This window comes from Ziziphus jujuba, chromosome 10 (genome assembly GCF_031755915.1).
Source record: "Ziziphus jujuba cultivar Dongzao chromosome 10, ASM3175591v1".
NCBI lineage: Eukaryota > Viridiplantae > Streptophyta > Magnoliopsida > Rosales > Rhamnaceae > Ziziphus > Ziziphus jujuba.
In genome coordinates this window covers 5,299,415-5,371,503 of record NC_083388.1, presented here as the reverse complement: position 1 = coordinate 5,371,503, position 72,089 = coordinate 5,299,415, and the positions used below count along the sequence as shown (strand labels likewise).

The 72,089-nt window shown below is 32.1% G+C and overlaps 4 protein-coding genes and 1 long non-coding RNA gene across 8 annotated transcripts; 2 read left to right on the top strand and 3 right to left on the bottom strand.

Annotated features, from left to right (window-relative positions):
• Positions 1–26,824: 26,824 nt before the first annotated feature.
• LOC107410662 (acyltransferase GLAUCE) lies at positions 26,825–30,238 on the bottom strand. Its single transcript, XM_016018114.4, has 2 exons — positions 29,715–30,238; positions 26,825–28,212 (listed from the first exon to the last, which is right to left on the bottom strand). The coding sequence occupies exons 1-2, from the start codon at positions 30,219–30,221 to the stop codon at positions 27,256–27,258; spliced, it is 1,464 nt and encodes a 487-aa protein (XP_015873600.1). The 5' UTR covers positions 30,222–30,238; the 3' UTR covers positions 26,825–27,255.
• Positions 30,239–44,889: 14,651 nt separating this feature from the next.
• On the bottom strand, positions 44,890–47,503 carry LOC112490768 (uncharacterized). The gene is made up of 6 exons (XR_003054966.3): positions 47,123–47,503; positions 46,345–46,489; positions 46,191–46,257; positions 46,044–46,098; positions 45,423–45,655; positions 44,890–45,135 (listed from the first exon to the last, which is right to left on the bottom strand). It is a non-coding gene; the product is annotated as an uncharacterized LOC112490768 (long non-coding RNA).
• Positions 47,504–48,542: 1,039 nt separating this feature from the next.
• Positions 48,543–55,566, bottom strand: LOC107410677 (uncharacterized). 4 transcript variants are annotated; one of them, XM_048468148.2, is made up of 8 exons: positions 54,609–55,566; positions 53,797–54,001; positions 51,101–53,736; positions 50,677–50,730; positions 49,552–49,957; positions 49,341–49,450; positions 49,209–49,264; positions 48,543–49,035 (listed from the first exon to the last, which is right to left on the bottom strand). In XM_048468148.2, the coding sequence occupies exons 1-5, from the start codon at positions 55,119–55,121 to the stop codon at positions 49,709–49,711; spliced, it is 3,657 nt and encodes a 1,218-aa protein (XP_048324105.1). In that variant the 5' UTR covers positions 55,122–55,566; the 3' UTR covers positions 48,543–49,035; positions 49,209–49,264; positions 49,341–49,450; positions 49,552–49,708. The 4 variants fall into 4 exon arrangements, with proteins under 4 accessions (XP_048324105.1, XP_015873621.3, XP_024926485.2 ...); XM_016018135.4 differs by having other exon boundaries at positions 51,101–54,001; XM_025070717.3 differs by having other exon boundaries at positions 49,341–49,438; positions 51,101–54,001.
• Positions 55,567–56,601: 1,035 nt separating this feature from the next.
• Positions 56,602–60,589, top strand: LOC107410655 (superoxide dismutase [Cu-Zn], chloroplastic). Its single transcript, XM_016018106.4, has 8 exons — positions 56,602–57,046; positions 57,515–57,576; positions 57,673–57,712; positions 57,820–57,915; positions 58,002–58,033; positions 58,185–58,260; positions 58,697–58,750; positions 60,270–60,589. Exons 1-8 carry the CDS (start codon positions 56,773–56,775, stop codon positions 60,293–60,295), a joined length of 660 nt encoding a protein of 219 aa, XP_015873592.1. The 5' UTR covers positions 56,602–56,772; the 3' UTR covers positions 60,296–60,589.
• A 7,682-nt stretch (positions 60,590–68,271) lies between these two features.
• Positions 68,272–69,488, top strand: LOC107410663 (zinc finger protein ZAT5). The gene has a single exon (XM_016018115.4). It carries the CDS (start codon positions 68,463–68,465, stop codon positions 69,483–69,485), a length of 1,023 nt encoding a protein of 340 aa, XP_015873601.1. The 5' UTR covers positions 68,272–68,462; the 3' UTR covers positions 69,486–69,488.
• Positions 69,489–72,089: the final 2,601 nt, after the last annotated feature.

Sequence of the window (72,089 nt, the reverse complement as noted above, 5' to 3'; positions counted from 1 at the left end):
GCTACTTTGTAAAGTTAATGTAGTTTTGATGTCCTTGAATATATCATTGTTTTACTTTCATTTGAACCTTTTTAATTTTATCATAATTGTATTTAGAACCTATACTTTTAAAAAATTATTATTAAACATTCTTCAATTTTTAACATATATTAAAATTGACTCATTTGCTAGTTTTTACTTGAAAGATCAAATAAATGTTAAAAATCTATATTTTATGATTTAAGAATATTGTAAAAATACAATAATGACCTTTAATGTTTAAAATTAACTGATAAAAACTAATAAATGGATATGAGTGATGATGCTCTAAAGGCATGGTTTAAGGTGATTAGAGTAAAACCAAAGGGGTTTAAATGAAAATTTTCCTATATTTTGGATTTTTAATCTGCAAAAGAGAAAAAAAAGGATTATATTGCTCTTTAAATGTGATAATTAATGAAATAGAAGCCAACTAAGACAAAAGAAAAACATAAAAGAATTATTACTACTAATGAAATTGAGATTAGTAAAGAAGCAAATTAGATTTTTTTTTTTGTTTCTGATAAAGAAGCAAATTAGATTGAGTAAACTATGAAAGGTGGATCATTATTATTGTATTTACATTGTTATAATACTTCCCTCACATATGTATGGTTGAATTTTTTTTTCTAAGTTCATTTTGAATCTTTACATACATCATTCCACACCCCCCTCCCCCCACAACCTACTTGAAAATAAGTTATCATTCTATTTATATTTCCTTAATATATAACAGTGATGAATAAAATAGGGCGATTGGCATCACAGGTTTTCTATTTCTCCTTTTACTTGTTCAAGTTTATATGTACACTTAGACATAAACCAATAACATATTATATATGTTTTGATTAAAAAAACATATACATATATATATATATATAAATATAATGTAAAATAATAGATATGTTAACCTAAATGAAACATTTTTGTAGCTGATCTTTTATGGATTTGCATAGGTTCTATAAAAAAAATTTGGAGTTTACACTGTTAAATAAGGCTATTGAAATATAGTTGTTGCAAGCAGTGTTTTAAAAGACTTTGCTCGAGATGAAGCATATAAAAAACGCCTCAGAGCTTAAAATAATTTTAGCCTTTGCACTATGAGACGTATTCTTCAAGGGATGGGACATACACTCGAGACACAGAAATGCAGATTTTTACGTCTTGGATAGTGAGGCATACATTTTACAGATATAGTAAATAATCTAAACTTTTTTATTTTGTTAAAATCTATCTTATTCTCGTTTAGATTTAGAGATTATTATGTATAAATTAAAAATATATGCTAGTATTGTATACTTACCTATAATTTATAAATTTTTTATTTGTAATTTTTTAATATTATAATTTCGTTTTTGAAAAGCACACGCTCTAATATACTGGGATTTATGTCTCATGTCATATCAATTAGAACGTCTCATTTTAATGCTTTTGTCTTTTAAAACATTGGTTGGAAGTACCAAATAAGATAAAAGGTTTTTAGATGGGGAGCATGCAATGAAGCATTTTAGACCACCTTGTTTCTGATATATTAAACATAAAGAAAATAAAGAACAATGGAAGTGTGACATGTGTATGGGAGAACCTAAGACAATATTACATGCAGTCTGGCAATGATCAACTGTAAAAAGGGTGTGGAAAGAGGTGGTACTTGATACAGGATTAAAAGGAAATCTTTCATAGCTCTTTTGCAGATCTATCCATACTAGCATTTCCATCATACTTTTTTTTTTTTTGCATGGAGATTTCCAAAAGAATGACATGTTATTGGATGGCATGGCTGGATTACGCTTAGAATTTATAGAGACAAATCGTAAACCTCCATCGGTCGGAAGAAACCATGGACAAGTGTGCATGTGTGCACATGGAGACCCCAAAAAGATGGAGAATATAAAATTAATGAGCATGGTGCAACTTCAGAGGCTCATGGCTTTGGTGGGTTTGGGAATAGCCATCAGGAATCACCAAGAAGATAATTAATAGATGGAGAATATAAAATTAATGGGGATGGTGCAACTTCAGAGGCTCATGGCTTTGGTGGGTTTGGGAATAGCCATCAGGAATCACCAAGAAGATAATTAATGGCAGCTTTATCAAAACCCCATTCACCAACTAATATCCCCCACGTCCACTTTCCATTGGATTACTAGCTATAAAAGGAAGCACCATTCTTTTGTACTCTGGTAGGATTTCAAGGAGTAGAGAAATAGTTATGACTCATAATTAGAGACCATTAAACTTCTAATCACGATATAATGTGTTTTTGGACACTAGACGGTTACGTAATAGAAAGATATTGAAGGGTTATTAATTAGTAACCATATGTTCTTTTAAACGTACGTTTTACTTCCAGAGAAACCGATTCAGTAGTCCATGAACTAGCGTTAGAAACTTTTGAATAGTGTGATAGAAGAAGAACCAATTTGGCTTCTATCTACCACTCGGATGTATATTCTCTTTATCCTTCGTAATAACAATATCCTTTCTTTTTTCAAAAGAAAAAAAAAAAAAAATATATATATATATATATATATATATGTATATATATATTATGGTTATATTTTTATTTGGGTATTTCCAAACACATGCCAACTCTCCTCATAATTCCTTCATCTTCTATGTGGTACCGCCGTGTGGATTTAGTATGGACCCCAAAACTATTTTTTGTATAATTACCCTATGTATGTATGTATGTAAATGTTCTTGATTTTCAATATTGACTAGTCTCCATCTACTTCTATTTCATATCGTTAGGTCCATCTAGAATCATCAACCTCTATTTCTTGCATAGAATTTTTATCTCTTTATGCTCTCTCTCTCTCTCTCTCTCTCTCTCTCTATCGCTATCTATCTATCTATCTATCTATATATATATAGGAATATTCTATGGAGGGGTGGGCAAAATCTAATCCAATCTATTTAAACTGACCAATACAATTAATTTTTAGTAGTTTGGATTGAATTTTTACATTAATTGTATTGGATTAGGTTCAAAATATTATAAATTATTTGGATTGGATTGATTATTGGATTGGAAATATAAATCCAATCCAACCCAAATAAATTATTATATAATTAAAAAAATTTATATATTTTCTATTTTTTTTCTCAATTTTATAAATTAATTTTTAATATGTAATTTTTTTCATTTTTATATATTAATTTTTATATATCTACATATATTGTATCCAATTGTTGCTTATGTGTATATATATATGTTTAAATATAATTTATTGTTAATTTTATAGTTTTGATATTTGTAGAGCTTACAGAATCAACTAAAATTAGTGAACCTGTCAAAGTTGATTGCCTTATGATTTACCAAAATTGTAAGGTTAAACAAAAAAAGAAAAAAGAATTATGCATTGATTCTTGAATATTTGAATTTTGATGAATGTATTATTTTACATTATTTGTTCTAATAATTTTAATTTGATTTTGTAGGAGTGAGATGGTGACTATTAATGCTTGCTACTTGATGAACTGCATGATGTGTATTAGTTGCTACATTTTCCTTATTTTCTATTGAAGAGTGTTTTTTTTTTTTGTTTGATTTTATTTTAACATTGATGAGTGTTGCTGGATATTATAGATTGCATATGTATAGATTGTAATATTATATTTTATTCTATGATGGATTACTCTAATTATATTTTATGTTTCGATAACTATAATTTATTATTTATATTTTATATTTGGAAAAAAATTTATTTGTATTATATATTTATAAATTAGTAGGTTTCAAACTGATTAACCAATCCAAACCAAACTGATCATATATAGTTTGGTTTGGATTTAATACTTCAATGATTTGAATTGGATTCTATATTAGGTAAACTGAAAAGTATGGATTGGGTTATATTTTGGTCTAAAACCGAACCAACCCAATCCATGCCCACCACTTGGTCAGGTCAGTCATGACCATTTCTATCTTGTCCAAAAACGTATTTTTGTTTCTTGGCCCTTAAATTAACACCAATAATTTAAATTTCACTCATAAATTTCCTCCCCAAACCCTTTTTCACATGCCCCACAGTCTTCCCTTCCTCTTCTCCTCTGCTTCCATTGTTCCAGCAACTAGTAACCATCTACTATTCGAGGTCCCAAATATCCTGCTCCCATAAGCTTCAAAATTATGTTTCTTATCGTTGTAGAAAATAGCTACCATCTCCAACCGTTCCAGCAAGCATCTCTCACCATTTGACAATCTCAAATCTAGGCTACCGTTCCAGCCAGAACCGGTCACCATTTGTCATAGAAAGAGTCACTGCCGTAGAGTTGCCACCATTTAGCTTGGTGTAGTTGTTTTATTATTGCTGTCTTATTCCATAAGTTAATATAAAATAGTTGACAAAATTGTAAAAATATTATATGAGTATTTGAAATATTATTTTGTTATGCAATATTTATTTTAATTTTATTGTTTATTAATTATTTTGTATAAAGCTTTATTAAACAATCTAAATTTAATAAAATTAAAATCACAATTCAAAATTACCCAAAAAAAAAAAAGAAAGGAAAAAGGCAAAAAAGCGTAAGCTACGCTTTTCCCTTTTTTTTTTTAAAAATTTTTTTTTTATACAATAGCCAATGCGTTTTTTTGAAAAAAATGTCAGCTTTCCTTTTTTCTTTTTAAATACAATAGCCAGCACTTTTTTTTGAAAAAAACATCAGTTTTTTTTTTTTAAAATATAATAGCCAACTCTTTTTACGAAAAAGTGGCAGCTTTTTTTTATTTTTTATTTTTTTTAATATAATAGCCAATGCTTTTTTTGAAAAAGCATAAGCTTTTCTCTCTCTCTTTTTTTTTTTGTTTTTAAATACAATAGCCAACGTTTTTTTTTTTGAAAAACCGTTGGCTTTCCCTTTTTTTTTTTTAAATACAATAGCCAATGCTTTTTTTTGAAAAAATATCCTTTTTTTTTTAAACACAATAGCCAATGCAAAAAAAGCATTGGCTGTTCCTTTTTTATCTTTAATATAATAGCCAACACTTTTTTTTGAAAAAGCATCGGTTTTTTTCTTTTCTTTTTTTTTTTTGGTCGGTATTATAGTTAACAAGTCTTCTACTATTGTCCAATTGTTGGTAATTTTGATGATCCTGAATAGAAGGAAAAATAAAAAAAAAACAGAATTTTTATTTTTATTTATTTATTTTTTTCTGGAATCCTGATTAAGATAATTTTCATAACTTAGATGGTATAATCTAATAGTCTTAAACAAAGCATTGGTTGTACCGAATGTTTCAAAGGAAGATGAAAAGAAGTATTGTAGCATTTAAGAGGTTGAAGAAGCATAAGCTATACTTAGACTTGTTCCAATATGGCTAATTTTTCAACTATGCAAATGCTTCAAAAGTTCAAAAAAATAAAATAAAACAACAAGAAAAATTACCTAAAATTTTGGTATATCTACAAAGCACCCAAGCTTCACAACCTCAAAACTATGGCATAAGAAACCCTCATAGCACATAAAAACTAACCTTTAACCCTAGCCCTAATTGGATTTTGGATTGTCGAGGAGAAGGTTTGGGAGGTGGGTTTCGAAAAGTTTGGATGGTGGTCTAGGCTAAATGGCGGTGAATCTTTCTAGGACAAATGGTGGTTTGGTTCTGGCTCAAACGGTGGCATGAATTTGGGATTGTCAAACAGTGGGAGATACTTGCTGGAATGATGGGAGATGCTTGCTGGAAAGGTGGGAAACGTGATTTTGAAGCTTGTTGGAGTAGGGTATTTGGGACATCGAATGGTGGATGACAGCTGATTGCTAGAACAATGAAAGTAGAGGAGAAGAGGAAGGGAAGGGAAGGGAAGGAAAGACTTGGAGCACGTGAGATAGTATTTTTGGAAGGGAATTTGTGAATGTAATATGAGCCGTTGGTTTTAATCTAAGGGCAAAGATCAAAAGCACATTTTTGGACTAATCATAGAATCTCCCTATATATATATATGTTTATCTTATTTTATAAATCATTATTTTTACTTTTCCTATGTCTTTTGAGATATAGTCATGTGACTCTCTATTTGTTGACTTTCAATGAATCTAGCCACTATGAATTTTATAATAATTTTTTTATCCGATGTTTCGAACCTATAACCTTTCAATCATAGGTGTTAACAATAATCTATATCTTTTGCTTCTTGTTTTTGGCCGAGGTAAAAATAAACAAATTTAGGCTCCCTAGAGAAACACTTTTGGAGCTCGAAAACTTACCATGAAAGGTCCTAAAACTAGTTTAAGTATTTGGTAAAATTAAAAAAAAAAATGAATTTATAAGAATTTATATCTTCTAACAATTGATTTTAAGGAAGAGTAAAAGACTGCTTTTAAGATTTTTATTTGTGCTAATCTAGTTATTCATGAGTAAATACAAATTTTAATCCTTATTAATAAAGTTAATATCATTTTTATCTTAGGTTACTTTATTGAACATTGTTATAAATTTCTTCTATGGGATTTGCCAATGACATTAACATGTGAATAATTATATTTAGGGCAAAATACAGGTTAGTATCTTCTACTTTCATATTTTTTTTAGTTTCGGGTCTGAAAAAAAATTTGACAGATAATACCTTTAATTTTTTAAAAAGTTACATATTAGACTTTTAACAAAAATCGTTAGAAAGGATCACATGCCACTCATGTGAACTTTAAAATCGATTTTTTTTTTATATATTTTTTAATTAATTTTTAAAAAATTAGTTAAAAACACTAAAACTCTAAACGACACCATTTTAATCCAAAACAAATTCTATCTCAACCATCCATCTCTTTCATCATCATCATCTTTATCCACTACGCGAAAATTGATATCTAACAACACCATTTAGTGATGCTATGAAACAAACGCGTCTGAAAAGACAAAACCGCAACTCTGAGGTTAATGCGTTAGTAAAAATTCAATAAACATACGACGCATCCAAAAACTGTCGATCTCAAAAGGTTGCTAAAAACAAAAAACAAGCGACACATCCGTTAAGGGTCGCTGAATGTGGGGCTGACCAGAGTCGCCATTAATACTGCATGTATATTTTATCTGAATTGTATTGTACGTTTAAATGCTACTCATGAAAAATGAATACCAATCACTAATCTATGTTTATATAATAATAAAATTTAATTATACAAGGTTGTTGTTCAATTGTATAATTTTTCTTGTATAGCTTATTCTTACAAATCTCTTAAATAGTATTCATTTATTTCAACTACAAATAACCAGTAAAAATATTAGAGCAACATAACTGAACTGGTTTTTTTTTTTTTTTTTAATAGAGGTAAGCGACGCACTATTTAGCTTCCCTTTACTTTTTAATTTCTTTTTTAAAGTTTTTTTTAAACAATCTAATTTTATTTTAACAACAAATAATCAGTAAAAATATTATAGTAACAAAACTGAGATTTTTTTTTAATATATAGTTAACAGGCGATGCACTATTTCGAGTGTGCGTCGCCTGTTCACTCCTACCTTTTTTTTTTTTTTTAGTTCTTTTCATTAATCTAATTTTATTTCAACAACAAATAAGCAGTAAAAATATTAAACTAATATAACCGAGCTGTTTTGTTATTTATTTTTTATTATATATGTTACAGCGACGCACTAATTAAATTGTGCGTCGCTTGTTCTCGTCCCTTTACTTACTAATTTTTTTTAGTTTTTTTAAACAATTTAATTTTATTTCAAAAACAAATAATTAGTAAAAATATTAGACCGATAAAAATGAGCTCTTTTTTTTTTTTTTTTAATATATATAGTTAACAGGCGACGCACTATAGAGATTGTGAATCGCCTGTTTACTCCCTTTTTTTTTTAGTTCTTTTGATTAATCTAATTTTAATTTAACAACAAATAACCTATAAAAATATTAGAGCAACATACTGAGCTGTATTTTTTTTTTTTGTTTTGTTATATGTGTAACAGGCGACGCACCAATAAGATTGTGCGTCACTTGTTCTCTCTTCACTTTTTTTTTTTAGATTTTTTAATCAATCTAATTTTATTTCAATAATAAATAACCAGTAAAAATATTCATGCGCCAAAACTGAGCTGTTTTTTTATTTTATATATATAGAGTTAACATGCGAAGTACTATTTAGATTGTGCGTCGCCTGTTATCTCCTCACCTTTTTTTTTTTTTAGTTTTTTTAATCAATCTAATTTTATTTCAATAATAAATAACCAGTAAAAATATTAGCGTGCAAAAGCTGAGCTTTTTTTTTTTTTAATATAGTTAACAGACAACGCACTATTTAGATTGTGTGTCGTCTGTCCTCTTTTTTAAATTTTTTTTAGTTTTTTTTTTTATATAGTTAACAGGCGACGCACTATTTAGATTGTGTGTCACTTGTTCTCTCCTCATCTTTTTTTTTTTTTTAGTTCTTTTAATAAATCTAATTTTATTTCAACAACAATAACTAGTAAAAATATTAGAGCGCCAAAACAGATTTTTTTTTTATTTTTTATTTTTATATAGTTAACAGGCGATGCACTATTTAGATTGTGCGTCGCCTGTTCTCTCCTCACCTATTTTTTGTTTTTGGTTCTTTTAAGAAATCTAATTTTATTTCAACAACAAATAACCAATAAAAATATTAGAGCACAAAAACTGAACTCTTTTTTTTTTTTTTTTTTTTTAATATGGTTAACAGGCGATGAATTACTTAGATTGTGCGTTGCTTATTCTCTTTTTTTTAATATTTTTTTTTTAGTTCTTTTAAACATGTAAAGACCCATAAAAAAAAAAACAAATAGGGTCATGCCAAAAATTGAACCCAAGACCTCATACACTCTCAAGGAATCACCACACCACCAGGCCAAATGACTTGAATGTAATAATACAATAAGGACAGCTGATATAGTGTTAGGCAAAGCATTATTTTAATAATGGGTCGCTAAATAGATGAAAAGGCGACGCATTCTTCAACAAATGCGTCGCCTTTTTTTTTTTTTTTTCAATTTTTTTGTTTAAACATTTAGAAAACCATAAAAAAAAAATAGGGTCATAACAAGAATTGAACCTAGGACTTTCTACACTCTCAAGAAATCTTGGATGTAATAATACAATAAAAACTAGTTAATATAGTGTTAGGCGACACATTATTTTAAGAATGCGTCACCTATAGGAACATAACAAGAATTGAACCTAGGACCTCTTACATTTTTAAGAAATCACCACACCACCAGGCCAAATGACTTGGATGCAATAATACAACAAAAACTAACTAATATAGTGTTAGGCGATATATTATTTTAACAATGCGTCGCCAAATAGATGAAAAGGCGACGCATTCTTCAACAAATGTATCACTGTTTCTTTTTTTTTTTTCAATTTTTTTTAAACATTTAGAAACCCAACATTTAGAAACCCATAAAAAAAATCAAAATAGAGTCATGCCAAGAATTGAACACAGGAACTCCTACACTCTCAAGGAATCACCACACCACTAGACCAAATGACTTGGGTGTAATAATACTACAAGAAATAACTAATATAGTTTTAGGCGACACAGTCTTTTAAGAAAGAGTCACTAAATAGACTAAAAAGCGATACATTTGTCAACAACTACGTCACTGTTTCACCCAACTAATTTTTAACTTTTTTTCAATTTGAAAGTTGTTTTCAGTAATTTTTTAATTTTGCAAATATGCTTTTTTTTTTTTTTTAATTTGTAGATGAGCAATCAACAAAACTAATTAAAGATTGAAAAAAAACATGGAATAGGTGACGCGTTTTAATGGAATTGAGTCGCCTGTTCCTTCAATTTTTTTTTTTTTTTTAAAAAAGGCAATTTAATAGACTTTCAATTTTTAAAAACAAGTAAACTATCATTGAACACAAATACATGAAAGTTAAGCTCATTTAACATACTTATGTAGATAAATTGGTCAATAAATACTTGTTGAATTAGAATTCTATATTCGGTTTACCTTATCTCAAATTAAGTTTTGAGATATTTTGTGTCTCGTCTATACACATATATGTGAATAACTGAGAAGAGCATTGGCAGAACTATTTTCTCTTTTTAGATCAATGGAATTTATGTTCATTGGATTGCTACATGAATATATTTGTAGATGAATAATTAAAAAAATATTTAAAGATTATTATAAAGAAAATATAAAAAATGAAATGGGCGACGCTTTTCGACCATAATGCATCGCTTGGACGACCCTTTTCGACCATAATGCATCGCTTGATACCACAATTCAAGAACAGGCAACCCTTCTCAAAGAGAATGCATCGCCTGTTCTCTCAATTAAAAAAAAAAACAAAAATTTTGAAAGACAAGCAAATTTTATTAAAAATAAAGGTGTACTTGAAAAACAGAAAAATAAACAGCAATCTTCGATATTTTGCTTCGCATTTTTAAGAAATATTTTCAGTTTTTATTTGTTGATGAAAAATAAAAAATTAATCAAAGAAAAAAAAATATAATTGGGAGAAAAGGAACATTTTTGCCATTTTTTAAAAATTTTTGGCGTGTTTTAAAATTTTTACGCGTTCTTTTGAATTCTTTTTCTTTTTTAAAACTACATCAAGTACACTACCTAATGGATATTAGATTTGGAAGCAATCTAAGAGAGACTTGAAGAGTGAGATATTTCGGATTTCATTTTTCATTTGCCTACGTTGTTGTCGTCCGGGAAGCTGGATTTCTTTCTGTCGCCCTCGTGATTTTTTGGGTTTCTTCTTTCTTTGTCTCCATCATTTAGGTGGGTTTCTTTTTTCTTTGTGGTTGGCGGAGACATGAGGTGAGTTGTTTTTTTATTTTTTTATTTTATTTTATTTTTTTTATTTTAACCGCAGGTTAGGTTTGTTGGGTTTTATTAATCTTGCTTTTGTAGAAATTTTGTTTGTGATATTTCTTGAGATTGTTTTGTTAAGTTCAACAAGTATTTTATGTTGAAGATCAACTTGATTCAAGATGGTCTATTGTTTTAACCTCATCATAACATTGTACTTTTGTTGAAGATGATGTTCTTGGAGATGCTACGATGGCTGACTATCCGTTTGTCAGATAGTTGCCAAGTATCAATGAAAATGATAATGAGGATGAATGTGAGAGTAATTATGTTTGTAATGACTGTGAGAGGAGAAATGTTCCTCGCCAAATCTTAAGAACAATGGTAATATTCTTTAAATTTTTATTTACTAAATTACAAATTTAATAATGATTAATATTTTATTTATTTTGTATAAGTGTTAATAACTTTTTTAATTTTTCCATATGCAATATAAGGGTGTAATATCGTCAACAAGAGGACGTCAACTTCCATCTCAATGAGTATGCATTCATGGAAGTTAATTAATATTAAATTTGTTATGAAAAATACAATAGTTTACAAATTATGTAAAAATATATCAAGGAAATGATATTTCATTTATTTGATAATTAATTTGTTATGATAAAATATTTATTTAAAATTTTTGTATTCTAATTATTTTGGATGAAGTTAGTTTTCATTTTTTTGTATTTTAATTATTTTTATATTTTTATTATTTTAATCACTTTTCACAAAATTTAAAAAAAAATTTTAAAAAAAGAAGGGGCGATGCATTAACAAATAATGCGTCGCTAAAAGTGTCGATGCATCGCTAAATACGCGACTCTATTAATATGTCGCTAAATAGATTAATGAGTTGCTAAATAGTCAACTCTATTAATGTATCGCTAAATAGTCGACTTTATTAATGCGTTGCTAAATAGACGACTCTATTAATGCGTCGCTAAATAGGCGACTCATTAGTGACTAATATATTTAGCGACGCTATATGAAACAGTCGCTAATATATTTTTAGCGACATTGTGGTGAAGCGTAGTTAAATAATGCGTCGCTATAAGTGAATTGATAGAATGAGTCGCTAAAAGTCAATATGCATCGCTAAAAACTAAAAGATAGGCGACTCTCATACTGCGTCGCTTGTTGTCTTATGGATTTAGCGACAGGACGTTATGCGACGTCGTGCGATACGTCATTGTTTATTTTGTGCGATGCATTTATGGCATCATTTATCAATGTGATTCTAGTAGTGATCGTCCTCTTGCTTGCCTCGCTTCTATACCTAATCCAAGCTCAAACCAAATCAAATCCTCTGACCAATGGAGTTCCTATTTTTGAGTAGATCCTCTCTAACCCTCTTCCCTTAATCGTAATAGAAGGAAAGAAAGCATTTTCAAGCGTAAACAACCCTTTCTTCTTAGACATCGAAATCAAAAGTAAGCAGTTTAGGTCAACTTGCTTTCCAAAGTCCACTCTCGTCTACCTGGTCACTAATCTCCCCTAGTCTCTAAATTGACATTGACTTTTGCTCTGAAAAAGAAAAGAAGCCGAGCTCCCTTTTCTCTCTAAAACCTTCCAGGAAGGCTGAGGTTGATGGGCAATGCCATAGACTTTCCATGGTTTACCGGGTGTGTCAGAGAAAGGAAGAATCTCGGCGAGACTGTTGCCAACGATACCAGTCACCCCGATGATGAGTGCTATGTTGTGGTGCTTAGCCGGAGCATTGTCAGAATCAAAAATTTTTCTGCTAACAATTAATGGGTTTTCATTTTTCAAACCAAAAATTAAAAAAAAAATAAAGAAATAAAAAAAGGATAAATTGGAATTGGAAGTACTTGCCTTAGCTGTTCCCATTGCTCCTGCCCACCACCAGCTCATTATTTGCTTTTTTTTTTTTTTTAATTAAAAATTTTATTTCTTTTTTGATGATGAATTTATGTGAAATATGAGACAAACGGAGAAGAATAGAGAACAGAGAAACAGAGGAGGAGGTGGTTTGGGAGTTTTTAGAGACTATTTTTTCTATTTTTGTTTTTTGCTTTGGGTTTTTAGAAATTTTCAATTTTTAAACCATTTTTCCCTTTTTTTTTTACTAAAAAAATAAAATTATTTTATTTGTCATGTGGTACTCACATGACATATATTTTAATAGAAACCGTTTGGTTTTAATGGTTCGGATAATAGAGGGTATTATCTATCAAAATTTTTTTTCCAGACCTCAAACTAAAAAAAATGAAAGTAGAAGGTACTAATATGCATTTTGCCTTTATATTTATATGGTTTTTTTTTTATATATTTTTTTCTACATGGGCAATTTTATAAATTTTGATTTTGATACATTAAACATATTTCTTCTTTAATATAGTTGTGACGGAAAAAAGTGTGTTAAAATTTAGTAATATATATTATATATTGTAATAAAAATAATGATACCTCTAATAAAGAGATCTAATAAATAATGTTCTTAATTAGACATTATTATTTACTAAGCACTTAAATACTGATTTTGAATCAAAGTAATTATGAAACAAGGATTACCAAACACTAAAACTAAGTTTTATTGTAACTGATTTTTGCTGTAGTAAAACTAAAGTTGATTCTCTTTAAAAGCCACATCAATACTGAACTAAGCGGTAATATGTCTGCCGAATGGAAAAAATGACAAAATAAATAATAATAAAAGTGTGGTATTGATTGTATATACCTCAGGATCGAATAGAATTAGATATTTATTAAAATCAAGACAAAGAAAGAAAAAGAATCTGTTCAGAGATTATACAAATGTCACTTTTCATACTTTAAATTTCATTTGTATGAATATGATAACATGGAAAAAGCATATTGATCAGTAGAGAATCTTCCTAATTTGGAAAGTATTAGCTTGGTGTGTAAGTTCAATAAATTTGACATAAAGTAGAAACACTTTTATCTCCTTTATATCTCATGTATATATACATAATTCCACATACATCTTTAATTATACGTTTTTCAATATACATAGTATTTCATAGCATTTCATGTGTATTTGATAAAAACACTTCATAAGTTTTAAGAACTTCCATTGAAAAAAAAAAAAAAAGGTTTTAAGAACCTAGACACACACTACATGAGAATTCTTACCCAAAGTGCAAATGACTCCGTGAATTATGCCCCAAAAAAAAAATAAAAACAAACCTTTTGTGAATAACATAAAGAATCTAGTGCTTTTATTGAATAAATTATGATTGCTTTATAGTTGATTTCCAAGTACAACTTTTTTTTGTTTTTGATGTTAGAAAAAAAATATAAAAAAAATGATAGTACATTTTTCATCAGCTTAAATTTTTAAAAGTAGTAATTCAACTTAGTATTAAAGTCAATAATCTAATATGTACATGTAAGGATCCAAAAAAAATATAAAAAAAGCTAGATCTAAATGTGAAAGCGTTGTAGGAAAATATAAAAGAAATAATAGTTCATTTCTCATTAACTTAAATTTTTAGAATAAGTTGTAATTTAACTTTTGATAATTTACTTTCATAGTGAAAAAAATTTAGAATAAGATGGAAAAGAGAAAAATGAAAAATGCAAAGTTTCATTGCTAACTTAATAAAATTGATTAAATAGTACCAACAAAACACACTCTATTTATAGAGCTTAATAAAAGACGCATAACATAATCAAGGGAACAATTTTACAAGCAATCAAAAAATTATCTATATAAAGAGATATAAAAGATGACTCTGCACATTTTGAAAACTAGTATACTAAACACCCCTTTTTAATAGAAGAGATTTACTCCTCCATTTTTTTTTTAATCAGGTTATAGTAATTTTTACTCTAAAGGGAAAGGGTAAAACCCACAACCTCATAGTTTGGATATTAACCGTATACCGATGAATCAACTTCACTTAATTTTATATAAAAGCTTGATGGTTTATACTATAAAAGTTCAAATAAGTTCTAACTATATATATGTAAACAAGATATTGTTATCTAGACAGTATATTGACTTAATTCAAATAAAGTCCAAAATGGATTCCTAGGATCTTATCATAATTTCTAGGTCGGCGAAATGTCCTTTCAATTGGTAATTTGAACTTGTTCTTTCTACTATTTTTGTGATCGGTTGTGAGACGAATAGTTCTTATTATTTATTTAAAAAAAAAAAAATCAAGGATGAAACACAAAATCTTTCAGTTAGCAAAATGGTAGCATGTTGAATTATACCATCGAATTGATTTAAAAAACTTAAGTTATTAAGAAATAAATTAAATATATTAAGCTATATCAACATTTTCTCTCATTTTGTAGGTCATTTTAGTTCTTATAATATTAATTCTTTTTAATAGATGATAATGTGAGTTAAAGGTAGGTAGGTATTTAGAATTTTGGGGTCTAACAATCCTTTCTCGTAAACTAAGAACACCAGGGCAAGTAGGTATAGCGTCAGTGTGTCCCACGCTTCTAGAGAGGTTTGGGTAGTGGTGACAAAATGACTAATTTCTTTCGGTAAAGAAGCCAGTATAACATTTAGAATAAGCTTATCTTGACGAATCCAAAAAGTATAAGCTGGATTCCAGCTCTGACAGACACTGTAAAGCACCATTAATATAACCATAGAGATCATAGCTAAAGGTGTCATCAAACTGTGCATATATACCAAGGGAAATAAGTTGTTACAGTAAGTTGGAGGCGGACAGTTAGTAAAACTAGGATCAGAAGTTACAGTGACACTGCGAGATGAGACAACAGGAGGAGAATCATCAGCGATGGACATGGAATAAAGTTGACAAAGTGACAGACAAAAAAATTAGAACTCGTTAGAGCAATAATAGGCCGTGGTAATTGTCTTCCTATTATTCACACTGGTTCTGGTAAGCTCTCATTTCCATCTTAAACTTTTCATTTACCTTTTGTATTATGTATGCCCACTATGAAACAGAAGTTGACTATTCTATGCGTCCACTATGCGTGCCCACTATGAAAATATGCTTTTATACCTTATTAAACCATTCCTTTATCTCAAAACCTATAATTTTTAGGAAACAAATCAAACATAATATATCAAGTATATTTTCTAATAAATTCTTGGACTAGAGGATTATAATAATTTGAAAATGAATTGATAAATTTAGTATTGTTATTTTGCAATACATGTGTTAGAAATATACACCAACCATTACCGTCCCACATACATCAATTTGTCTTTGCAAAAGCTCTTAATATCTTAAAATGAACTTTATTTATTTTTTTAAATTATAATCATTATATAAATATATAAGATATTTGAACGTTATATATAATCAAGAAATTCAGACGATGGAAAATAGATTGTCATGATCTTATGAAATAATTTTAAAGTGGTGATGTATGAGTCACCACTCACTACCATACACCAAAATGTAAATTTTTTTTAAAAAAATTTATGGATCTTGTTATCGTCGTTGATATATATTTATATTTGATGTAACTTGTGTTAAAATAACTAAACAAACTCGAATCTTGTTATTTTGGTATCTATTTGAACGGTACTTGCTGACTACATATACATATATATGCATGCATGTTTTAAATGGACGGTGAAACGAATCATATTCAGACTATCTATATTCGACTACGTAAATTGTATGGATATCGACCGTGTAAACAAACTTGCACTGTTGTTTTCATTAAAAAAAAAATAAAAAAAAAAATTGTCACTATTGCTACTTTTTCAACTCCATGATTATAATGGCACAAGTAGATGTACGTTGAGTGCTTACCTTTGTTACAAGAGTCCATTGCAAAAGGAATTTATTAACATCGTGCTACTATGATAAGGAAAAAAAAAAACAAATAAAAAAAAAAAAAAAGCAAGAAGAAACAATTAACAAACATGGGGCCTGTTTGGCCAGCTATTTTTAGAACAGTTTTCTGTTCTAGAAAACAGAAAATTGTTTCTAAAACAATAACCCATCTGTTTGGCCATTTGTTTGTAAAAACAAATCGAGAAAACAAATTGAAAAAAAAGAAGAACAAAATTGGGAAAACATAAAAAAGATGTTTCCATTGTTTTGAAACGCACCTGTTCTCACCTTCACCGCTCACACCCGCTCTTTCACTCTTCGAAACTTTCACCGCTCTTCAAAACCTTCACCGCTTATACCAGCGTACCTTCACCACTCTTCGAACATGTAATACCTCGTCCCAAAATACACCAAAAATTTCTAAAATTGACCAAGGTTGACCGAGTTTGACCATCGTTGAATGAGAAGGGGTCAAATGTTAACTTTTTGCTCCTGATGGAATTTCACATCGACTGAGATACCATTAAAAAGTACACATTGTCATGAGTTCATAGACTAGTAGCACGTCGAAAACGGAGCTACGGTTTGAAAGTTATGAGCAAGACAAGTTGAGGTCCAAACTGTCCAAGAGATGTCAGAGTTGACTTTTTGTTCATGCAAAGTTGAGCTTTGACTCATGTATGGTTGTGAATTACTCGTCGACACGAGTTCATAGACTAGCGGTACGTCCGATTTGGACATGTGGTTTGAAAGTTATGGACCTGTAGAATTTTTCAAATACAGTATTATTTTAATATTATTTTTAATATGTAAACAGTGTGTCACGTGTGACTTAATAAAGGGTGCCATGTGTCACAACGGTGAGATGCCACATGTCAACCATGATTAAATACTATAATATTTTATTATTATTCTATACAATAATATTATTTAATTATTTTCTTTTATTTTCTTTTCCTTTCTTTTTCTTTTCTTTTCTTTTCTTTTTTTCCTTCCCCCACGTGGGAAAAACAACCCCAGCCCCCCGAACCTTTCTTCTTCTTCTTTCTTTTCCTTTCCTTTTTCCTCCTCTCGGGTCCTTGCCGTTTCTTAAATTCCGGTCATCGGAAGCCCACACGCGCTGGCCAGGGAAGGAGCCCATTTCCCGGCGACGCCAACCTCCAAATTTCCCGGCCAAACGCCGCCGAACGCACCCAGATCAGGTCGGTGAAGTCGGCGACGGTGGGTTTGAGTTTTCCGACGATTCTCGCCGTTTCCGGCCAATCCAGTCCTATCTTCCACCCTTTTCCCTCTATTTTGGGTCCTCTAAGTTCAAATATGGTCTCCAATTGTTTAAATTCGAAGTGGGTCGCGAGTTATGAGGAGGTGAAGTTCGGCCGGTACTTCCTGGGCAAATTCCGACCACCACCGATGGAATTGGAGTCAATGGAGGCCGGTAATGTGATCCTCGTTTCACAAGCTTCGTTTCGGTATATTACTCACAAATTTTGATTAACGTTTATGTTATATCCTCCGGATACCGGGTGTTATTTACCTAAATAAAATATTAATTTATTTGATCTTGTATAATATTGTTGTTTTAGGAGCACGTGTGAGCCGTAGAATTGATCCCATGGAGGATCTTGGGTTAATTGCATGCTCGAGGTGAGTGACCCACCTTCGAAATTAATTTTGGGAGTCAAATTAATTATATTGTGATATTTTAATATTTGAATGTTTTTATTTTATGTTAATTGTTAGATAAATTGTGAATTAAATTTTGATGCCCATATTTGAATAAATTGAAATATAGGATTTTTGATAAATTATGGAAATCTTGATTTTATGACAATTTGATATTTAAAGGAATTGTAAAAGTAATATTATTTGATTTACTATGAAATTTATTTGTGAATTTATTTTGATTAATAAAAAATGCACTTATATAAATTTATGGATTGTGGAAATTATTTTATGGTATTGAGGATTTGTGGAATTAAATTATATATGAAATTCATGTGGTTTTAATATTATTTTTTGTATGATTTGATTTTAAAGATTTCAAGAAAAATATTGATTTAAATTATGGCGCTCTCAAAATATATATTTATGCATTTGAAATATTATCTAGTTAATTTTATGATATGAGAAAAATTATATATTATTGATGGATTTATGCTGGTGTTATTAAAGAAAAATGTGGGATGATGAATTTGAAAAACGGTATAATTCCCAAGGTGAATTTTGGAAAAATTGGGTATTTTAATAATAAACTTGGTTATTTGTTTTAGACGCACTCATATAGTACTGGTGTTCTGTACTGTGTATGTGGATGAGCGTGCAAGTTATAATGTCTCCCGTGAGTTGTCATTGGACCTAGGGTAGACAAGTTTGATATTGGCCATAAGCCGCCCCCCTCTATGGCCGGGTTGACGGTTTAAGCAGCGGCGCTATCGGGACGCCGAAGCGACCGTATGCAAGTTTCTCTCTTTAACCTCCCGCCAGATAGTGCTCGGGATGCTGGGTATCATAGGGCATCACTGGTATATAGTGTGGTGCGTCAAGTATTATTTTTCAGATATAAATTTCAAATCTTAAAGTTTTAAAGCAACATTTAAATTAAATGAATTTAATTTGTTTTATCACCTATTTCCAATTAGTATTTTCTAAAATGTATTTATTCATATTTTATGTCACTTATTTTAAATTAATGTTTTTAAAATGCATCTGCCATATTTTTATTATATAGAATGATTGAATATTTCAAAATTAATTTTATAATATTTTTACCATTTATTTTATATGATTGTTGTAATTATTTAAATTATATTTTTAATACTGCTTATTTTGATTTATTAAATCAAATTTTATGAATTATATATTGAATTTTTCCTTTATGTTATATTTCTTTCATGCAAGTATTCTAAATTTATTTTATTATATTTCATTATATTTTATTCGTATTTGGATTATTTAAATTTTATTAAATTAATTATTCCTTGATTTTTGGGGCATAAAATATTGGGTTTTCCGAAAATATTTTAAAATGGTATGGTGAGGGTTTTGAGAGAAAATATTATTTTCAATTAATTATTATTTATTTACTTATTTATTCTTAAGTAATCAAATGTGTTATAATTATCGTTACTATTATAATTGTATAGTAGATAGGGTCACTCACTGAGATAATTAGTATTTCATATTTCTAAATTCTATTCCCCTAGGTACAAGGATTGAGAGACGTTGATTGCCCGGGGGAGCCCGACTTCTCAGTTCATTGCCGAAAGTCCAAGAAGCATTTCTTTTCTTTTTTCCTCTTCATCTTGTATTGCTTCTTTATCTGACATTGTATTAATTTCACAATCATTTGTATAATGGTCTGTATACTGTCTTGGACATTTATTTATTAATTATGCACTAATTTCCTATTATTCATTTGGAGTGCTACAAATTTGTGGACTTAAATTGTAGTAATGTGGGAGGAATAAGGTAGTGTATATAGAATTGTATTTTCAGTGCAGGAAATTTGTAGTTAGTCCAATCCTTAGGAGAGGTTCTGCCGAATTTTCCATTGGAAGGTCCGATAGGGTTTCCCTGGGATCAGGGCTTGTCTAGGGTTCTGGTGAGGAATTTTGGACGGGTCCTGACAGAACATATCTCAAACCAGCTTCATCGTCCTCCTTTGGGTATGAAAATATATATGTATTTTCATTCTCTGGTTTTGGGTATTTTTCCTCTGGGTATGTCAATTATCTGGTTTTGGGTTAGCCACCGAAAAATATTCAATTTTTTTTTCTATTTTTGAAAAAAATTGGAAGGTCTTTTTTCGATTGTGAATTTTTCATCAGCAACCATCAATCTTTTATTGATTGTGGGTTTAATTGCTTATTGTCGATTGTGGGTTTAATTTTTTTACCCAATCCCCATCCCAATCTCAATCCCAATTCCAAGTCCAACTCATCATCATCACTAATGGTTATGAAATTATTTTCTACCAATTTTTCTTTCCCTTTTTCTTTTCTCTTATGGGCCTCGACGGTATTGACAAGATTCAGATATGCAGTTGCAGCTTCCTTCGGATCGATAAGATCCTGAATGCCAAATTGGACTTCCTGCGGAGTTTCATTGTCAGTGATGCCTTGTTCATTTTCACCATTCATCTGTTTCGTGCCCTTCCTCCTACCATCCGCTTCAGCTTCTTGAATTGAAAGGGAGTTGGTTTTCGGTTCCAGTTCCAAATCCAATTCCTTTCCTTTATCTTGAACATCGTCTTTTTTTCCTTTTCCAACAACTCTGCCCATTCTTTTCTTCGAAACTCTCTTCCCCAAAAGCAGATTCGAACCTGCTTTATCGTCCTCCTCGTCTTCTTCAAGTGAAACTGAAGCAGCCTATGAATCCTCCACCAACTTCTTTTTCCCTATCTCTCCTTTATCTTCAAGAACATCCTCTTCTTTCTTAAGAATTCTGCCTGTTCTTCTCTTTGCAACTCTCTTCCCTGAACACAGATTCAAAACCCCTTAATCAATGAATCAATACGAATAGGAAAAAAAAATTAATCAATAATAATAGACAAAAAAAGTTCAACGGAAAAAAAAAAGTTATGGTATATTTCAATATATATTTTATATTATATATATGTATATAATTCATTAATATATGAATGAATTAATATTATGTAAAAAAAAAAAAAAACAAAAAACTGTTTAAAAATATGTAACCAAACATATTTTCTGTTTTTTTAGTGTTGAAAACTGTTTTTAAACATCAATGGTTCAGACGTATTTTATTTTCATTAAACAAGAAAAAATAGTTTTCTATTCTCATTTCTTAAAACAATGTTTCAAAAATAAAAAACAGAAAACATGGCCAAACAGTCCCATGGTAACTAATTGCTACTATTTTATTCCAAAAAAAGAAAAAGAAAAAATTACTTCTACTACTTTACTTGTCTATATCTTATGCAGCTAGGCACATACTAGTAGTTGCTAGCCATGTATTTTGTTTTCTTTCTTTTCTTTTTAATTGTTTGGGAAAATTAAAATTATATTATAATTTAATTGTTTTTTTATTATTGAAAAGGTGCTGCCAGTTAATGTTATAATTTTGGGATTTTAATATATGTGTACTCCTAGTTTTGTAGTCCATAATACTTGTAAATGAGCTAACTTTGTGAATTCTCTTTCGTCACGGTTTCTATTCCTATAGATGTGTTCCATGATCCTCTCATCTTTCAGTAAGAGTGCTTTTTTAAACGTTTACAATGATTTTCTCCATCAATATGTCAAATTCATGATCCTGCAATTATAAGTTTTGTTGTTTGTTTTTTAATATAACATAAAAATTTTTTAGTTTTTGTTTTTTTTAATAAATTCAGCCTTTGATGATGACCTATGAGACGTGACTGGGCAACTTCTTTCGTTTTTGGTCTTCTTTTTTATTTCTTGTTTTTTTTTTTTTTTTAAAAAAAACTAATTAATGCATGTCACTTTTTTGTAATAAAAAATTCATCTATTTTTTGAGTTTGATTAAAATTCATTGGCAATTTGGATGCTTGAAAAATTATCAATTACATTTTCAAAGTTTGAAAAAATTATTATTTACCATCTTTGGGATAGATTTTTAAATAAATTGATTAATAAAAACTCTTTTTTACCCCTAAATTACTAATAATTATCAAAACTTTATTTTATAATTTTTTATATATAATAATATAAAAATTATAATTTATTTATTATTTTTTAATTATGTTGTTTATCACTATATAAATGAAATTAACTGTAATTGATATTTTTTAATGAATACAATATTTATTTTGACATATAAATGTAAAAAAGATTTCTGTAAATCAATTTTATTTAAAGATAGTAGATGATAATTAGTTAAACCATAAAGAATAAATAATAACTTTTCAAATCTCCAACATGTCATGAAATTTCTATCAAACTTAGGAGGTGGTAGATGGAATTTTTCCTTTTTGTAATTTTAATTTTACTTTCAAAAGAAAGTAGTCCAACGGTTGTTGACCAATAGGCTTCAATCCTCTGCTAATCAACGAAATTTTCCGGTACAGACTGATTACCGCTGGACCTTTGACCACTCGTCTTCATATGAATTCCCCTCTCTCTCTCTCTCTCTCTCTCTCTCTCTCTCTCTCTCTCTCTCTCTATTTATTTATTTAATATATATATAAAGCTTTTATATATAAAAAAAAAAAAAGCAGAAAAATGAAATGGTTGACAATAATTGATGATGATAGACCATTTAAGCGAACCCAACCATACGCCGTGATTGCTGGTGGTTTTGAAAGAAATGAAAATAAATTATATATATATTGCTTTTTTTTTTTTTCTTTTTTTTTTTTTTTGTTCAAAAGGAAAAACGAGGGAGAGACCTTCAACATTAAAATTAAAAAGAATTAAAGTTACATATATAAAGTTTTATATATGTTTGATAGGTACACCCAACAACTTTTTAATACCATTCGATGCTTTTCCTTTAATTATGACGTATTAAGTCGCCACCAAAAGCATTAAAAATAGAATAATGTTAGCAATAATAAATAAATTGTACTAAAATGTATATCAAATTATATATAACAATAGTTGATTGGTTAATATATTATCATAATTTTATTATTAATACATGGATCATTAAAATAATAAATGTAAACCACTAACACATGTACCTAAGTACACATCTTGATATATTCATAGTGTCTCTAATATTATCCTTAAAACTAGGGGTGGATTCGGTGCGGTTTGGTTCGGTTTTATAGATTTTTTTAAACCGAACCGACCAATTCGGTTTGGATTTGATACGAAACCAAACCAAACCGACCGCCATGTTCAACCCGAATCAAACCAAACCAATGATCATTGGTCGGTTTGGGTTGGGTTAACGGTTTAGGTCGGTTTGGATCTCGGCCCAAATTTTTTTATTTATGCTATTTTGAGATAAAAATTGTACACATTGGGTTCAAAATTGTATAAAGTTTTTTTAGGCCTTTTTAATTATCAATCTTCAATCATATTCATGCATTATATTTTGAATTAAGCATCTTTTTCAAGCTATTATCTAAATTAAATAATATCTAAATTAAATAATTTTAATATACATTCAACTAGCAAAAATACCAAATAAACTAACTATTAACTACAATGCAACATGAAACCATACAACCACAATACAAGTAAGATAACACAAAATAAAACCATATAACTATAATATAAGTCTACAACTACAACCTAATTATACAAATATATCATACACCAACAAATAAATTCTATAACAAATCTACAACCATTATTAATTATAAAATAGAATACAATTCATATTTGAAATCTTAAATTTTAAAATGAACTTATAATTAAATAAACTAACAATCCATAAAAATAAAAATTATTTTAAAAAGTCTTCTTCCACACTCTTCAATCATATTCTCACAATAAATAAAATAATAGTTTTATTTTATAATTATATACTATATTTATATATAAAAGTAAAATAAAATGTTAGTTTAATTGATGATCGGTTTGGTGCGGGTTGGGTTAGATAAATTTCATCTAACCTACAACCCGAACCGACCGTTTCAGTTTTTTTTTATATATTTAACCGAACCAAACCGATTAATAAATTAAAACCAACCCAAACCAAACCAAATATGTCGGTTTGGTCGGTTTGATCGGTCTGGTTCGGTTTTTGCCCACCCCTACTTAAAAATATACTTTCAAATCCAAGATTTAAATTTTAATTTGCTAAAATTTGTTCCTTTCCCCTTTCTTCTTTTTTTTTTTTTTTTTTTTCCCCCCTACAAAAAGAACCGCCACCAAGGAACCAGTTAAATAATTTCTTAATGATATTTCACCTCTTTAGCCCTTTAGATTAAATTGGGATATGAAAATTGAAAATCACCAAGTTCAGAATCGTCTGGTTGGAAATTATTATATGAAACAAACAATAATTTTGAGACTGGAAATTTATAACTTTTTTCTTAAAGGACTTTTTCTTTCTTAAGGGTACAAATTATGAATGAAACCAACAACAAATCTATAAATTAATCAACATGGCTATTATCGATAGGTTGGACCATCTTTGGTAGAAAAAATAATTTAGTAGGCCCTGTAATGTATGATCCTTTTACATAAACGTAGATTCCATAGATATTGGTGAGAAAAATCTACACCGTACATCACACTCGTTGAATAATTACTTATTCAATCAGATTTGAGAAATAAATAAATAAATATATATACAAAGATTCAAATTAAATTTTTAATATCAGAATTAATATTAAATTTTCCTTTTCTAATATACAATATAAGATTTTCTTTTTCAATATTTAGATCGCATCAAGAATTGAAATTTAAAATTATATTTATTAATCATTGAATTTTAATAAGGTTGATTTTTTTAAATATGATTTTAATATATTACTAAATTTATATTTTATCATTTTCAAATTTTAAATCCTGATCTTTATTGAAGAAATATTTAATATTAAAAACATCAAATGGTTTTGATGTGAGCGTGATTGTATATATATGTGTAAATATTTATACGGATTTGATTAATTTCTAAATGACAAATTAAGAATGAAAACTATATGAACTAAACAACTAGCTCAATATATTAACATCCATATTTGTATATACAAAGAGGTCTTATTCAGGAATCTTGAATTTTACTAAAATTCAGGATTCTAATCTTGATCATTAGATTTTATCTATGGTCAAGATTAGATTTTGATGTAATTCAACTTCATGTAATTTTTTTTTTAATCTTGAACTTTACTAAAATTTAGGATTCTAATCTTGATCATTAGATTTTATCTGTGGTTAAGATTAGATTTTGATGTAATACAATTTCATCTATTTTTTTTTTTTAAGAAAATTTTTCGTTCTTTCTCTCAAAGCACTCATGTCATCTTTGCCCATTTCACCTTCTTCATTCTTGTTGTAAAAAGAGATGCATGAAAAATTCCATTGCCGTTATAGAATGGATCTCAACATCTATTACAATTTTTTCATGCCTTAAAACATAAAGATCATCCAAACGCTAGGCTCATGTTTTGGATACATTGAAGAATTCAGAGCCCTTATAGTACAAGTTTGTTTCATGAACCAAATTTGATCTAAATAAAGTAAGAAATATTTAACACCGCATTCTATTGCTCTACTAATATTATCCCATTTTATCCACCACACTTCAGATAATATGGGATTTTGTTTAGACTTTCTAGGAAGTCACCCATCTTAAAATTGTTCCCATTAATTTGAGTTAATTGAATATAAATTGGTTATATAGATTGCCATAATGCTAATGAAACCATAACTTAAGCACTTTGTCAGATATTATGATATATGTTAATTCCATGTTAGAGATTCCCTCTTCAAGTGGTAAAGTGTGCCATATTTATGAATCTTGGTGGCATGCAACTCCTTTTTTTTGTACAATTTCATCAATGGAGATTTAAGCGATGGAGAATTACTAAAAATTTATCAGTACTTATCGAGACAATGAAGTTATTCTCTATGTGTAACCAATTTTAAGTTGATGAAGGATTTTAGACTTAAACATACATTAAAAAGTCAGGAAGTCACTCATTCTAAGATTGTTCCACTAATTTGAGTCATTTGAATACAAATTGGTTATATAAATTGCAATTATGCTAATGAAACCATAACTTAGCACTTTGTTATGCTAATTCCATGTTGGAGATTACCTCTTCAACTGGTAAAGTATGCTATATATATTTTTGAATCTTGGTGGCCTTCAAATCCCTTCTTTGTACAATTTCATCAATGGAGATTTAAGCGATAGAGAGATACTAAAAATTTGTCGATATCTATTGAGACAATGGAGTCATTCTCTAAATGTAACCAGTTTTAACTGGATGGAGGATTTGTGACTTAAACATACATTAAGAAGTAGGAAAGCTAAGAGTTTAGAGCCAAGAAGGAGAGACGATAGTGTTTTTGCTTTTGGTTAGAGAAAAGCATAGTTGAACCAGATTAATAGATTAGAAAGTACCATAAAGTTGTGATTTAATGTCTATAGATTTGATATACAATGGCAAATGGAATTTTTCTTGTTGACATCATTTTAAAGGAGGAAGAAAGTGAATGGTAATACGCTATGAGTTCTGGGCAAGAAAAAACGAAAAAAAAAGAAAGTCATGCAAGCATGTATGAGGCCAAATCCAATCTAGATTGTTGGTAAAATCTAACAGTTTAAGTTAGAATCCTGAATCTTAGTAAAAATCTAGGATCTGGATAAAAGCTTCTATGTGAATAAATCAAAATTATTGATTAATAAATAATTTAACATATGCTATATATAAGTGAGGAGGGGAAATTGAACCACATGGTATGGCATTAATTATGCCTTTCACATCAAATCCAAAATATACAACTGGTACCCAAGGCTCATTTCTCATATGCCTATATGCATCATTTTTTTATTTTTTATTTTTTTTGTTTTTTTGGCTTTCCCCTATACCCCACTCGGGAGATCCGAATGATGCCCTGTAGACATGGATAGTGGTGCTCAAACCAACGGAACTACCACACTCGTTTACCCCTATATGCATCATTATGCATATCAAATTCTCACTCATACATGCTTTATATATTTATATAGAATAATTATCAGTTGCAGACATCCCGTTATAAAATAATATGTATATATATTTATATATATATATATATATATTCAAGCCAGTAAGTTATGAAATATGGTTTGGAACTTTTCCATCTCTTTAGGAGGTAAAGCTACCAAAACATTAACTCCACCACCATCTTCATCAATATCAGGAAGCAGTAAAATGATATCCTTCCTATGATAAACCACAGGGCAGCTATACCTTGGTTTCCCCCATGGATACTCCACCTTCTCAAACCCTAATTTCCACCACGAAGACACCATCACCTCCCCATGTGGAAACCCTTTGTACAGCTCTCCCCAATCGATCACCGACCTCGCGTACTCGTCCGTCATCCTTCTCGCTCCCTCCCACACCATCTCCACCGTCCTCGAGAACGGCCCTTCTTCCAGTTCCCTGCACGTCGCCCTGGCATAGGCTGACAGCACCGCGTTCCCGGAGTAGGACGCCGGAAGAGGAGGGTTCAGCCTCGGCCTTATATCGACAGCGTAAAGCATGGTGGATTCGCGGTCGGCGTTGTTCTCCGTGGTTGATGATAATGCCTTGCATTGCCAAATGAGGGCGGTGACGACGTTGAAGCTGGTGACAATACGCTTGGCTTCGACGTTGTTGGTGCCGGCGGGTCGAGGTTTGGCCTTGTCTTTGAGGTGGGAGATGGCGGCGGAGTTTAATCGGAAGAGCTTGATGTGGAGGTCTTCTTGGGTGGCTTCGAAGACGCCGCTGCTGCCGTCGGAGTTAGAGGAGGAGTCTTGGGGAGTGTTGGTTTTGGTGGTGAGCTTGAGAAGCTCCGGGTGGGGGAAAGTGACTCGTGGAGGAGATCGAGCGGCTAGGAGCTGCCGATCATTGCAAGGAGTACTGGTGAGACTGAGAATACTGTTGGATTTGTTGTTAGAAGAAACTAAGGCAGCAGCAAGGTTTTGTAAGAAGAGTTTGAAGCTGAGTCCATCAAATGTTGCATGATTGGTTGATATCCCTATTGCAAACCCACCACATTTGAAAGATGTGACCTGCAGTGTGTCAATTTTTTTTAATAAAATATTTATTTATTTATTGAAGAAAAATATGTATGATACACAGGATGGTCATATTATTCTAATTGTAAAGTCAAAGCAATATTATTCACATTTACATAAATATTTGATGCACCGTAAATAAGAATTAAAATATTGTCAATGTATATACACCTACACATACATAACGAACAACAATGCTGCTATTTGGTGAAGCATTCATATGCTCCATAAATAAATAAATAAATAAAAGCGAAGCATTCATAAAGGGAAGTGAATGGGAGTGGGTGAAAATGCTCATGTGTTTTTATCAAGAAAGCAACATTCAACTCCCTGTCAAGAAGTAGCACAATCATGCATATACAAATCACTTATATCTATTGCCATATTGTACCCTGAATTATATAATTTACCATTTTTATTTTATTTTATATATTTATAAATATTATTTTATTTTTTTGAATAATTAAGATGGTTTGATTAGATTGGACTATTTTAAATTTAAACTAATCAATTTTAAGTTCAGTCCAGTTTAACTATCCTAAATTTGAAACAGTACTAAATCCTAGTTGAGTGATTGCCTCTTCCTCTCTCAATAACCAACCCACGCGAGTCTAGAATTTTCCGGACATCAAACGAACATTTTCAAATTTCTACATCTTTTAGGTATCAAATAAATATGCTAGCGGACACATAATATTTAATTGATAATTCATTACATGCAAAAACCCCCTTAAATTTTTTATCAAACATGTAATTAAACCTATCAATTTTCTATTGCAAAAATTAAAGTGTAAAACTACGGATGTATACCATTTCGCAAATTAAAGGATACAAAAAAGATCGATTTTGAGCAGAAATTCTAACAAAAGAATTAATAATTTTATCAATATTTATGTTGAACAAACTTGAGCACAACATATAATAGTTTTATCAATTAAAATTTATGCCGAACCGTCATAAAATTGAAAAATAATGACACCAGCTAAGCCGAGAAACAACATAATTAATTCAAGAAAAAAGTTAACAGTTTTAAAAAGAAAATATCATATTTGCACAATCCAAGTATATAATAATAGGGAAAGTTAATTAGAATCAATGTCACGAAAATGCAGGTGAGTCTAAGAAAATGATGGGTTGTAGTTATAAATGCTGTCACAAGCCATCCCACAAATTCACAATGGGTAGTTGGGAGATTTTGTTTTTATTTTTTAATAAAATAGTTTGGAAGATTGGAAAATGCAACAAAGATTCAAAGAAAAAAAAATCATTTATTACCCCAAAAAAAATTAGGTGGAATTAAGAATTAGTATAAAATTTGATATGCTTACACTCATAAAATAAAATAAAACCGACCATTATCTTTAATATTATGATAATGTAATATACTGTTATTATATCATTGATACGAGTCTTCCATGAAGACCACAAAACAATGTCATATATTATTATAAAACATTGAAAATTTACCACTAAAAATTGAAAGTTTTAATATGTACCTGAAAAATGCCTAGAGGCTGTTCCTCAGGTTTTAGTGTATCCAAAGTGATGGTAACTAGTTGAGCAAAACCTGGATTAGGATAAACCAAATCTCCAATCTCATCCAATGTAAACTCACTCGAAGCCACAACAAATCCAACCCCGGAATCATTACAATCAATCTCCAAACGCCCTGTTTTTGCATTCAACTTCAATCTTCCTGCCAGGAAATTATAAGGATCAACCAACATCTCCCCAAGTGTTTCTCTGAGTTTCTCTGCCACAGTTTGAGGAGGAAAATCTTTGTGGGCAGGGAAAAAATGGACTGTCTGGACATCAAAATTGAGAACCTGGTCTATGTTTGACAAGAAGAACATGGAGTTTCTCTCACTCTTTTGGGAGGGTGTAACCAAAGAGGACTGGTGGATGGTGACCTTGAAGTCTTGGAGAAGAGATGGTTCTTCATAAACGGTTCCCATTTTCCTTAACTTGATCTTTAAAAAACATATTTTTGATTGCTCTACCATCTAATATTTATAGATGGTCATGATCTTTAACCAAAGGTTCTAATTAGTTATTATAACAAAATAAAATAAAGAACAAAAAACACTATTCCAACACTAGATATCATTAATGTTCATATTGTCTTGATCTAGATTTTGACACGTAGGCAGCGAGATTTGGCAAAAAGGTGACCATTGTGTAAACAGGCTTGCGAGATTTAGCAAAAGGTGAACCATTGTGTAAACAGGCCACAATCTTTCCTTTTTTATTTATTTATTTATTTATTTATTTATTTTAAGTTTTGATTATAACAATATTTAATCTAAAACTAAAAAAGACGGTGTGTGTCTTAATTGAACCTAATTAAGTGTGCATGTGAAAAATGTACTATTTGACCAACCTTATTTGATAATAGATATTGCACTTTTTTCCCTTATAATTTAATATATATATATATATATATATATATATATAAATATAATATTTTTTAAAGATGCATGGGAAAGAGTGTTACAGAGTAAAGTGGCTGTCATTGATCTTACATGAATATGCTATGGCTGTGTAGATCTGTGGAGTAATTCAAAAAGTGGTTGAGTAGGTCTAAGAGATAAAGGAGATACATTATATATGTACGTACTAAGTAAGACTTTCTCTCTCTATCTTGTTTGGATGGAAAGAAAGTATCTTGTTCCTTCCATGAGTTTGCCTGCCGATCCAATAAAGAGAAGTGGCTCAATCATTCAACCATATGTTATAAATATATATATATATATATATATATATATATATATATATATATATATATATTTTTTCGGTATGTATGGATTTGAAACTATGATGTCAAAGGTCCCCACAGGGTCATGTATTGATGGGCCCATTCTTAATTGGGCGGATGGCTATGGACCATCAAAGGAAGTATATGACAAGAATAGGAAAAAACGATGAAATGAACTTTTGCAAAATTCAACACTTCTCATGTAAAAAGTGTATTGAATTCAAACCAATATTGTGTTTGTAACCATAATTTAACATCAAAATATCGTGATTTGGTCTCGCTATGCTCGTTGTCATTTTTAATTTGGACAGCGTTTGGAGGGCAAGTCGCTATATCGTTTCCATATTCATGTATAACTTACATACAAATGGATTTTTATATATGTTATACAAATCGTAACACAAACTAAATTTGTAGTTTTGAACTATCAATCTAATTTTAAATGCAAATTGATTTACTTGTCCAACAACTTTCCCAAAATCGTTCAATTATTTGACAATATTTGGTTCTATAATTAATGAGATTAAATTTTAATAGTTTAAATTGTAAGTTTGATGGAATTGGACCATCAAAGCTTTCTTAATTTACCATGTAATTTGTAGAAGTTGCAAGGATCTAACCTCTACAAATATATATTGTAGATATATAAAAGTGACTTATACATAGTGTCTAGCTAATAGGTGCATATTTTCTCCGTCATTCTTAATTACTACGACAATAATAAACCTTGTGGTTCAAATTGCATGTACTTTTTATTTTTCTTTTTTCTTTTTTGTTTTTTGGGTTAGAGATAAATTGGAAGAAAAGAAGTGTTGGGACCACGAGAAAGAAAATTAAGTTACAAATCATGTCAAACAGTTTCAAGTGACGGCCAACCACATTTATTTAACGAAAGAGAAAATCATGAACAAGTTTTGAATGCCTCTATATATGCATATCACCGGCCAACTAAACCGCACCAATCGGGCTGCTGATTGGTTGGCAAAAAAAGCTAGAAGAGATTTTCTGTATCTGGATCGTAGTACAACATTCTTTGTGAATTTCCTAATATTTCGAGCCATGATTTAATGTATGTTTATTTCCTCCTTTTTTTTTTTTTTTTTTTTTTGGGAAGAAATTTCGTTTCTCGACCAAGAATAAATAAAACAACTAAACGGCACCAATATTTATTCATTTGGATTGCAGATCGTTGACTTTTAGTTTCCTCTACTTTAATACATATATGGTATATTTATGTACTCTTACATATATATTTGAACAGCATCATGTTGAAATCTACGAACCAAAAGCCCCAACTATATGGAGATTTAGAAGATAAATAAGAGGTGTGAGCTATTTATCCACAAACCAAAAGCCCTAATTATATGGAGATTTAGAAGATAAATAAGAGGTGTGAGCTATTTTCCCCCTTGAGTTCAACTTTAGGAGGTGTTTGATAAAAAGAAAAATATTGAAAAAAAATTAATTTTGAAAATCAATTTTTAGAATTCAATTTTCTAAAAATAAATTTTTTTGAAATCTTTTTTATAGTGTTTAGTTAATTATATAAAAAATAAAATTTATAAGTAATTAAATAAATTTATATATTAAAATTAAAAAATAAAATTATATTTAAAAAAATATATAAAATTAATTTTTCAAAAAATTTTAAAACGATACTTCTTTAATAGGATTTATTTTTTCTGTTAATTTTTTAAATTATAAAATTTATTTTCCATTTGATCCATAAATTTTTTTTAAAAAAAATTATTTTTTTAAAAAATTATAAATTTCTACTGATTTGATCGGTATTCAAATACTTATAACTCCAATACTTGCATTGTACTCGTAAATTTGACTCGCAACTCCAATGCTTGCATTGTACTCGTAAATTTGACCCAATGATTATACCGTTGAAAAGGTACACCTTCAATTGAAAGTTTAAATATCCACGTTGAGTGAAAATCTCTTTCCCCTATTATAATAATAATAAAACACTCCTAGCTTTAACTTACATCACAAAGTTTTATATTTCATATTATTTTTATTTTTTTAAAAATTTTGGATAATGGGGAATTCTCACTTTATACTTTTGCTATAGAAAATAATAATAAATATTATATTTAATTTATGACTTTCAACTCAAATATGAAAAGAAATGTTTGATTTATTATTTTCTTTAATAATTATACATACCCAACGCAGCCATAAAATCAGACCTAAACAAGTCAAGATTACGGAAAAATTAGATCGATTGTGCAAAAGCTTGTTTCTTATGAAGAAAAAAAATTCATAGGAGATATATAATCCTAAACATGTAATACTTTTTTTTTTTTTTTTTTAAGTGAGGAGGTTATTTTAGCTCCATAAACACAGGACCTGTCAATACATACTAATTAATATTAAAGATTGTTTTTTGGTAAATTATAGAGACAGTCATGGGTAGGAAAATAACTTTATACTATATTTGGATTAGCATGCATGAGATGAAAAAGACCATATATAGAGTGAACTGAAGTTAATAATAAATTATATTTTCATCATTTTAATTTATACTCTAATTTAGATTACTCTTTTTTTTTTTTTTGGCTGAGAAACTCACGTTTTATAAACCAAAAAGCCTACATAAAGGAGGTGGTCACACTACCTTCCTCCAAGTATACAAAAGAAGTGAAACTATAAGGCAGAGAGTTAATATGCAAATTGCCAAAACAGCTATTAGACAGACTCTAATTGCTAATAAAGCGAGCCAAAAAGTTTGTGTTTCTAGGAGACCACAAGAAGCGCACTTCCTGGAAAGAGGATATCAAATAGCATTAACAACTCCTTCTGTTGCCCAGTGGTAGATTAGTGGGTCTTTATGGTTAAGATTGAGAAGTTAGGTTTTTGGCGTCGAATACACACCCAGTGATGAAAATATCGTTATCGATGAAAATATCGAGGGTATAATTTTATGGAAATATCCATGAAAATGTCGATATCGATGGAAATATCGATAAAATTACGGAAACTATAAATATTTAATTTAGAATATAAAAAATTTAACTTCTCTTTAATTAAAAAAAAAAAAAAAAGAAAGAAACAACTAGAAAGAGTTACTTTCTCATTTTGCTATCAAATTGGAAAGAATTGCTTACTCAAAACCCCAACCTTTATTTCCTACCCGTTCTTAAAAAGAGGACAGCTAAAAGAACAACTAAAGTAGCTAAATCATAAACATTCATGGTTCATAGTCCTATTAATGTTCTAGCAAGACACATAAACCCAATTTGATTGAATATTTTGATTTAATCCCACTGTTAATTACAATATAATATGACAAATTATTTTATGCAACTGATTCTACATCACTTTAGGACAACTAAAGTTACTAAAACATAACACAAGACACATAAATCCAGTTTGATCAAATATTTTGACTTAATACCATTGTTAATTACAATATATATTACAAATTATTTAATCTTCAGCAGCAATTACATTCAGTTGACCAACTGATTCCACATCATTGGTTCTCACACCCTCTTTAATGGAGTAACTGTGAAGTTGTCTTGTAAAGCTGGCTGTTGTGTCCAAGAAATAGAGAATAAATGACATTAGATGAAGCATACATAGATATAGGACAAAAAATCTGGAGGAAGAAGGGGGCAGACAAGTAAAATGCTCGCAATCCGAAGGACCAAAATAAGCTTCCTCTATTCAGATTTCTTGCAAGTTGCAACATACTCAATGGACTCTCCTTTTCCTTGCCATGTAGGAATAGTGGCCAAGAAACTTATATAGACGTAATAATAGACTGTACATTGCAAATAAAAGCAACGAGGAAGCATAGCGAGATGGAGAAGTATCTAATTGCAGAGAGAGTAGGACTCTTATTGCCATATATTAATTGTGATGTTGTGTTGCCGGAGTTCCCTGTACTACTTACAAATACAACAATTAGTGAACTAATAATTTAAAGGATAATTGCCAAGATCCATAAAGTGATTTTTGGACAACAAAAACAACCTTTTTAAGTGGTAGACTTTGAAAAATATAAAATGTCAACCAATTTTACAAGCTGCCAAAACCAATAACAAGTAACTGAAAAAAAGGAAAACCAAATTTTCAAATGAAAAGAAATAACTTTCATGTGGGAAATTTGTCGAACAGTTGGTATCCATGTTCTACAAGAACCAAAGTCAATAGAGCTCCAAATCTGCTTCTCATTCCCATGAAACAAGAATAAAAAATCGAATTGAATACAAATACTAACAGCCCATTTGCGAACTAATAATTCAAAGATTACCAAAAAACATATAAAATTTATTGAAGAATGGAAGGCACCATCAAGCAGCTTGAGTTTGAAAATGGAGTTCTCCTACAAGACATCATGAAGCTATCGAAGAAGGAACCACCAATAATCCCCTTGAAGAATTCGAAAAGGGAAAAAGAAACCATCAGCAACTCCATGTGATTTGATTTTGAAGATAGATAGAAATCAAACACGGTACCTTCAGCATTTGGTTCTTCAAAATCATGAACAGGAGATCCAAAACGGTTGAAGTTGGCAAGATACAGAGCTATCGTTCTTTCTGCATATTTAACATTTCCTACAATAAAGACTAAAATGGTTGGAAACCATAGTTTGTTGTCGAGAAGTGTTAGAAGGAAGCAATAACAAGCATCAACGACCTGTAAAATGAACCCGAACAAATTCCTCATCCAAAATTCATTGTCCTCCAAAGCAAAAGAAGTAATGGTATCAGGGCCACCATAGTCCTTGGACCGACAACTCAAATTTCTACCGACAACCGAAATCTCCATCAAAATTTCATAAATATCCATTTGAAAATGGAGATTTCTGTGGATATTCATCGACACTCTCGACATTCATCGACACTCTCAACATTTCCACGATAATCCATACAGAAATTTCTTCCCCCCCTCTATCGGTATCGGTACTCGCCGACAACAGATATTGTCGCCGGCATTTCGACCATATCGTCGACTTTTTCTTCCCTGTACACACCAAACCCTTGGCCACCCCTCCTCTACTGCCAACAGAAGACCTTGAAGAATACCGTAAGCCTCTGCCACCTCAGGAATGTTTGAACTCAATTTAGCAGCCTTAATTTTGAGCACTTGACCTTGAGAATCTCTGGCCACGATCCTTACAGCACTAACTCCGCCCTTGACTGCTGCATCAGAATTAATTTTAACCACATGCAAGGGAGGTTTGAGCGATCGGTTGAAACTTTGGTTGTAGGTCGGAAACCCATTAAGGTTATTATGAATAACAACTTTGGCCTCACGAAACCTGGTCTTCAATAATAGGAATTTTATAAAAAATGACTTGATTCCAAAGCCTCCAAAGATGCTACAAAATGAGTGAGGCGGTTAAGAAGAAATCCTCTTTATCCTCTGAATGAACTGGTAATACCCCTGATGGATTGACAATAATATTTAGTTTCTCTTAAAGGGACTAGTTAGAGAAGCAGTCCCATTTAATTCCCTAGGGGGTGGCAAACCACACGACTTTGGCTAAGTGGCAGTGGAAAAATAAATGGTTTTTTGATTCCAGACAATCACACCCATGCACACACTCTTTGTTTTCAACCACCATATTGCAGGCTAGAAGGTTGGAGGCTTTTGAGAGCCCGAGGTTGGCCAGTTTCCAAATGAAGAATTTAGTCCTGTCATGCAACTTTGATTTCCATAAATGTGTCCACCAAGTGGAGTTGGTTAAAGTAGGCTTGTATTCTAGATTAAAGGCTAACTTGATAGAAAATTCTCCATTGACATTCCCTTGCCAAGTAATTTTGTCTTTCAGAGTTGCGTTTGCCTCTGGGATTCTGCAAATATTCTGCACGGTAGCCGAATCAAATAAAGAGTTGAGCAAATCCAAGTTCCAATTGCCATTTTCTGTTCTAAGAGAGTTAACCATGCCATGCGTAAGGGAGGCTTCTTCTGTAAGCGGCATTGGTTTAAAAAGATGATTATTTGGAACCCATGGATCTTCCTATATGCTGATTTGATCTCCTTTGCCTACTCGATAACACAGACCGTTTAGAATTAGATTCCATGAGAGGAGAATACTGCTCCATGTCCATGAGCAATTCTTTTTCTTTCGGCACTTTAAAAAGCTATTGCCAGTCATATAATTAGACTTGAGAGCTTGGACCCATAGCTTCGAGGAGTCAGAGGCTAAAAACCAACTTAATTTACTTAGCAAGGCTAAATTCATATATTTTAGCTTCCTTAAACCGAGACCTCCTTCATTTTTAGCCTTGCATAGCCGAGACCAAGAGATAGGGATAAAAGGTCTGTTACTCCTACTTCCTCCCCACAGGAACTTGCTTGCTAGTCTATCTATCTCATTACACCATTGTTTGGGAGAGAAGTTTAGACTTCCAGCCTTGAAGTTTAACTTGAATCTTCCCTTTAAGATCTTCAAAAAGCCTGAGAAAGATTCCTATTGACAAAGAGGGGGTTGCCAAGGTATTTGGCCTATCGGGCAGTTCCTTTAGCTCCAGAATCTTCCTGATGCGAGCTTTGGTTTGCACTTGGGTATTTTTTGAGAAGAAGACTCCTGATTTTTGGAAATTAATCCTCTACCCTATCCAAGAACAATATTGATTAAGGCAATTCCTCAATTAGATAACTTCATCAGTGTTCACCCTACAGAAGAGGAGAATATCATCTGTAAAAAATAGATGCGAAATAAAGGGACTCGACCGGCCAATTTTAATACCATGAATTTTTCATTCTCTTTCCAAATGCAAAAGCATTCTGGAAAGCAATTTGGAATAAGGATGAATAAAAAAAGGGACAGCGGGTCACCTTATCGGAGTCCACGTTCCCCTTTCACCTTACTGAAAACACTTCCATTAAGAAGTAACCCCACAGTTTCAGGTGTTATGCATCTGAGAACGAGGTCCACCATTCTGTGAGAAAATCCAAACTTGGAAAGGATCCTGGTTAACATTCCCCAATCCATGCAGTTGTATGCCTTTAGCATATAGAGTTTAATCCCAACCAAACTTGTCCCACTTCGACTTTTCTTCATTGTATGGAGGATCTCATTGACCAAAATTGAATTTTCGCCAATCCATCGGCTTGGTATGAAAGCTGCTTGGAAGGGCGAGACCAATTTGTCAATAACATGTCTTAGCCGGTCAGTGATAATCTTAGACAAAATTTTATAAACCGTATTACATAGGCTAATAGGACGACGATGATTAAAAGTTGAAATTTGGCTTGCTTTAGGTATGAGAACAATGAAAGTCCTATTAACCTCTCTTGGGATTGTGACCGTTCTGAAAGCATTTTGAATCATCTCAATTACATCCTTCCCAATCGTGCTCTAGTATATTTGAAAAAAAAGAGTAGGCATCCCATTCGGTCCTGGGGCTTTAATGGGATGCATGCTCTTAACTGTTTTGAAAATTTTATCTGCTAAAGGTATAACATCCAACCTTGCATTATCTGCCTCTGTGACTCCCCCTTGAATAAACTTATCAATGCAATCACAGAATGCTATAGGCTCTAATTTGTATAATTCCGAATATTTATTCGTGAGATAAGCATCAATTTCCTATCTAGATTCCAGCCATTCCCCATTATCACCTTTAATAGCTACGATCATGTTTTTTAGTCTCTTGGCAACCGTTGATGCCTGGAAGAACTTTGAATTACTATCACCCACTTTGAGCCACGTTTCTCTTGACTTTTGGTGCCAAACTAACTCCATTCTTAATCTCCATTCATCAATATCCGCTTGTAATACCTGTTGAGATTGTATGTTCTCTTTCAAAGGAGGGAGGTTAAAAAGTTGAGAAAGTTGGGCCTCCAATTCCTTAGTCCTCAACTGACAATGACCGAAACTTTGCTTATTCAAAATTCTCAAGGCTTGTGCAGTAGTCCTCAGTCTGGTACATAACGGCATCCTACTTCTAACCTGAGAGGTATTATTCCAGGCTTCTTTAATAACCTTCTCGCAGGCTGGGTCTCTTATCCAAGCTTCCAAGAACCTGAATAGTTTGGGGATAGGAGGATGATCTTGTATGAGAGAAAACTGGATAGGTAGGTGGTTAGAGCCGGTCGGAGAGAGGTGTATTACACCAGCCTGCTAGAACACAATCCTCCACTCATGGCTGGTTATGACCCTGTTAAGTCGCTCTCTAATATTAGCACTTCCCCACCTTCTGTTACACTAGGTGAAAAGATTACCAAAAAACCCCAAGTCTAGAGCTCCCAAATCCAACATAAAATTCTTCAAGAAAAAATTCGACTTCTGATTCACTAGCCTCCCTCTAGATTTTTCTTCTTGTCCAAGTACGTCGTTAAAGTCGCCCATACACATCCAGACTTTGTTGCTGGATTGAACAGCCTTGGTAAACTTTTCCCAAAACCCACTTCTAAGGCCTCTCTTGGTCGGGTAGTAGCAGAACCAACAGCTGCATATTGATCCATTTGAGAGTGTAGCACTAACTCCTATAATCCAATCAGACTTATAGGTAGCAATCCAATTTACTGCACTGCTCCAAAAAAGGGGCCAAACCTCCTGCTCGTTGATTAGCTTCCACAAACTCAGCATTTTCAAAAGGTAAAGCCTTAGCAATTTTATTCATTCAACTAGTGCCAGACTTAGTTTCAATAAGAAATAACCTTGCTGGGGAAGAGTTCTTGACGAGGCTCTTCAAGCCTTGCACTGCCGAGGCTGTTCCTAGCCCTCGGCAGTTCTAGGAGATTATAATCATGGAGAGGTGGGGGGCGTGATGAGGTCTACCTCCTCGGCCATTAAACAACCCGATTCTACACACTCTCCTGCCTGTTCATTCTTTCCCAATGTAAAATCCAAATTCCTCACTCTTCTTGCTAACTCTTTCATTTTAGTCAGAGGGGAAAACTTCTGTGTACCTGGCTAGGTGTGGTCAACGCATGAAGAAAAATCATAAGTCCCTTTCTCTGTTTGTGCATGGTTCATAAATTGCTTCGTGGTAGAAATAACTTGATCTGTCCCACAGTTTCCTTAACAATCAACCCCATCCTTTTCCTAGTGATTCGGGCTTCATAAGGAGTCTTTCTGACTTACCTTTTCCTTTTTCCAGTTTGTTTGCGTGTCTCATGGTTTGTAAGGGTGAGTGACGGTCCAAAGGAGTCCTTTCCTACTGAGCCCACCAAATTGGGCTCCACTCCGAAGCCCAAACCGAGCCTAAACTATTCCTTTTCCTTGGGGGGAGAATGAAGGGAAAAAGCTTGGTTTTTATCAAATTCAAAATCCCTCCCTGAACAGGCATCATGCAATTTCTGAGTTGACGTGACAAGGTGTCTTATAGTATAGTCCAGCAGACTGTCAGCGGGGTCCACATGTTGATCCAATATTGGTTCTATCATGGAGCCGTTTCCCTCTCCCTACAAGCCTTCGAGAGACTTCCCCTTAGCTGGGTTTGCCTGAGTAGACTCATCGACGGCCAGGTTACCCAGGTCTGACTCATCTCTTGCATCAATACCGGGGTCTTCCTTCAGTCTAGTAGCTCGGTTGACATTCCCAAAATTCATGTCAGCCGAATCTTCGCTCGGGAACTTTATCCTCCTCAGGAAATTTCCGTCTTTGTCAACTATGAAGTCTTCCGCCTTAGCTCGTAGCCAAGGACCATACTGACTCTTGTCTGAACTTTGATTAGGGGCTTGTGAGAAGGGACACAAAACCTTGCCATGTCCAACTCGCCCACACGTGTAGCAAAATTCTGCAAGTCGTTCATAAGCAAAATGAATCCATGTGTCTCGACTCCTAATCTTACGATAAAAACCTGTTAGGAGTGGCTTACTGAGATCCACTTCAACTTGTATTCGCATGTACTTCATCCCAATAATGTTACTCCGGGAGGAATGTTCACTTTGAATAACTACTTGAAAAAGGCCTCTGATCTTAGTGGCATTTTCCTTTGTCATAAACTACAATGGAAGACCATGAATTTGTACCCAAAATGATGAGTGATGGAAATCTAAATCTTCATAAGATAACTCTGGCTTCCACTCTCTCAGAACTAAGTGAGCACTGTCTATGGACCAGGGTCTTTTCTTCCAGATTCTGTTCCTATCAGCCTCTATTTTGAAGCAAAAGAGGAAGATATTTGGGCGCAAAGGTTCAACGCTGACCATAGCATTAGTAAACCAAACTCGGCGAATGATGGATTGTGCTACATTGAGCTTCAATCGTTTTTCCGACAGTATCTTCCCCACCAATCTTGTTTGTGATAGCCGTAAAGCGTTCTCTGTGTCAGCTACTAATTCCAGATGCGGCATTAGATTGGACTGTTGCTCCTTCCCATTCTTTGCCATGGCAAGGCAAAAGGGATATTGAGGGTGAACACCACAATGGTGTGGGCGAGGTTATCAGAACCTATTTTCAGAATCATCTCTCGGCAGATTCATGAGCCTAATTTAGAGTACTCATTTTTTGTTTTATATTTTTAATTAATATGAACTAACAAAATTAATACATTATCTTAGAAGTTATTTAAATTGATAATTAACATATATTTATTATCAATGGTCTATGCTAAACTTTTTTCTTTTTCTTTTTTTTGACCAATGGTCTATGCTGAAATTAAGCTGACCCTCTCGTTTTGATTGAATTGAAAAGAGATAATCTATAGGTAGTCCTAAATAATCAATGTTTGGTGGGGCATGTCGGGCTAATTAAGCGCATTTTAGTTTGCATAAATTATAGTGAGAGAAATTTAGTTCGATGCAGCCCAATGACCGCATCAAATCAATGACCACAAAAAAATTATTAAAAAAAAAAAAAGGTTTTAGTTGTCGATCTTTTGTACGGACACAAGTTTGAGAATTGTGTCTGGAGTTGGTCCCTTAACTGGCTCATCGCCTGGACCAGACTGGCCTCGATTAGACTTATGGAAGAATCAGTCCAATTTTCAATTTTTATTTTTATTTTTAATTTCTTATAGCTATATATATAGTTTTATACATCAATGTCTCTCGCACAAATCTCCACCAAATAAAAAAGTAATAATTAAAAAAAAAAAGAGAGAGGAGAAGATGCCCTTGATTTTCCCCTGAATTAGTTGCTTTAATTAGGAGTGCTATACATAAGGATAATGATTAATACAAAGTTATTAAATCATAGAATTTTTTTACATAAATATTATATCAATACCACAAGCTACTCTATAATTTTCTTAGACAATACTAGCCCATATTTGGCCAAGCGATTAAAAAAGTTATTTCTTTTTCTCAATTAAAAATATTTTAACCCCATGGAGTTATGAGTAAGAGATACATGTATATAAAAAATTTCAAAATCTCCTACGAAAAGTAAAAGATATTGGAGGATTATATGATTTGGACCAAAAGGTTCAATGTCCTATCGCACAACTGTTTTAAATAATGTCATTACCCCCAAAAAAAACAAAAAGGTATGGCTAATTGGAAGCATGACAGAGAAAACCCATGTGAGAGCTTGAAAATCGCAACCCAATTGCATTCATATACATAATAATGCATTTGATAAAGGAAGCACCGCTCTCTCCCTTTACGCATGCAGGACCGAACAAATAAAAGGACAAGTAAAGAATCAATCTACCACATATAATGTCAAATCATCTATTTAATTACTTAAGGCTAAATTTAATTTACATTTTTAATTTTATTATTATTATTATTTTTATATTCTACATGTTTTAAAACGTTATTATTAAATTTTTTTATTTTATATATATTAAAAATTTATTTATTAATTTTTATCAATTAATTTAATTATTAGAAACCAAAATAAAGTTAAAAAAATCTACATTTTATGATTGAATTTATTGTAAAAATATAATTTTAGCCTATAACTATAAAACTAACTAGTAAAAATTAATAAAAATTAGTAGATTAGTCTTTTTAATAATATTTTAAGAAATTAAATGGAGGTAAATGATAGCATAAGATCTAAGTAAAATAATAATAAAACTGAAAAAATATAAATGAAAATTTCCTAATTACTTAATTATATTTGTCAAAAAAATAACCATCCATTGAAAATATTATATTATGATTTATTAATAAAGTTTTGACATGGTGAAGAAATTTTAAAAAAGGATTGGGAAAGATAACTATTCATAACAGGCAAATCACAAAAATTTTACAGATCTAAGTTATGAAAATGACCTCACATTATCCTTTTCCATAATCCTTTTCCATAAATACACGCATGCTAGATAGGCGTGCATTAAATTTATTATCTCTCTCTCTCATTCTTTTTTTTATTTTTTTATTTTTTATCGATGTGATATATAAAAATTAAGCTACTCTTTTTGGTTTTGGAATGGGGTTGCACACCTATAAATTCCAGCAAATTGAAGAAACAATAAAGACAAAAAGATGCTACTGAAGCCAGCTAATTCTAAATCTTCGAGTAAATAACAAAAGACAAAATGAGCTTATACCCAAGCCGTCAATATATTGCTCGTCACTAAAAAACCAATCAGCTATAAATTGTACCGTGTTGATGCAAATAATTCATCAACCAATTCCACAAATTAAACAGATTAGATTATTAATCACAAAAAAAAATAAAAAAAATAAAAAAAAAATCCAAAACAAAACCCATGGTGTGAGCGAATAAACATAATTGGTTGGATCATGTGATATATCATGATGTTAATGTTGGTTCTGATTTCTCTCCAGGTTGAATCAGATGTATACATGATAAACATTATTCATGAGCTGACATTTCTGATGAATTCATAGTTATTGATAAACATCATTGATGAGCTGACACTTCTGATGAACTAACAGCTATCTTGATCTGAATTCTTCCTCTAATTAAGTTCGCAAATTTGAAACTTTTTTTTTTTTGGCACTACAAATTTATATGCATGATTGTCATTTTAGATAGGGATAAGTTAAATACGAGAATCTAATAAGTGTAGGCGTTGGATGCTTTAAACAAATAAGGATGAGTTTAGATGGATAGTGCCTAAATTATCAGAACTTCAAATTCTTTTCTTTGTGGGGGGTGTAGAATATTTTTCCTATAATCTTCATTAGTAGATTTGGTCAGGGAAAAATATCCTCAACTGCTTACATATATATACAATGTTTTTCAAATATAAGAGCAAATATCTATTCAATTTCCTTTGGACAGTCTAAAAGCACATCCAGATACTAGGATCAATTATGCACAGCTTTCATCAAGTACATAATTTAAGTCACATTAAAGTTGTGGAAGACAGTGTATACATACAATGAAAACAAAAGATACAGTATTTCTAGATGACCATAGATATTGGTTGCTTGTCAAAATTTCAGATCTCTTTCAAAGGTTATCAGAGAGCAAAAACAAAGTGGTTTGCAATTAGAATTGCATCAATCCGAGGTGATCATCAGTGGAATTTAGCTTTGTATCAATATGCAGAATGCTTGCTTGTACCGTTGCATAAAAATATGTCATTTTCACATGGCATAGTGAAATGGCTAAGGGTATCTCAGGTCGGCAGGACTCTATGGCATACCTCAGTTTCAGTAGAAAATAATAAGAATCAAATACAACTATTGTTATTATAATGCTGGCATAAGCAATATATTATGAAAGTAGCAAATCTGCGAACGCCTTTTCATAACAAAAATAATGTGCATACACAAATACCATCCTCATCATCCTTCTTTTTTTTATGAGACTCATTCAAGTTCAATGCAATTCTACCTATATATTAAAGTTGTCACCCCTATAGAGATTAAACTAAAGCACATTGTATAATGCATGAATTCTAGTAACAAAACAAGTTTAAATGCCTCAATATGAAACAAGCAAGTCCATCCTATTACATTTTCATAACAGCATGCATGGAACAATTAAACAATGAAACAACCAAGACTCAGTCATCCACTTTAAAAGTAGACACAGTAACAGTGTAGAGAAAGCTAAGCAAGAAGCATTTTTTTAATACCAAATTTCAACTTATCGGGTTAACTTTCAACTTGAACATTCAAATTTCAATCTCCATTTCAATTCGAAACCTTAAGATAATAAAAATCAATATTTACATTTGGAAATGAAAAGAAATTAAATTGATCATTGTTAATGGAAAATTAATATTACCCAAACACCACAAAAAAAATGACAGGGTTGGTTTTTGCCAGCGTTTGCCTTGCAAATTGATCATCAAAAGTCCTGCATGCAGCCATTCACTCTGCTACCCGTCAAAAAAAAAAAAAAAAAAAAAAAACCACAATCAAATTTAAAACAATAAAAAAATTATATCAGATACATTAAAAAAAAATTATATTAGAACCTTCTATAAAGTCAGAACATGGAAAAGAAGGTATATTCTAATAAATAACTCAAATTACAGGGGAACTCAAAAAACCCAGCAAAATAATAATAATAATAATAATAAGGTAACGATGGTTTCGTACTTCAGCAAATATTAAACATTATAAATACTATATGTACATGGCAGGGGAAACTTTTATATACTTGATAATGCCTGAGTTGCAGCTTCAAGGTCTGACCCAAATCTACTTGATAATGCCCGAGTTGCAGCATCAAGGTCTGACCCAAATCGAGCGAGGGAGGAACTCTGCACAAGTGCTTTCACACTGCTGATTGCATAAGAAGGTTTGTTTGACTCACTACTATGGACCACAGAACATGCACATCCTCTTAGGGGCAAGATTTAACATCCTCGTACAGAATGTAAATTCCTCTTCCTGAAATAAAGTAAAACAATTTTAAATATTACAAGGAATAAAACAATTTTAAATATTACAAGGAATGTGACAAAAGAGGAAGATCATAGAGAATTGCTGTTTTCAGTAAATGCATAATGGGTTTTCAAATTTGGTGAAAAGAATGAGACACAAATAGGCATAGACTATCAGAATAGTTCTTGAATGCATTTGAGATGGTTTTCAAGCAAACAGCAATAGCAAATAGCGTATGGAAACTTAAGCTAATAGCTCAACAGCTTAACAAACCACAAAGCATGAAAAACAAAATTTAGATAAGGGATAGAAGTAAAGTCAGTCAATAAAACCAGAGGAGAAGCATGTCTATGCTTGAAGATACAGAGTAACAACAGAGAAGACAAATTCTAACCTGACAGTTGCCATCTCCTTGAACATTGCACTCAACAAAATCATGTAACTGCAATCTATTAACAAAGGCTGATCACTAATAAATATTGCTCCTACCATATAGGCATATCATAATAAAAATGATACTCAACTCCTAGAAGAAGATTACCATTCCAGCAGTGTTCGATGATCCAAATTAGGCCACTTCATCACTGGAAGGAATTTGTCCAATAATCCTAGGAACATGCTTTTCAACGTAAAATTAAATTTTCAACTTTTCAGCGAAAGCTCACAGAATGAAGTACAAACATTGCAAATTTTACCATATGTTGAATTTTCAAGTTGTAATGCAATGCAGTCTTAGGGAATGGCAAAAACCCAAAAAGAAGCAAGTCGTAAATGTAAGATGATGGCTTTCTCAAAATTGAACTCCTTTTGCTGAGAAAGTTGGGATGCCACAAGCATGTCCTGTCATTTTAAATTTAAGAGTTAAAATAGTATACTTACTACCACTCAATACTGCCAAATGGTTTAAAACCATTTGAAGAATTTATATGAATAGCAGATATGACTGGAAAAATGAGCTGAATGTTATATGCCAAACAAGTTGAATATGACGAATCACATAGTTTAATAGTTCTCATGAATATTTGCTGATTCAAAATCAAAAGGATCAAGCCGGAGTTGCCTCGTTCGTCCACAAGCACGAGGATGAAGGAAAACATATCCACCAGAATGTGAAGGATGCCAACAGCCTAATGGACATCTAAGTACAAAATAACTGCTATACATGTACAAACCTATTCAAAGGATGCCAACAGCCTAATGGAAATATGCCATACCCATGTACCTTTTAAATCTTATATCTTCATTACATGGTGATATTTGCCGCTCTGACAGAATATCAAAATAAATACAAGCCCTTAATCTCTGCAGTATTTGTAAAATTTGTGCACATGGGTCCATAATGCAAAGGTTCAAATAGAAAACAGTCACTTCATTTATGCTAAATTTTGATTGCAATCTTTCTCAACATGTACAGCTGAAAAATAATTCTTTTAAGGGGGGCAATAAAAATAAAATAAAATAAAATACACTTACAAAAAACATGAAAGATTCCCAAACTCGTTCTCTTCCACCACCAAGTCAAAACCCGGCTCAACCTTCGCAAACACATACATGATGGCAGCGGGGCACAGACTATAACCATAGCAGAAGTGCCAAATTCAGAGGAACAATTAGCCAATTCCATAACAATAACCATGGAAGAAATAGCTGGGCTGGGCTTCCATGAGCTGGGCTTTTTCTCCTGGTCTTCGTCTAATGAGACCCATCCACCACCACCACCACCACAACACCATCCAAGGAGCAATGCTGTGAAGAAGACGACAAGCCTGGGAGAGTGAAGATATATTTGGTATATATAAGGTGTGAACAAAATTGACCGGTCCAATCCATTACAATTCCATTATACTGAACCAATCAAATTATATTGGATTAAAATTTCAAAATCCAATTCAATTATCTGTTTTGGTATTTTAAAATAACTAATCCAAACAAATCCAATCAAATAAATATATAATATGTTCAAATTTGATTAAGTGTATGAGTTTTTTTTTTTTTTTTTTTTTTTGGTAATAAGTGTATGACTTATTGGTTCATTAATAAATTGCAAATATGGTGCATCACACTTGATTAGATTACTATATCTTTTAAGGGAAAATTGGTATGTGTTTGAGAAAATTCTTGTTTAGCTTTTATGTTGTAACATGTGTTTATTATTGGTACATTAATTAAAAAAATTATGTAATATACTTGTTATCATGATATATTACTTAATTGATAATTTTTTTTCAATGATTTACACATATTAGAATGAAAATTTATAGCTAATACAGTTTTTTGGATAAAATTTGTTCAAATTTAAATATCAAAAATTGGATGTGATTGGGTAAAATTTTCATAGTACAAATAACCAATCCAAACCAGCTAATATTGAATTGGATTTTTTTCTTACAATTAACTATTAAGAAGCCCAAATATTTGACGAAAAAAAAAAAGGGTTTTTTTTTTATAAATATTTATATTTAAGAAAACTTGTTCGGCAGCCTAAAGTTCAGTTGTATTTTATTAAGGTTTTACAAGCTTATTTTCCTTTCCAATATACAATATACCTTTCAGAGACTTACCATTTGGTTTTCGTACTTTCCTTTCCATATTAATTATATATATAGGGCAAAATTAAAATGCATGGTGGAAGTTAATTAATTAATTACTTGTGATTATTATCATTATTTTTTCCTGTAAGAATATCCCCGTTATGTTTATGATAATGTTGGCCAAGAAGATCATGGAGGAAACAAAATTGAAATCGCTTTATAGGTAAAAATAATTTTCATAAAGCAAATATTCATTATCAAAATTACTAACTATATTTATTTATGGGGTATAAATCCTTTTCCTAAAATCTTCATCGGTAAATTTGGTCAAGGCAAAAAAAATTCTCAAATCTTCACCTGTATGTACAATGGTTCTCAACAGTAAAGTAAATACTTCTTAGACAGGAATGGGGAAGCATGTATAAGCTACTACCAAAAGGCACAATCCCAGACACTACGATCAGTTTTGCACAGCGTTCATCAAGTATATATTTTGGTCACATCAAAGTTGTGGAAGACAAGAGTGTATACATACATCAATGAAAACAAATGATAAGAGTATTTCTAGTTGACAGTAGATATTGGTTGCTTGTCAAAATTTCAGGTTTCTTTAGCAGTTTATCAGACAGCAAGAACAAAGCGGTTGACAACCATGCTTAACTTGCAATTGGAACTGCATCAACTGATGTGGAACTTTTTTAGCCCGTCAATACGTAGAATGCTTGCGTGTACCGTTGCATCTGACATCGTCAATTTTGCATAGCATATTGACATGGCTGTGGGTATCTCTGGTCGTCAGGACTCCATGTCCATGGCGTGCATAGCATAATGAGAAACCATGAAAAAATAGTGAAACTGCAGTAGAAAAGCATAAGAATCAAATACGTTTATTTGTTATTATCATGCTGGCAGAGCAATATGTTACCACAGTAAATCTGCAAATACCTTTTCATCATAAAAATAACGTTCATACATTAATATGTGAATGTACAAATGCTATAAACAAAAAGACAACATAGGCAACATACCACAGTGCTGCAAAGCTCCCTTCAAGATACCAGCCACGTAGAGGTCCACACGACACCTAAATAATGGGCAACCCAATCAATTATAAAATACTTAAAATATAGTTTGGCAAGGAGGTCATTAAAGCAGAATACCTGGCAACTATGTAAGCATTTTTAAATGCTCTGGTATTCGATTGTTGAAATTCACTGGTAAATGTATGCGCCATTAGGATTATCCTCAAGCCCATATCCTGAACATACATCTGCCATTGTAAGTTTTAAATGAAGAGCATTATCATCAAATGGACATTAAAAAACTCCCAACTCCGAGAAAATAGCTCCAGGAATTCTGTTTGGTTCTCACCCTTGGCTAAGAGCCATGTTCATATTATCTGTTAGATGGACAAGAACATTAAAATTCTGGTTGCTGATGGAACAAATCTGCCTTTGCTACTCACTGAGGATTCATATCATTGTACTGGTAAAATTCGGAACACCAATAAATTTAATCATGTGTAAGGTCAATCATGATCGGTGTTGTTTCTTTTGGACATGATATGTAGTGTTGTTCCTTTGATGATCCAAGCAGTTGCTTCTGGTTTTTGTTCAAAATAGTTAAGAGGAGTCAGACTTCCATCTTCCAATTGAACACCATAAACAAATGGCAGTCTAAGTGCAACGAAACTCTCTGGTGGTAGAACCACTTGACACCCAAGACCAAACTGCAACTTCTTTTCACGTTCTGGAATCGATGGAGGTAAACAAGATGCCTACAAGCCAAGTACAGCCATGAGTTGAACTAAGACTCAACCTCCCAATGAAGATCCAACCAAGAACAACAAATTTAACAAAACCACATCCATATATCAATACACTATTTTGTAAATTTTTTTAAACTACAACATTGACAAACTTATAAGTAAATGATAACAAACTGTTGAGTGTACGTTTGAACTTGATATACAAGGTTGAATTCCTTTCCTAACAGTATAAACTTTTGAAACTGATTGCAACCAGCATGATAGTCTACATTGAGTTTTGTTTCTTTTGAATAATAAACATATCCTTGATTTATAGCTAATCGTATATAATGTTTCATGAACTTGTATCAACTTGAAACATTCCTCATGTTATAATGATTTTCTTTTAATCGAAGTTATTGGCATATTGCATAATAGGAACCTCCAAATCTCCAATTTCCTAAATTGCATAGTATGCTTGTGAATAACAATGATATATCAGTCATTTGAAAAAAAAAACTATCTCAATTGACTGATTTTCCCAGTCATTTAACTAATAGAAGAGTACAAACTGCAAAAATCTAAACAAATGTATTTGCTATATACTAAAACAAGATGGTATACATGAAAATAATAAATAAAGAAACTAAACAGTTCATTTATGTAATTTATCCTATTTGACTGTTAAATAATAGAATCTATAAACTTCAAGCATGTCTATCACATTCTAGAAAGGAAGTTAGACATACCTCAAATTGTATAACTGGACACATTGCCAATACGACTGGAAAGGGAGGTGTGACCTACAAGCAAAATCTACAGGTCAGGCATTCCATACATGCTAACATCAAAACATAACATATTCATTACGATTTAGCACTCTTCAACCCCACCAAAAACAAGGTACTCAAACACAAATAGATCAAATAAACATCACATTTCAGCAACCCTGCATCAATTTGTCAAAATAGATAAGATATACAGTCACTACTTCAGATTCAGGTTTGGCAGTAATAAATATGTACTAATCCAACTATCAAACAAACTCATGTTGGGGCCTAGTACCTAGCACCTTAAACTTTTTGGGGGCAATCGAAACTTAACAAACGGAATTAATGTCATACTTCAAACAAGTGCACAAGTGCAGTAAGAAAGTCAAGAAATATCACATACCACAAAAATTCTTTGAAGCTGTGATACTGTGCCGGCAAACTTAACCTTTCGCTGATCCTTCTTGTTCTTGGAAAGCTTACAGTGTGGACAATTCATGTAGACAGGCAAATTTCTATTCAACATGGAGAAAGCACATCCACCATCATCAATGCTAATACATTCAAGGCCCCCCTCAAGATCTCTTACAGAACTGGCAAGCGGTGATACTTCCAAAGAAGTTGGATTCTGCTCCTTTCCTGAACCTGAAAACTGTACAATGCCACCTGAGTTTAGAAGACCAGTAGCTCCGACCTCCTTTGACCTATCCATATTTTTCTCCTTTTTTACACCAGTAGCATCCATCCTATTTGAAATTCGATGAACTTTACCATGGAGACCATTCTTATTCAATTTTGAATGAGCTGCAAAATTTGATTCTAAAATTTCCAAGGAATGAGTCTGAGATTTTTCAAGCAGTTGATACATGGTTCCAAGCTCATTGAGATGCTCTGGATTTAATAGGAAACGATGGCCATGGGGGCACTCATGTTCAAATCCCACATACACAGTTACATGCTTAAAGGAAGGATTCTTTTTTATCTTTTCACCAGAATTCAGGTTCACAGGGACTACATTACTACCTATCTGTAGATAGGGGTCTCTATTTGTGCTGCCGTCAGGACTGGTCACATTTAATGCGTCCACTGCAGACAAAATATCTCCAGATTTTTGAGATTCTTGATGATCGGTTAGCTGTTCTTCACTCCTATCTCCACTCCTACTATGCTTGATACTCCCATCTAAACCTGATGAATTTTGCTTTCTCTGCTGGAGAGGAGGAAAACCAGAATCTGCAGCTGCTGATCCAGCAACAACCTCAGAAAAAGGTTTTCTCATTGTAAAATTGGGTAGACCTTTACCAAAACTGATTCTTTTATCATCATATATTTTGTTTTCTGAGCGTTTCCTTTGATTCTCAACTACAGATTTTACCTCCTCTGAATACAACAGTGCATCGCCATGACTTGTTGTATCTGCTGCACTCATTTTAGTTTCGAGCTTGGGGCCTGTATTAGACTTAATTGCAGAACCTTGATGAACAGCATTGGCTGTTAAGCCATTTTTTCTCTTCTGTTTCTCTAGAAATATTGTGCATTTTAAAAGAAACTTCTGAGTAACACAGAACCCACTCTGAAGTAATCCTTTAGAAGGTTCGTAGTACCTTGCACCAGCAACACGAATCAAACTCCAAGAGGATGGCTGAATAGGTCCTGTGTTGCTTATATTTGGTAATTGAAGCGCTGGAAGGAGCTTGTCACAGTCTGGAAAGCAATTGAAAGTAATATTTGCTGATTCAAAATCAAAAGGATCAGGCCGTAGTTGCCTTGTTCGTCCACAAGCACAAGCATGAAGGAAAACATATCCACTAGAATGTGGCCTCACTGCAGCTACTGAAAACAATTCACCAGTCTCAACATTGTGTCTTTGGTGCATACATGGTTTACCTGTCAAACTTACAGCATCACACAGCTGCCTGCCAGATTTCCATATGTATGTGCATTCATCTACCAACTTTTTTGCAAAGTCTTGAACCGCAGGCCCCCTGACCATCGAGTGTAAAGCATGCAGAGCATTCTGTAGATGGGCTTCATGCTGTGAAGTTGGATAACAAGTGGGCAAGCCTTTCAAATAAACCTCCTTGGCAGCTGGAAGGCTCCTTTCACACCACAAAGTTGAAAATTTCATGTTTAGTCCTTTACCACTTTCTAACCAAGAAACAGCTATATCTAGGGGATACATAACTTTTGAAGGAATTCCTTCAACAGGTTGGGGGATAGTGTTCCTTAAACGAGGTTTTCTTTTGCTAATTTCAATTTCCTCTAAGCACCCACCTTTCGCAGATAAAACTCCATGAAGAATTTGTAGACTAGAAGATAACCAAATTTCGATATTTGGAAGTTCAGGAGTGGTAAATGACTTTCCAGATGAAACTGAGGCAGCTGCCGCTGCTGCTGCAGCAACAGCAACCATACCAACACCAGCTGCTGAGCCACTATTTGAATTAGCGTGTGCTCCCCTCCCTCTTAGGATATCAGATTGTCTGTAGATAAACTCCTTCAATGATATTATATCCTCTCTGTTTGCAGCCTGGCCATTGATTTCAGGCAAAAGAGAATCTGAAGTTGCCTTCCCATTCAGAACATCTTCCACAAGACCAGTTGCAAAATCAAGAGATTCACCTCTCTGATTTGCTGACCTATCTAATAACACCACAGCCCTAGATGCATCAAGTGAGAACAAAGGTGCAGAACTAGAAGCACCTCCACTTCTCGACCCAGAATGACTGGTTTCAGAACCTGAGAGTGTTCTACACTTCTTAATCAAAAAGCGCACTTGTGCTTCAAGAGAGGACTGCAGTTTCTTCCTGAAACTACCTTCAGATTTATTCACAGGGCGTGCAAGCACAACCACCGAGCCAGAAACCTTAACAGGTAAGCTTTGCCTTGCTGAACTCAAACTGGATGACTGATTATGTGAGGATGTTTCAGTTGTTTCCTCCACAACAGAACTGGGATTTGGCACATCAGAGAAATCATCAATAAAAACAAACAGTGTGACAGGCGTACATTGTCCTGGAAACAAAGAGGTGTAGGAACCTAAACCAGACATTAGTGATATTGCAGAAGCATTACGATTCAATATACTACCACTTCTACCTGGAGAAGAATTATTAGAAGAGGATGGTGATGTCGTTGATCGTGAGGATGCAGATGAATGTGGCCTCGCTGGCAATGCTGGTGTAGTCCGGGATTTTGAAAATGGAGCCAAAGCATGCTTTGCAGCTTGTAACACTCGAAATTTTTTCAGAAGTTGAGTATCAAAGCGTGATCCTTCCTGAATGTATATGATTACATGGCAAACCTGCATTGCTAGTTTGGTCATTTAACAGGTATTATTCATCATCCATCCATTTTCTTTGAACGCACAACAATTCCATATTAAAACAATTTGCAGTAACATTTTCAGATATTTGCAAGGTTTTCTTATAGCTTACTGTTTTTAGATGATTTTTAACTTAGCCAAAGAAGAAGAAAACAAATCAATGCCCTTGCAACATCTTCATATAATACATCTGAATATAACAACACAATAACTAATTGTAAATATACAGAGCTACTCCAAGTATGCCAACAGCCTAATGGAAATATGTCAAGCCTATCTACAGTTCAAATCTTATTTCTTCATTACATAGTGATGTTTGTCACTCTGACAGATTAAGAATATAAAAAACAATTATACATAAGCCCATAATCTCTTCATGTCAGTTTGATTGATTTAAGAGTGTATTTGTAAAATTTGCACACATGGGTCCATAATGCAAAGGTTCAAATGGAAAAACAGTCACTTCATTTATGCTAAATTTTAATTCAATCCTTCTTTCTCATGTATCACAACCTCAACATGTACAGTTGAAATATAATTCTTTTGAGTGGAGTAAGGGGGGAAAAAAAACAAAAGAAACACTTACAGAGAACATGAACAACAATCCCTGAAGATCGCCGAACTCGTGCTCTTCCACCACCGAGTCAAAACCCGACCCGACCTTGGCAGACCCATCCATGGCGGCAGGGCACAGATTGTGACAAAATTGCAGAAACAAAATCCCCTTCTGCTCCTCATGGTAATAACTGATCCTCCTCCACTTGAACCAATCCCTGACCTCCTCTTTCTCAATGCAGAGGCTTTTATCCCGATTCCCGGACCCGAAAACATTGGAATCGATGACCCGGTTTACGAGCTGAGCAGTATCACCCAATCTTCGCCCAATGAAACCCACCACCACAACACCATCGGAAGAGCGATGCTGTGAAGAAGACGACGATGGGTCGGAGTTGTTGGCGGGAATGGGAGGGGGAAGAGAGGCTTGGGAGGGTGAAGAAGACGAAGTGGGTGCGGAAGAAGAAGGCGGGCGAATCAGGACACGCATGGAAGAGGGGTTGGTGGGGTTTGTGGTAGTTGGGTTAAGGTTAGAAGGGTCCATGAATGGCGAATTTGGAAGCTTTTTCTCCAGGAAGGGAGTGGAGATTGGGTTATTTGCAGTGATGGGTTTGTAGTTGGACTTCCATTGACAGAGAAAAAGAGAAAAAGAGGTTCCACACAAAAGGCTTCTTTGCCTTCTTCCTTGGTCTGGTTTTCTGGTAGAGCAACTGAAAACTAATGCCTCCTAATGCTTAACACTAGTCTATGGGATGAATTTCAATCTATATTCCATAGCTTGCTACCAAATCAAAGCATAGGCCTTTTTAATTTTGCTTTCGTTTCTTTCGGTGCTTTTGGGGCTTCTCTAATTATATGATCTTTAAAAGTTGTGTTTGGCTTCTCTAATGTTTTTTGTACCCAAGACAACAGAACCAAGCTTTTTTTTTTGGATAGCTACGCACATTGCAAGAGACCCAAGCAATTTTTGGGATATTATTACCAAAAAAGCAATTTTTATGATGGCATCAGCCCTTTGATGCGACAAAAGAGTGCCTTTGGCTGTTGTTTAATGTTGGAAAATTTTCTTTCTTGTTTAATTTTTTTTTTCTATACTTTTGTATTTTTTGTTGAGAAAAACATTAGCACATTTTACAATAGGCTGTGGAAGCTTTTAAATAGTTTCTTAATTTTTTCTATGATTAATTATAAAATTATCAAGTTTTGTAGCTTATCCTATTCCTATACTTTTCATTTTAGAGTGATTCTCGAATTATAAAAGGATAATGTAAAATTAATCTCAATACTAAAATTTCTTATTACGACTGCTAATTATATATTTCATATTAAATATATATATATATATATATATATATATATATATATATATATATATATATATATATATATCTATTATAAATTTGCAAAAAGAAAGTTTCAAAAAATAATAAAATTATATTTAGAGGGATGTATTCAATTTAGAGTTTGATGGATTTAAAATGAATTATAGATTTTAAAGGATTTGATGGATTGTTATGGAATTCTACAGACTCCATAAAAATTTTGTAAGAATCCAATGAAATCTTTGGATTTAAAGGTGGATTTCATATTGATAATTTTCTTCACAATTTCCCTGTTAAAATCTTTTCAAATCCATTAAAATCCATCATTTTTTAAAGTCTTTTAAAATTAATGACTTTTTAAATATCAACAGATTTTAAAAGAATTCTATAAAATCCTAATTGAATACATCTAGATTTTAATGGACTTTTATAAAATCCATCAAAATTTAAATTGAATATCATTAGATTTGTATGACTTCTTTAAAATCTAAATCGAATACCTCAAAACTTTAAAAGACTTTTAAAATCCTTCAAATTCTAAATTGAATACATCCCTTTAGTGAAAACCGAGTGAAAAAATAGTAATTCCAAAATCACATTTTTATATGTAAAAAAAAAAAAAAAAAATCACATTTTTGTTTCGGGAACAACAAAAATTTTTACCGCTGAAAACAAACAAAAAGAAAGGCAGAAACTCTCTCCACAAAACCCCGACAGAAAGTTGGATGGTAGTAACAGAGTGTCCAGAACTCTCGGTAGCCCCCTAGAAGCTCTTCTCTCTCTCTCTCTCTCTCTCTCTCTCTCTCTCAAGTCCGCTTTATCATCTTCTTCTCAATCTCCACCAACCAACCCAACCCAGTCAACAAAAATCTAATGCAAGCTGCTTTGGCTGCCATGGTAGCCCAGACCATCGTCTTCTCTTCTTCCCCATCCTATACCCTCTTCTCCCCTCTTTCCAATCCTAACCCATCTCTCCATTCCTCCTTCCATGGCGTTTCCTTCAAGCTCCCTCGTCAATCCCACTCCCTCTCCCTCGCCGCAGCCCCTAAGCCTCTCGCCGTCGTCGCCGCCACCAAGAAAGCCGTTGCTGTCCTCGCCGGCACCTCCAATGTCGAAGGTGTCGTCACGCTGACCCAAGACGACAATGGTATGTTATATACACATATTACTAGCTCTGAAATGACTCCAAATTTTGATAATTTTTGTTGGGGGTCTTGTTTGATTGAAGGTTTTTGATTCTGGGTATTTGTGTTTGATGATGGAAGTAGTGGGGATTAGAAATGTACCTGGGTCAGGGAACGATTTCTTAACATTAGCTTGTAACTTAAAGGTAAATTTATTTGCTCTGAGTTTCATTTTTTTCAGATTATTGAGGTCTAGAATAGTGGGAAGTTTAATCTTGCATTTGAGGCAAATGAATGGGGTTTTCTGAGTTTAGACCAAAAAAATTATTGACCATTAGAAAATCAAGTAGTTAGATTTAATTTAGTTGGATACTGTTCAATGTTACCTTGAATATGAGTGATATACATGTAAATTTCCAAGTCCTGATTTTTAAACGCAATTTAACGGATCAAACACCTTTCGTTTGCTGATTTTGCTGAATTGTTAATAGGTCCCACAACTGTGAATGTTCGTGTTACTGGACTTACTCCAGGGCCTCATGGGTTTCACTTAGTGAGTGTTATTTCTATAGCTTCTGCCATCTGTGGATTTGTCTTGGTAATTTGGCATTTTTAACAGTGTGTAATCATTTTTTCTTTCCTTTTGTAGCATGAGTACGGTGACACAACAAATGGTTGCATTTCTACAGGTAACGCTTGCTTATTATAAGAGTTCAGTGATGAATTCATATTTTGTTATTATTTTGTGAGCGTTATTGTATTTTTTTTCTTTGTTTCTCTTATATTTGTCATTTAGGAGCACATTTCAATCCTAATAATCTGACACATGGTGCTCCTGAGGACGAAATCCGTCATGCGGGTGACCTGGGAAACATAGTTGCCAATGCCAACGGTAATTTATTTTCGCTAACCTTAGAATGTTGAGAACATGTTTATTTGAAACTACTAACTACTATTTGGATAATTATGGGAACTCAGGCGTGGCAGAGGCGACAATCGTGGATAAACAGGTATTGATGGATCCTGATTTTGTTTTTCTTTAAAAATGTTTGCTTTTTATCTTTCTAAGATCGCATTATGTCAGACTTAATTTTATGTTCTAATTAGTATATGACTCCTTCTTAGAAAGATTTTAATAACTAATTTTCACTAATCTTACAGATACCACTTGGTGGTCCTAATTCAATAGTTGGAAGAGCTTTTGTGGTTCATGAACTTGAGGATGATCTTGGAAAGGGTATGCATGTTCATACACTGAATTAGCTTTGGATTTTCAGTTGAAGCTTGCTTTTTTTTTTTTCTCTCTTTTGTTTTGAACTTTGATAATCTTTGTTATTATGATTACAGCAACTAAAGATGTGATACATGTCAACTAGGGACATGAGACTCGATAGTATATTTTCTTCACTTTATGGATCTAATCTCTTGCCAGTTAATTTCAATAAATAATGAAATTAGATTTTTATCCTTATTCAAGTTGGACCTCCCCATCCCCTCACACTTTTCTTATGGAATAACCGGAATTTGAGCCTAAGATTGATTCCAAAATACAAATCTTCCTCACTCCTTTACCCTCTGACCAATTGATGTGTCACTCGCTTCCTTGGATGATCTCTTGTCTACATCATGATTTTGTTGTGCCTTCTAACTTTCAATTTATTTTGTGCTTGTAGGTGGGCATGAACTTAGCCTGAGCACTGGCAACGCTGGAGGAAGGCTGGCATGTGGTAAGCTAGACTATTGACCACAGATATAGAATTTTAATTTTAGATATATAGATTTTATTATTTATATTTGTTTGAATTGTTTCTTTGATTTCATTTTGCCAGCTTAAAGATATCAATAGTTGCCAATCAAGGATAATTTGAAGGAAATTAATGCTATTATTTTCTTAGATATGGACATATTTGGTTTATGCCAAACAGATTATGCATTTGGTGATCCTGATTTATTTGTTCTGGAATCCTTTTTTTCCCAATTTATGATGCCAGTTGAAAGAGCTACTCAAATGCCCCTTGGATTCTATAATTTCTATCAGATTAACTTGAGAGTATGAAGAATGTTGCTGTAAATATCTCTATATAAAAATAAGTTATGTGAATCACCTGCTATAGATGTTACATATTAAGTTGTCATGTGCAGTAGATACACATGGAGGTACTATACTCTACAGCGTAAGTCACTCTTCCAGCTTCAAGTTTATACGTTAAAGAACTTTGGAATATTTTGTCTTTAAATTTCAATATTTTGTGCTGATTTCATGTTGGTCTTATTGGCACAAAATTATGAAATTATGTCACATAGAAGTGATATATGCTGTGTGTAATGAAAAATATACCATGGGATACAAAAAGAAACTAGCCTTTCTCAGTCCACTGCAACCATGGGTTGACCTAGCTGGAACCTTGTGTTGTCAAAAGCTATAATCTTTATCCACATTAGGTAAAAATTGATTTGGCTGAGATTTATTATTTGGTTCCAACTTAAATTTCTGGAACAATACAACCGAAGTCACATTCTCACTTCACTCTAACAGGTCCATGTTATAGGCTGTTATTATGTGGCATTCTCATTTGGATTTCCTACATGCTTACTGTTGGGAATTTTCTGTATGAAAGAGAGCAATAAGTCATTATCTCCTCCTCTCTTTTATCTCAACTGGCCTCTTTGTTCTGTGGATATCAATGTCTGAGAGGGAAACTGCATGGGACATGCTAGGATGCGTAATAATCATCTCTCTGATTTTAATACTTTTAACCAATTTCTGGTGTCCTAGCATTTGGTTGAGACAAATCTAATACCTAGACAGTTGCCTGTAACCTAAAACTTGAGTTGGTCCACACAACGAAGTTTGGACGAGAGATTGTTAATTTGGGTGAATCAGAAGTTTGCTGAGGTACTTTTCTGGTTCATGCTTAGAAGTGAAAGCATTCTTGCTACTGGATAACACGTTGGTTGCTATTGTGTTTGCCGTCAACATGTGACTATCTTGTTGTGCTCATCTGACATCTCAGCAATCCGCTCTTTTTAGTTTCAACGCATTATAGATACACTTTTGTTTGTCTTGCAAACGAAAATTGTGGCGGTACTAGTTGCACAGAACAGGACAGCCAATCACGTTCCCTGATAACTTCAAAGCAAGCATTTTTTTTCTTGCTGGTTCTACACCATATACGCAACTTAAATGCTTGTTTTACATCTTATTCACCTTGGCCTGTTTTCTCACTTTTGACTTTCTGCTTTCAGGTGTTGTGGGTCTGACTCCAGTTTAATATCAACTACTTTAAGAGCCAGCCTGGTCTGCAGTATTGGCTTTTGTTCTAGTAGTTTCTTATATTAGCCAGTGTTTTCAAAATTGAGGGTGTAATATACTATTGAGGTAGCAAGTTTTTTTGGTGATGTTGTTAGCAGAGATTTGTGATTATTCGCTTAACAATAAACTTGAGTGAGTGGTTATGCTAGCAATGTAAAAAGGACACATCCTACTTGTATGTGAAATCGTTGGAGTTGGATCAATAATGTGGTGATTTCTGCTAGATTGAATGGTATTGGTTATGTTTATGTCAGCTTTTTTGATGTTTTACCAACACAACCCATTTCCAACCAAAACTCTTGATGTTCATTTCTGTTTCGCAAAAATTGATTGAAATCGTTAAGCTTTTGCAACTCACGTATGATGAATTGCTTCATCTATATATTTTTTTTATGCACAGCCAAATATTTTACACGAGTGGTCTTATGAAGATTCTCTGACTTACTGGATTTGTTGCAAAGTTTTGCTGTTGTGTGTCCTTTTGCTAGGTTAATGCTTCATGACTTCGGTTTTGGTTTTCTTTCTAATATCCCTGCCTTGGTTTTTTTTTTTTTGGGGGGGGGGGAATAATGTTTCGTTGGATTGCAATAATATGGTTTACTCTTTTTGTATTTGGATTTACTTTTGACTATTTTATTGGGCTATAGTTCTTGGGAGAGGTGGTTGGAACTTATTCTAGCAAAACCTAAATCCTCTTTATTTATTTATATATATATATATATATATATATAATTTTTTTTGTTTTTTTGGTATTTTAAAATTTGAATGCTAATCTGGAAGCATGCATTGACTTCTATTCCAACCTCATCCTCATGGTTTGTTCCAACCATTGGGATAAAATCTTCTTCTTTTCTTCTTTGACAAAACCTTTATAGATTGCATCAATCACTTACTATACTTTTTTTTAGCATATTCACCCAAAATACTTTTTATGAGCATCTCTTTTCTGCTGCCCACCCCCCCCCCCCCTCCCGCCCCCCTTTTTTATTTTTTATTTTTTTGGTTAACCCATAATTTAAATGATCGAAAACAAATTTAATAAGACATTCATGAGTTACTTTAATAATGTGGAGTACCGTGCTCAAGTCGCTTTAACAAGATGCAAAACTTAACTGTTGGTTTTTCATTTGTGACTTATTTAGGGGGGGGTAAAAAAAAATCAACTTCATTTCAAGAGAATAGTGGGGCTCTCGAAATACTCCTAGCTAGTAGCTATAGCTATAAGTTCTCGTTTTATTTAAACTCATTATTCTATAATTAATATTTGTATTACTCTTCAGTACCCTTTTCTCACATTTTCTAATAACTTTACACTATACATGAAATTATAAATACAAGATTTTGAAGGTATTAGGCAAAAAATTAGGGAAATTAAAAAATATCGTGCTCAACCACCAAAATTAAAACAATAGAGGGGAAGGAAAAAAAAAAAAAAAAAAAGGTCCAATTGGTAATTTCCATGTTGCTAAATTCATTTTGATCAATTACTATATAACTTTTAATAACTTCAAAGAGTTTGTTAATTACGAAACGACATGAATTGATAGAAGAGCATACTAAGAGAGTCCAATTTCCAAATTAATTATCTGATGGAGGGGTGAGTTTCACGTGGAAAATCAGACTGAAAATAGAGGGGGTTTGGTCGTTAGGAATACAGGTTGTCCATAATATATATTAACAAACCCAAAATGAATGACACAATTACTAGACCTTTCTTTTTGTGCTCACAAATCTAATGTTATTAAACTTTCTCATGCCCTGTTACATATACCACATAAATCTTCATATTTTGTTTCTTCTCTTAACAAAATTAAATTGCCCAAACAATTTTAGTTGCCAAATATACTTTTGAACATTTAAAATCGGATACTTATTCATAAGATTATTAAAAAAATAAAAAAACAAATAAGTATTTCCTATTAGAAAGCTGGTCAGGTTTAATAATTTCTTGGGAAGCAAGAGATTTGGTAATAGTGTGCCCAACAAACAAAGTGGAAAACGCCAAGCATTTGCATAAAATCAAGAGCTAAAAGAAAGATAATGATAAATGTTTTTGTTTGCATTAGGATTTAAGAGGAGGTAGTGGTTTTACTTCTACTTTTTTTCTTTACTTGCAACAAATTAAGCATGGTCTTTTATGAGTGGTTCACAAGCTTCCCCTCTCTCTGACGTCTCAACTGTTATCGTATATTAAATCTCTGTGAGCCCACAGCAATTGGCTTCCATTTTTTTGGTAACGCTTTTTGTATTTCTATGCTCACCATTTTACCTTATTAATACCTATAAATATATAAAATAAAAATAAAATTTTGTTTGTTTGTTTGTTGGTTTTTCTTTTTTTTTGGGTTACTAAAATATTTGCTACCAATTAAGCCTCTGTTTTACTCTACTTTGTGGATTGAGGAGAAGTCGTGACTGATGGTGGGCAGAATTATTTACTCCAATATATATAATATTATTATAATATATGGTTCTACGATTGCTTGAGGGAAGACTTCTCATCTGAATTGTAGTGGACACTACTCCAGGAGACTTATGATTAGTCAAATTAATAATTAACTTTAATTTGTATTATTTAACTCACCAAAACCACTAAATGAATTTTCCATATGCTAAATAAAAGAAGAAAATCGTTGGGAGATACTCAACATTATAATAAAAGGTACCATAAGAAGTTAGTCGGATAATTTATACATCTAAATATATATATATATATATATATATATATATATATGATATAGATAGATATGGATGATCATCTTTCACATTTCAAGAATCAAACAGTTAGTTCACTGACAACCAAGAAAAATTAAAAAAAAAAAAGGAGGGGATGTGTAAGTGTGAGTATGTGTTTGGTTATTTTTATATAAAATTGATAAGATGCTTAGTTGCAACCAATTTGAACTGGTTTTGATGAGTGGCTCACAAGTCACAAGTTTCTCCTTCCCCTCACTGACATCTTAACTGTTAAAGCTAGCTAGAGTGAGTATTAAGTCCCCCTACTTCACTACTCTGCTTAATATTTTATATATTAAATATTTTTTTAAAAAATAAATATTTATTATATATTTAGAGGTCCCCAACGTCCATTGAAAGAAAGAAAAGTATAGTTCTAGAATCCAAGTTCCCTTCACCTATCAATCTCATGCTTTGGCATTTTCTTTGACCACCCAAATTAGAGTTCTTTTCAAGATTTAGGTGCAAATGGCAACTTTTCCATCATACTTCTCAAGCCCTCAAGGGACTACCATTTGATTTAACGCAGAAAGGGATTGATATATGTCCATGTACACAAACTGACTGAGATATATGATCAGCTTAATTTTTTGTTTTTTTCTTAATCAATCTGACCAAGTAATTCGTACAATTAATTAGATTTAAGAATTAAGTAATGGGACTATTCCAGTCTATAAAAAAGAAAATAATATAATTTACATTTCTTTCACATTAAGCATGCACAACATAACATATATAGGCATGCAATGTGTAGATTCAAAACAAAGAAACAAATTAATTACTCACACTTTATGGTCATAGTTATGCATATATATTGATAATATATTTATGGCAGGTGGATCATCTGATTAATGACTTTGTCAAGTTCAATTAACACATCCTAATTTTTGACTTCTAGTTTGAAAACGATATATGTAATAAAATAAAATACAAGAGCATGAAAGAGTGAATTTAGTGCAAAAGATGGTACATTTTTCTTTAACCCAAATATTGAATTTACATAATATTCTTTCGTTTGTCATTTTGTTGGTGTGTCTAAAGCATAAAGGCATCAAAAAAAAAAAAAAAAAAAAAGAATATTAGTATATGTAATTATTTTCACAGAAGGCATAGAATCTAAATTCCCTTCAAAAACAACAGAGGTATATAGTAGGAGTGGTCAGCCATTATACTTAACTAGCAGCCTCACATTACGTGCCTCACACGACTAATTATAATTTTTTTAGTTCTTAAAATATTTATTTATATAATTTCTTACGCCAACATGTACATCTCTGCTTTCATTATGTTAACCTCTCTTCGCTCATCTTTTATCTTTTCTCTTACATAAAATTCGTATACATTTAATTTATTAATTTATGTCGTTTTAGGAATTAAAAGTAATTAACCACATCGATTCTCTTTGGGTACATCTTGACTGTAAGATTTACTATTTAGTGATCTCTACCATATTCTACGTTTTGGATTAGCCCACCAAAAAAAAAAAAAAAAAGTGTTGGGTAAGTTAATGTATTAAAGATAATGATCAAATATGCATTTGATTTCGAATGAGGTTGATTGATGAAGTTATGGATTTGAGATATTCCCTTTTAACAAAAATTGTTGTTATTCGATTAAAAAAATACACTTGGCTGTATTTAGGAACAAAACTTTTAATTTGATATATAAATTAGTATATTTAAATAGGAATTTTGCTTGCTTGCTTTACTTATTTATTTATTTGTACACAACAGGAAAATCTACGAAAGAAAAAGTGAAAAGATTGGAATGGGTGCCTTAGAATTATTTTCCGAAAAGGGAAAGGAAAAAGTTTTGCAAAAAAAAGAAAAGGAAAAAACATGTGGCAGTTGCTTAAGTTGCAATTGGTCTTGTTTGCTTTCTTGGAAATACTTTTGAATGATTTAGTAATATTTATATATTTATTAAAAATTCATTGAATATTTTAGATAACGAACCTAAAAATGGGTGATGTGTATGTAGGCCCTATAATTTACAAATCCAATGGCTTCGACGTGTACCATACACACCTCCTAACCCACTCAGTGTAAATTTCAATATGTAAAACCTTTTTTTCATTTTCATGTCTAACCTTCTTATATCATAAATTCATTGAACTCTAACACCCCCCCCCCCCCCAAAAAAAAAAAAAACCAAGAAAACAAAATAGTTGATATTGATATAAACTGGAATCTAGGGAAAAATATTTGACATTTTGAGGCAAACTTGAAGGATACTTTTGTAATTATCTTTACCTTTAACTATAATTTATCTTTTTCTGGTTGACTTTGGGGCACATAAGCAGTAAACGTTTTAGATATAATTTACAAGTTAGAATATCGTTAATTAATTATAGACATATCTATATATGTATATATATATATATACACACATACATATATAATTATATTTATACAACTCCATATATATATATATATATATATTCACATACACACTCCAAATTGCTTGCAGAGGTTGCACAGTTGCAGGGCGGCATGATTCATGGGTATCAGAACAATGTATAGAATGCCTTAGTGGGTCAACGGTTCATGAACCGCTTTGGAAGAATTACTTTTTAAATTGGTTAATTAATATATATAATCTTTGATATTTCCACTCAAATATATATATATATATATATATATATATAATCTTTGATATGTATTTGATTTTGGAACTTCGTTAGCTAGATCCCCAACATTTTATTTTTTTTAAATAAAAATGTTGAATTTAAAATTCCTTTTTCAGCTGCAAGCTAACACCTATTTTACCCCCCACTACTAAAGAAGGGAATGCAAATTGAGGCCACGAAGTAGAAAATAAACAAACTAAACATTCATTGAAACTTTTTTGTAGTTAATTGACAAGTGGCTTTCCAATTAGATGTAATGTATATATATATATATATATATATATACATGCCCTGAAAACCTAAGCCAACTAACATAGAGGCTTAGAGAGCTTATCGTGTCACACACACACACATATGTATATATATATATATATGTATATATATATATATATATATATGTATATATATATATATGTTCTTGCTTTTTCTATGAGCCTCAGAAAATGTTGCTTTTCTAGGTAGAATTCAAAGGTTTTGTTACTAGCTAGCTTGCATTTCATGGTGCAAATTAGCTATGCTGTTTGTGCGTGTATATAACACAGTGTTATTATTTAAAAAAAAAAAAAAACACTGTTATTAAACATGAAGTGACTAATTGTACATTGTACGCACAAGTATATTAAAGTTGGAGTGTATGTATCATATTTGTCTGATCACAACTTTTTTAATTAGTGGCTAATTGTACATTGTACGCACAAGTATTAAAGTTGGAGTATATATATCATATTTGTCTGATCACAACTTTTTTAATTACCAAACAAAAGTTTAGGAAAAAGATTGCTTTAAAGTATCATGTAATTATAATCATAATGAGTTTTTTTTTTCTATCACAAAGTTAGTTATAAATAAAGATACTTTAGATTACGAAATCCATATCTATTTACAAAAAAATAAAAATATTTTGCGAGATGATACTCAGTCACATAATAGTCATAACCTTTTTTTTTTTTTTTCTGGTTACTAATTAATACTATTTCATTTTAATATTATTTGTCCTGATTAAAATTTTGAAGACTAAAGATTATATTTTTTAGTAGTTAGCAATAAACTTCAAACTAAAGCATATGCATATATGCCTTATTTGTCAATCAATAATTAATTGAATCATTAACTTCTACCTTCAGCAGTTTAATAGTCCCTTTTTCATTATGACATGTATAATCATTATGAACTAGTTTTGCTGACTGGAAATAACTAAAAAAATAAAATTCAAAAAACCTGACAAATTAGGTGCATTATTTGTCCGGCAAGATGGCTTAGATGAATAAACATAACACTAACCATAGGGCTTGCACTCTAACACAAAATACTCATGTATGTATATGCATACATACATATGAGCATTAATTTTACATGTATGTCAATAAGTTTGAATCTCGTAACGAAATTTTATTTTATATATTTTAGTTTAGTTTTTTATATAATTGAGATGGGCAATTGGGTTTGGTTATGTGTGCACTTTTTTTCTTTGGGCAGTTGGGTGGCTATAGCGGTAGCCTCATGGAGGAGCCTATTCCCTATTCCCACCAGCTTTAGATGACAAACGCAGTGTCGTCAGAGAAATATATACATGGAGGAGAAAACTTAAAAATAATTAACTAATTATTTATTTTCTTAAAAGGGTAATGGGGGGTGATTGCTTGAAAGGCAGTGGAATAAGTGGGAATAGTAGTGAATAATGAAGTGGTACTTTTCTTGAAGTGAAAGAGGTGTAGCATGCTTTTAACGTGCACTTGGCTTTCTCTTTGCTTTGTTTGCCTCCCATTGAATTTATTCCTGACTTGCAAACTATCTTGTGTGACCAAAGAGAGTGTGAAACCAACACCAATTAACCAAACCTCCCCTCTCTCTCTCTCTCTCTCTCTCTCTACACCAACCTTTCTTTCAACTCCCACTTCAAAAACACACACATAAAGAAAACCCTCTAATTTTCCTTCCCTTTCTTCTCTTAATTATTATTCCTATTCCTCTTTTTAATTCCATTTCACTAAGTTTTTCTTTTACAATGATATCTCAAAACTTGATTAACAAACTAACACCATTAATTCCTACCTATTCTTTTATTAATATCTAGCTTTGAAATTGTTCAACCTAGCTACTGTAGTATACCCAACTTCACTTAATATACTTTATATATAAATATATGCTTGATAAAAGGAAAAAAAAAAGAAGAAGGATTAATTATAGGAATATTAGAAAAGAAAGTGGTAGAGAAAGGTACTACTTATACACTAATTACACTAATTTTCCCTATATATGTACATGGTGAATTACTGGTATAGGAGAGAGTGAAAAATTTTCAATAGTATAATTATTATAATATATATCAAAATGGTGACGTAGAATATATTGGCGTGAAAGTAGAACAAACTTTTTCTTGGTAGTAACACTTCGAAGGTTGGAAACGCAAGGAAGATTTTGGGTGGCAGAAACTTAAAATAAATAAATGAATAAATGAAAATGGTAAACTTGGTTCACGAGGGGCGGCTTCTGACCCCACGCACATAACACCATATTAGAAGTCTATAACTTACTTTCTTTTTACCATTCATTCAGATTTCAGTCACTATATATATATAAATAACACATCCTCTTCTTTCCCTTCAATTCTCTCTGCTTTTCCTTCATATCCACCACTTCCTTTTCTCTCTCTCACTTTCTTTCTTTCTTTCTTCCCCATTTTCCATATATCTTCGTCTTTCTTTTTCTTTTTCTTCTTTTTTTTTTTTTTTCCCCCCCTACTTACTACACTCACTCACTCATGGAATTAGCCCCTGAAGAATTCGTGGGTTCCAACAGCAACAACAACAACGATGAGTCCCAGTCCCACCTGATCGTCAAAGGCAAGCGCACCAAACGCCGCCACCGATCACCTTCTTCTCCATCTCCTCCTACTCTACTTGCTGCCACTTCCAGCTCTTCCAGCGCCACCGCCGGAGGAGACGAATACTTATCCCTTTCATCTCCAACCACCTCCTCCGGAGGAGGTGGCTGTGGTGGTGGCGGCGAGATTTACGAAAGCACCGAAGAAGAAGAAGACATGGCCAACTGTTTGATTCTTCTAGCTCAAGGCGATCATGCTTTCAAACAGATCGAAAAGCTAAGTCCCACCATCACCACCACCACCACCACCACAGCCGCTAACACTTCTGTCTCCGGCGTAGGCAAAGCCGGTTTCTTCGTCTACGAGTGCAAGACATGTAATCGGACTTTCCCTTCGTTTCAAGCACTCGGTGGACACAGAGCAAGCCACAAGAAGCCTAGAGCCGCCATGGTTGAAGACAAGAAAGCTTCACCACCAATATCAACCAATATTATGGATATTGAATATGAAGACGTTCTGGTTTTCAATAAAGTTAATAGTACTAGTAATATTACCACTGCTCCACCAACAAGTCATAATAATTCTATGCCTCTCCAACAAATTGCTAATGTCAAGGCATTCATTCAGAGCAACAAGGCGGCCAAAATCCACGAGTGTTCCGTTTGTGGATCGGAGTTCACTTCTGGTCAAGCTCTGGGTGGTCATATGAGAAGGCATAGAGCGGCTTCGAGTGCTCAGAGTTTGGAAATCGTTACTAATACAAGTACTAGTACTAGTACTACAAGAACCTCCAACAACTCCTCCATGGATGAGATGAAACAGAGGAATATTTTGGCTTTGGATCTTAACCTTCCGGCGCCGGAAGACGATCACCACCGGGAGTCTAATAAGTTCCAGTTTGTACCCACCCAACAAGCTCTTGTCTTCTCCTCCCCTGCCTTGGTAGATTGTCATTATTAAAAATATACTGATGAATTGGATGTTGATGATGAATGTGAAATTATATTATTATTATTATTATTATCATTATTTTGAGATTTTTAGCAATAAAACTTAAACAGTGTGGGATTCTTTGAATGAATTATGAATGAAATACGAATTCTTTTTTCTTTTAATCCAAATAAATTTTAATGATATTACTGTTATAATATATTTTTGTTGTTATTAATTTTTTCCAAAATTTGATGATCAACTTGGTTGAAGTTGAATACTTTGAGTAAGTAAGTGGTTAGTGTTCATGGTTGCCTTTCATTCACGAAAAGTGAGTGATGGGGCATCTTTTTCCTTTCCTTTCTTTCTTTCTGTTTTTTCGATTTTGTTTTAATTTTTTTTTTTTTAATTTTAAAATGGGAGAGCTATGTGGGACACTCAAAATATACAAAGAGAGTAAGTAGTAAGAAAAAGAGAGAGAGAGAGAGAGAGATGGCATGGCTAGGGTTTGGCAGAAGGAGCACCACAACCAAAAGTGGTGGATTAGGTTCGTTTCGTTTGATTATGGCAATAAAGCTATTAAAAATAAAAAAGAAAAAAGAAAAAAGAAAAAAAAACACTCACACATCGCTCAGACTGACTCACAGTCTGTTCCATTAAATGACAAAGAATAAATGGATAGCAAAGCTGAGTTGGTAACTGCCATTGCCATATGTATCCACCTGTATCTTTCCATTGTTTTTTGGTTTTTTTTTTTATTTTTTATTTTTTTAATATATAGTTTGGTTTTGTATGGTCCAACTCATGAGTTTTCAGTGTTTATTAGTTTGGAGGGCCTAACAGATAGATAGATACACCTAATTAAACCAATTTAGCTTGGTTTTTAAGTAAAAAAAATAAATAATTAAATAAATCTAATTAGAGAAATGATGGGGAACGTCTTTTAGTGTTGATGGGGTCCATCAGCCCATTCCACAAGTGATATTCCCAAGAAAGATACTCTTCTCATTCGTACCACAAAACATTTTTAGCTACAAAAACTTATCCAATTTCTACAGTTTGTTTTTTTTTGTTTTTTGGACCCACTTCCCATTTCTTTTGTTCTCTCTTTTATGGAATCAGTTCTCTTTATCAACTGGCTCTCCATGATCATCAATCATCATAGATTCAGACTGTTTTATTTTCCATTTCCTTTTATTGCTCTTGGTTATATTGAAATTCAACCTTTTTTTTTTTTTTTAATCTATTTCTTTTTTGGGGTTCACATCCTTTAGGTGGCTGAATGTTGGATTTTCCTTTCTTTCATATTGGAAATTAAAATTCGAAATTATTGTTAAAATAAACAGTGGTTTTGTCTATAAACTGTTAGAATAGGAATTTGGACTTTTCTATTTAGAGTGCGTTTTGAGAGTGATTTTTCAAAAATTTTCTAATTTACATTTCTTTTAAAACCACTAAATAAATAATTTTTCTACAATAAAATTATTTTAAATTCTTTTTGCCAAATTTTACCTTTCTGCAGTACTTTTAAACTTCTAACAATCAGCCCTAAACGGACTCTTAGTATGGGAAGATATGGGAAGTGAAATACTACTTAAAGAAAGTAGATTAATTAATCACCATATTTACCTGATTATGGTATATATACATAATATTGAAGTCAAACAGATTTCTAGGCTAATCATACATTTTCGCACTTTAAAATATTAAAAAAAAAAGGGATAGAGAAAATAGGGGGAAAAGATTTTTTTTGTTATTTTTATTTTTTTGACAATTTTTTGAGAGTTGAACTGGTAGTATTATGTAGAGGGGGATAGAGTTTGTTATGTGCACGTTTTGGTGAATAAATGTGAAGGAAGAGGAAGGCATGTGGGGGCATATTGCGTGAGATGTCCAAATACATGAAAGAAAAATATATTAAATATTTATACAAAATTAATAAATTTCTTTATATTTTTAAAGGAGATATCATCAATAATATTGACATTACTGCAGGCACATGTAGTGGGCGGAGGTTACCTTGTCTCTATATGCATATATCCTCCCAATATTCTCTTCCATTTTTTTATAAATAAATATTCTCCAAAAATGCTTACAACGAGAGCTGACTCTATGTTTTTTTTATATAAATAAATATAACATTATACACAAATTATTTACTAGGCATTTTAGGAGAGCTCATATAATAGTATAAGATTACGCGCTCAATGTAAACGGTCTAATTATTTTGGATATTTTATGTATAATATTTTACATATACGCTTTTGTCCAAAATATATATATATATATATATATCTATTATAATATTGTTTCATTTACTTGATGATTTCAATTCTACTTTTGATAGTACAAAGTTGTTAGAAAAGAGTAAGAGAGTGAAAAATGAAAACAATACTTTCAAAAGCATCAAACTACTTCAATTTGGTACCAAAAATGTACAACGCACGTTGGAAGTGGACAGATTGTAGAATAAATGAGTGTAGTCCCCCCATTGCTTGCATCTCCGAATTTCTCATGGATTGGAGGCAAATTTCTAAAATTTATTAAAATTAAATAAAATTAATAAAATATTCCGTGAGTTCACAGCTCGGTGTTCATTTTTCATCCTCATCCCTACTAAAGTGAAATTTTGAC

Coding starts and splice junctions, on each gene's coding strand:
- LOC107410662 (XM_016018114.4), bottom strand. CDS start 30,221: ATGGTAGAGCAATCAAAAATATGTTTTTTAAAGATCAAGTTAAGGAAA. Junction 28,213..29,714: donor AGCCTCTAGGCATTTTTCAG/GTACATATTAAA, acceptor GACACACTGCAG/GTCACATCTTTCAAATGTGG.
- LOC107410655 (XM_016018106.4), top strand. CDS start 56,773: ATGCAAGCTGCTTTGGCTGCCATGGTAGCCCAGACCATCGTCTTCTCT. Junction 57,713..57,819: donor AAATGGTTGCATTTCTACAG/GTAACGCTTGCT, acceptor TTTGTCATTTAG/GAGCACATTTCAATCCTAAT. Junction 58,034..58,184: donor CGACAATCGTGGATAAACAG/GTATTGATGGAT, acceptor CTAATCTTACAG/ATACCACTTGGTGGTCCTAA.
- LOC107410663 (XM_016018115.4), top strand. CDS start 68,463: ATGGAATTAGCCCCTGAAGAATTCGTGGGTTCCAACAGCAACAACAAC.
- LOC107410677 (XM_016018135.4), bottom strand. CDS start 55,121: ATGGACCCTTCTAACCTTAACCCAACTACCACAAACCCCACCAACCCC. Junction 54,002..54,608: donor GATTGTTGTTCATGTTCTCT/GTAAGTGTTTCT, acceptor CTAGCAATGCAG/GTTTGCCATGTAATCATATA. Junction 50,731..51,100: donor AGCTTCAAAGAATTTTTGTG/GTATGTGATATT, acceptor TTTTGCTTGTAG/GTCACACCTCCCTTTCCAGT.